Genomic DNA, 63,490 nt, shown 5'->3' on the forward strand with positions numbered 1-63,490 from the left:
AAATGTTTGACACTCTTGGTGAATGGGCTGTTAGCCCCGATGATCCTGGCTCAGTTTACTCTCCCACACTGGCTGGTTATCCTCGGCCATACACACTGTCTGACTCCAGCCCCTGAGTTCTTTCTCTGGGCATGAGATAGAGGGGGTCAAGGAATTACATCAACTCCCTGCCACAGATTCCAAAACCACAGTGTTTGCTGGTAATTTATAATTAAAACTCAACATTTACTGATGACCTACTATGTGTCCAACATAGTGGTCTTGTGAGATTTAGAGGAGGAATAATCAGACTTTACAGTTCTTTTTATACATTACTTCATTTGATGCTGACAACAATTTCTGTGAGGTAGGTAGATGGATACTATTATCTCAGTTTATAACAAAACTGAGGCATAGAGTAGTTCACTAGTAATTTTCCCAGGGTTACATAGCTAAAGAATGAGTCAGGATTCAAACTCAACCACTTTGACTCCAACTACTTTGTGCTCTTTTCAGGTTACTAAAAGTCATCTTTTCCCCTTTCAAAAAGATTATACTTAGTAGAAGAGATATACATAAAAGTAATAAATATCATTTAAAGGGAATATATAATGGTCATAGTCTAATGAGCTTATTTCAGAACCATTAATTTTTGAGCAAAAAAGGTGAAATAGTCACAAAGATTCTTTTAAAAAGTATATATTTTTATTGATTTTAGAGAGGAAGGGAGAGGGAGAGGTAGAAACATCAATGAAGAGAATCATTGATTGGCTGTCTCTTGCATGCCGCCTACTGGGGATTGAGTCCATAACCTGGGCATGTGCCCTGACCTGGGAATCAAACCGTGACCTCCTGGTTCATAGGTTAATTTTCAACCACTGAGCCCCACCAACCGGGCACAAAGATTCTTAAAGAAGATGCTTCCTTAGCATCCTTTGCCAAATACTTAGATAAATACTTAAGTAAACATTTATTACACCCTTTTGTAGCCCTCTGTTTGTTTGTCTAACCAATCAGGCTTTAATTATCTTTGCATTTCAGCACAGTACCTGACACAAAGTAGTATCTGTTTGAGTGAGTCAAACAACCAATCAGTAACTATAACCATGACCTTAACCTTCTTGAGGTCTCTTTATTCTCAAGAGAGGATCTGAGTAGGGGAGGAAATGTCTCTTGGAACCCTGACATTCAGCTCCTGGGTGAGCTCTTGTTTTCCTGAATTGTCTTGTGGATGCCAGGCACATGAACATTGCCAGCATCAGTACTACCTCCCAGCACATCTTTCCCATCAGCACTTTAACATGCTGGTATTTGTCATCTTAACTCTTCCCTCTTGAAACCACATGAATAAACATCACAAGGAAAAATCTTGAGAGAAAACCCCCAGATATAAACAGAATACATGATATGATTCCATTTATTTTAAAGTTAAAAAGCAGGCAAAACAAATCCATGCTATTTGAGGTCAAGATGGTGGTTACCTTTCAGGAGGTGGGAGGGACGGCAAGTAGGAGGGAGCAAAAGGGAGAATTGGGGGGAGGGGAGCTGATAATGTTCTATTTCTTGGCCTGTGTCTGTATATGCAAATGTATTCATTTTGTACATTGAGATGATACTTAGTATTTGTTTTCTCTCTGTATGTTAAATTTTAGTAAAATATATTAAAACAACAACAAAAAACAAAGCAAAACAAAATAATGACAATGACCTATACAAACCAAAATGTTCTGGTTATTTTTCTCTCTTCTACCTAATGTCCCATCACTGTTCCCTGTGTTCACTTTGCTCAAACTATGCTGGCTTGGCTATTCCTTGAGATGGTCAAGGCTGGTTCATTTGCAATTCTCTCTACCTGGAATGCTCTTCTCCCTGGTGTCCATGTGTCTCACTCTTTTGTTTCCATAGATCTTTCATGCCAGTATTCCCTTTCAGAGACCTTCTGTGGCAACTCTTTCCTCATCACTAGCCCTTACCCTATACACTCAGCTGCCTCCCCAGTCACCTGAGCTGGCCCCTTTAGGTGCACCCCTGTGTGGGCTGTGTGCACAATCTTGTTTTAGTTGAGCCTTGATTGCCATTGGCATCACTGGAAGGAATTGGCCTCCAGGCCAATTGGCTGTGAGGACCAGCTGTGACTACAGCAGAAGAGCTGCTGTGCAGGAAACATCCTTACAGAGCATAAGTTGCTTCAATGGGGCTTTGGTGTTCATTGAGTCTGCTCCTTGAGTGTGTCACTTGTGGCTGTGTAGAGTTGTAATCTGGTATGGTCTAAAGCTCTCCACCAGATGCACTGGCTCTGGGGCCTCCTGGGAGGTGCAAAGTCAGCCATTGCCTGAGGTTACAGAGAGATGTACAGATGGCTGCTGTGTATTGGGCTTGGAAGTGCCCAGAGGAGGCCCAGCTATAAAGCAAAGCAGGCTGGTGCTAGTGTTGGGTCTTAGGCCTCTTATTGATAGGTTTGTGGCATGCTGATGTCAGTTGCTGCTTGTTTGAGAGATTTTATGAAAGTCTGAAGCCTGCGCTATACAGGCCATTCATATGGAAAGGCTTCTGCAAACAGCTTGGGTGGGGCTGCAAATTGGATGGGGCAGGGTCTCAGGGAATCACCAGGATGGAGTAAGCAGTGTAAGCCAGGCTGATGGAAGCTCAGATTTGGCTGCCAGTCAGCACTGTGATGGGGGGAGTCTCAGCATAGGAACAATGACACCTGTGAGCACCCCTGTCTGGGAGAAAGCCACCTAGGGTTCTTGCCCCAATACCAGACAATCCAGTTCCTGCCCATATGTCCCTGGATTCCCCAAAGCCATTGCCTGGTACTGGAACTTGGAGGAAATGGTACCATTTTGGCCCTTGAAGAGGAACTGCCTGGGGCTCCAGCAGCCTCCATATCACTCAACCACAATCCCCACTGGTTTTTATAGCCCAAAGTTATAGGGATTTCTCTTCCAAGCTCTGGAACCCTGGATGGGGGTCTGGTGTGGGTCTGGGACCCCTTGCTTCTCATGGGAGGCCCTTGCATCCAAGATATCCCTACTGATTGAAAAAACGCCACATGCAGCTGTTGGACCAGCCCAGTCTGCGCCTCTCCTCCTTCTATCAGTCTTGATATACTTTCATCTTTACTTCTGTAGTTGTAGGACTTCCATCAGCCAGATTTCTGATTTGAATGATGGTTGTTCTGTATTTCAGTTGTAATTTTTAAATAAATATATTTTATTGATTTTTTACAGAAAGGAAGGGAGAGGGATAGAGAGTTAGAAACATCAATGAGAGAGAAACATCGATTCAGCTGCATCCTGCACACTCCCTACTGGGGATGTGCCCACAACCAAGGTACATGCCCTTGACCAGAATTGAACCTGAGACCTTTCAGTCCACAGGCCGACCCTCTATCCACTGAGCCAAACTGGCTAGGGCTCAGTTGTAATTTTGATGTGATTATGGGAGGCATCGAGAGCTGGTGTTTAACTACACTGCCATCTTGGTTCTTCTCTGTTTTTCCCCTTTCTATTTCGTAATCTTGAGGTAAGAATTATGTTTGTTATTTCTATATTCTTAGCACTTAGCACAATTTCTAGCTCAATAAAAAATATATTATTGATTCCAGAGAGAGTAAGGGGGGGGGAGAGAGAGAGAGAGAGAGAGAAACATCAATGGCGAGGGCAAATCATTGATTGGCTGACTCCTGAATGTCCCCAACTGGGGATTGAGCCCAAAACTCAGGCATATGCCCTGACCAGAAATTGTACCATGACCACCTGGTTCATAGGTCAATGCTCAACCACTGAGCCATGCTGGCTGGGCTCTAGCTCAGTAAATATTGATCTGATAGAGGTATGTACTCCATGCTAGCACACATAGTGAGAATGATGATCAGGAAGAGTTGGGGTGTGCCAGGAAACATTCCACAGAGGAGATACTATTAAGCAGAGTTTTGAATAAAAACAATAGGTTCTCCATTGTTTGATTATTTGTGATTCTTACAAGAATGTCCTGCCGAAACCGGTTTGGCTCAGTGGACAGAGCGTTGGCCTGTGGACTGAAAGGTCCCAGGTTCGATTCTGGTCAAGGGCATGTACCTGGGTTGCGGGCACATCCCCAGTAGGGAGTGTGCAGGAGGCAGCTGATCGATGTCTCTCTCTCATCGATGTTTCTAACTCTCTATCTCTCTCCCTTCCTCTCTGTATGCATGCATATAAGCATAACCAATGGACATAAGACACTGGGGGATAGGGGAGGCCAGGGGATTGTCAAGGGGGGGGGGAAAGGAGACATATGTAATACTCTTTGTAATAATTTAAGCAATAAAAAAAAATCACACCATTAAAAATAAAAAAGCTTGCTTGTTTAAAGGCAAAAAAAAAAAAAAAAGAATGTCCTGCTTCTTCTTTGTTCTTTGTTTTCTTTGCCTCAAACTCTGTTTCCCACCTTTTCCAGGAAGTGAGCTCCTATTGATCCTTCAAGGATGAGCTCAAATGTCTCTTTTCCTCTGCTTATATTTGTGGGAGGTTTGGTATAGGGTGAGGAGAAAGGAGTTTGTGGTGGGAGAATAAGAGAAGGGGGTAGGAGGAGAAGATGGTAGAATAGTTCTCTGTATGTCTAAGGAGAAAAAAAGATACGAGCCACTATGCTTAGAGAAGGTAAAGGTTAGAAGTTACTGTAAATGTTCAAAAGTTTGTGAGACTTTAGCCATAAGTATAGCTGCTTTAGGGTGGGGCACAGGTAATGCAGTGTGTCCCAGAGGGCACAAGGAGGCCCTTTACTCTGCCTGTAACCAGCATGGATGCTTTGGGAATGTCCTGGCCCAGGATCCTTGTCATGGACATTGATATTCTTGGAGTAAGCAGGACAATGAAGTTTACTCTAAGTGGCTCTGCTGGCAGCAGGTATGAAGGACTAGAACCAGAAGAGAAGATTAAGAATTGGAAAGATACCTTATGACTGCAATTGGAGGCTGCTTAGGTAGCCCATGGGAAGCATCTTTTTGGAGACCCTTCTAAGTCACTGAGGGATCACTTGGAGCATGGAGGTGATGCAGAGGTCCTGCCAGGATGTCAAGTCAGCAGACATTTGGGGTATGTTTGTTGACATATTTTATTCATTGGATGATGTGCTTCTGGGAACATGAATAATGTCTTACTCAGCTCTTCATGGTCCCAACACTTGACTCAGGGAACTCAGTGAATGCTAAGTAGACTGAGATTAGAATGTGAAGTGTCTTAAATGATTACTGAATAATTTTTTGAAAGGTATTAAGAAATATAGAGTATTTTTTAGAATTGGGAAAGTATAAGGAAAACAGTGTTTTAGAAAGGAGAGGAGAAAGGTAGGACTGAGTTGATTTAAAAAAAACACAGAGAAACATAGAAACACACCTGAAACCTATATGTTCATGTTGACCAATGTCACTCAAAAAAATTTAACTAAAAAAAAAAAAGAAAAAAAAAAGAAAAATGGAAAAATCAGAGAAACTTTGGGGTTTCTAACCTAGGGGATTGGCTTAGGCCTGTCTATAGGAAAGAGGGATATAGTATGCTATTTTAGCTCAGCATGAAACAAGTTTAGAAGGAGGGTTGGGGCTGATTTCTCAGGAGATTTAATAGAGAAGAGAAACATAGGACAGAATCTTAAAAATGACAAGGGAAAATGAAAGTAGAATAAACCAAAAGTTAAAGGAAGCAAAGAAAACAGTACTCGAAGGGAAATTTATAACTATATATATCTATATTAAAAAAGAAAAACATCTCAACTCAATAACCTAACTTTGCACCATAAGGACCTAGAAAAAGAACAAAATAAACCCAAAGCCTAAAAGAAAGAAAACACTAAAGATTAGAGCAGAAATAATCGAAACAGAGAATGTAAAACCAACAGAGAAAATCAACAAAACCAAAATTTGGTTCTTTTAACAGATGAACAGATTTGACATATATTTAGCTAGATTAATTAGGAAAATAATGAAGACTACTAAAATTACTAAATTAGAAATGAAAGAGTGGACATTACTGCAGACTTTATAGAAATAAAAAGGAATTATAAGAGAATACTATGAAATAGACCAATTCCTAGAAACAAGCAAATTACCAAGACTGACTTAAGAATAAATATAAAATCTGAGAGGACCTGTACCAAGTAGAGAGGTTGACTCAGTAATCAAAAATATACTAGCGGAGAACCAAGATGGCAGCATAGGTAAACACCTGAACTTGCTGCTTTGCACAACCACATTAAAACTACAACTAAAAGACAAAACGAATATCATCCAGAACCACGGGAAGGCTGGCTGAGTGGAAATTCTACAACTAGAAGGAAAGAGAAAAGTGCATTGAGTCTGGTAGGAGGTGCAGAGGTGTGGAAGTACAGAGGTACGGAGCCACGAGCTAAAGGGGCTGGCGGCTGGGTATGCTGTTATCTTTTTCAATCGGGAAGGAGAAACAAGCTCCCAACTGCTCTGAACTCCAGTTCTGGATGAGAATTTGGGACCCAGACTCATATGGAGAGAAACTGGACTGTCTGGCATCAGGCCGGAATGTGAGGGCGGCTTTCTCGCAGAGGTGCTTGCAGTGATCATTGTTCCTGCACAGGGCTGTGGGACACAGACCCCGGGACTTCTCCAAGGCAGAGAAGACTGGCAGCCATTGAGGTTTGCTCTGCCTTGGTGATTCCCTGAGACCCCGCCCCACCTAATTTACAACCCCACCCAAGCTGTGCACAGAGGCTTTTACATACATACGAATGGCCTGGCCTTTCTCCGCCTAAAAACCTGTCAAACTATAGCTGGGTCAGAGAACCACAGAGCTTCCAAAAGAAGGCCTAAGACTCCTCAGCAACCTTCATTGCTTCACAGCTGTGCCTCATCTGGGCACCTCCAAACCCCAAACAAAGAGGAGGAATCTGCAGATCTCTCTGTAGCTCTTGCTGGGTGGCCTCAGGTAGTGGCTGACTTTGCACCTTCTTGGAGATCCAAGAGCCAGTATACCCAGTGGTTAGTGTGAGACCATCCAGATTACAACTCTTCACATCCATAAGAGACACACTCAGGGGGCAGACTCAGTGAGCGCCAAAGCCCCACTGATGTAAGTACTGCTCCATAAGGGTGTCTCCAGCACAGAAGTTCTCCCATTGTAGACACAACTAGTCCTCACAGCCAATTGTCCTGGAGGTCAATTCCTCCCAGTGATATCAACAGCAATCAAAGCTTAACTACAACAAGACTGTACACACAACCCACAAAGGGGTGCACCAAGAGTGTCCACCTCAGGTAATTAGGGAGGCTGGGCCCTATACGACACCTAGCACAGAAAGACACTCTATCAACACAGGGAAGCAGCCAAAATGCGGAGACAAAGAAACAGGTCACAAATGAAAGAAATGGAGGAAAGCAAACTACTGGATATAGAGTTCAAGGTTATTCAAGAATCTTCTAGAAACCTCCGAGAAATATAGTGAGACCCTCAAGGATATAAAAAAGGACCAATTAGAAATTAAGCATACAATGACTGAAATAAAGAATAATATACAGAAATCCAACAGCACACTAGAGGATCCCAAGAATCAAGTCAAATATTTGAAATACGAAGAAGCAAAAAACACCCAACCGGAAAAGCAAAAGGAAAAAAGAACTTCAAGCATACCAAATATCTGAATTATAGGGGTGCCAGAAGAAGAGAGAGAGCAAGATATTAAAACCTATTTGAAGAAAGAATGACAGAAAACTTCCCCTACCTTGTAATAGACTTACAAGTCCAGGAAGCACAGAGAACCCCAAACAAAAGGAAACTAAAGAGGACCACACCAAGACACATCATAATTAAAACGCGGAGAGACCAAGAAGGCGGCGTAGGTAAACACCGGAGATTGCTGCCTCGCACAACCATTTCAAAAATACAACTAAAAGACGGAACGGACATCACCCAGAACCACAGGAAGGCTGGCTGAAGAGAGACTCTACAACTAGAAGGAAAGACAATGCAGAGGAGGCTCAGAGGAGGCGCAGTGTGGAAAATACAAAGGTACCGAGGTGCGCGCGAATGCGGGCTGGTGGCTGAGGGCGCGGTTGTCGTTTTCGGTCGGGAGTGAGTCTCAGACTCTGGGCTCCAGATCCGGGCGAGTCTCTAGGGACCCAGACTCAAACGGGAGAAGCGGGATTATCCGGCATCAGTTGGAACCTGAGGGCAGCTTTCTCTCCGAGGTTTGCAGCGGCTGCCGGGGTTCTGAGAAGCAGAGCCTCTGGGAACAGGACTGAGAGCGGCCATAACTGCTCCCTCTGCCCGCCCTGCTGATCCCGCCCCACCCAAGCCCTGCGCAGAGTCATTTGCCGGATCGCCTCAGGCAAAGGCTAGATTAGCACCTCCCCAGAGGACAGAGGTTTTCCACACAGCTGATTCTCGCAGCCAGTCAGCCTGGTGGTCAAATCCTTCTAGTATTAACTACAACAATCTGGGCTTAACTAGAACAAGACTGCGCACAAAGACCACAAGGGGGTGCACAAAGAAGGCATAAAAAATGCGGAGACAAAAAAACATGACAGAAATGGAGGATATCGCCAAAACCGGTTTGGCTCAGTGGATAGAGCGTCGGCCTGCGGACTGAAGGGTCCCGGGTTCGATTCCGGTCAAGGGCATGTACCTGGGTTGCGGACACATCCCCAGTGGGAGATGTGCTGGAGGCAGCTGATCGGTGTTTCTCTCTCATCGATGTTTCTAACTCTCTATCTCTCTCCCTTTCTCTCTGTAAAAAATCAATAAAATATATTAAAAAAAAAAAAAAGAAATGGAGGATATGGAGCTAAAAATCGCAATTTTGAGGGTTTGCAAAAAACTCGAGGAGAGCCTCGCGAAAACTAATGAGACCCTCGATGCTACGATAAAGAAACTAGAAATTAAGCATACACGGACTGAAATAAAGAATATTATACCCAATAGCAGACCAGAGGAGCGCAAGAATCAAGTCAAAGATTTGAAATACGAAGAAGCAAAAAACACCCAACCAGAAAAGCAAAATGAAAAAAGAATCCGAAAATACGAAGATAGTGTAAGGAGCCTCTGGGACACCTTCAAGCGCACTAATATCAGAATAATAGGGGTGCCAGAAGATGAGAGACAGCAAGATATTGAAAACCTATTTGAAGAAATAATGACAGAAAACTTCCCCCACCTGGTGAAAGAAATGGACTTACAGGTCCAAGAAGCGAAGAGAACCCCAAACAAAAGGAATCCAAAGAGGACCACACCAAGACACATCATAATTAAAATGCCAAGAGCAAAAGACAAAGAGAGACTCTTAAAAGCAGCAAGAGAAAGAGACTCAATTACCTACAAGGGAATACCCATACGACTGTCAGCTGATTTCTCAACAGAAACTTTGCAGGCCAGAAGGGAATGGCAAGAAATATTCAAAGTACTGAATACCAAGAACCTACAACCAAGATTACTTTATCCAGCAAAGCTATCATTCAGAATTGAAGGTCAGATAAAGAGCTTCACAGATAAGGAAAAGCTAAAGGAGTTCATCACCACTAAACCAGTATTATATGAAATGCTGAAAGGTATCCTTTAAGAAGAGGAAGAAGAAAAAGGTAAAGATACAAATTGTGAACAACAAACATGCATCTATCAACAAGAGAATCTAAGAATCAAGTGAATAAATAATCTGATGTACAGAATGAACTGGTGATTATAATAGAATCAGGGACATAGAAAGGGAATGGACTGACTATTCTTGGGGGGAAAAGGGGTGTGGGAGATGCGGGAAGAGACTGGACAAAAATCGTGCACCTATGGATGAGGACAGTGGGTGGGGAGTGAGGGCGGTGGGTGGGGCGGGAACTGGGAGAAGGGGAGTTATTGGAAAAAAAGAGGAACAAATGTAATCAGAACAATAAAGATTTAATTAAAAAAAAACCAAAAAACAAAATTAAAACGCCAAGGGTAAAGACAAGGAGAGAATCTTAAAAGCAGCAAGAGAAAAACAGTTAGTTACCTACAAGGGAGTACCCATATGACGGTGAGCTGATTTCTCAACAGAAACTATGCAGGACAGAAGAGAGTGGCAAGAAATATTCAAAGCGATCAATAGCAAGAACCTACAACCAAGATTACTCTACCCAGCAAAGCTATCATTCAGTATTGAAGGTCAGATAAAGAGCTTCACAGATAAGAAAAAGCTAAAGGAGTTAATCACCGCCAAACCAGTATTATATGAAATGCTGAAGCGTATTCTTTAAGAAGAGGAAGAAGGAAAAGATAAAGATAAAAAATTATGAAAAACAAAGTGACAACAAATACATATCTATCAACAAGTGAATCTAAAAATCAAGTGAATAAAAAATGTGACGAACAGAATAAATTGGTGAATAGAATAGAATCAGGGGCATAGAAAGGGAGTGGACTGACAATTCTCGGCGGGGAAAGGGATACAGGGCTGCGGGAAGAGACTGGACAAAAATCGTACACCTATGGACAAGGACGGGGGCGGGGGTGGTTAGGGCAGAGGGTGGGGTGGAAACTGGTTGGAGGGGACTTATGGGGGGGAAAAAGAGAAACAACTGTAATAATCATGCGTCAGCCGACGGAGAACCAAGATGGCGGCATAGGTTAATGCCGGAGTTTGCTGCCTCGAACAACCACTTCAAAAGTACAACTAAAAGACGGAACGGACATCATCCAGAACCACAGGAAGGCTGGCTGAGTAGAAGTTCTACAACTAGGAGGAAAGAGGAAACCATACCCAGACTCAGAGGAGGTGCAGTGCTGAAGTGAAATACTAAGGTGCGGAGTGCATGCGGAGTGGGCCGGCGGCAGAGGGTGTGGTTGTTGTTTTCAATAGGGAGGGAGTTTCAGACTCTGAGCTCCAGATCCGGGCGAGTCTCTAGGGACCCAGACTCAAACGGGAGAAGCGGGAAGGCAGCTTTCTCTCCGAGGTTTGCAGCGGTTGCAGAGCTGCTGGGGACGGAACTGAGAGCAGCCATAACTGCTCGCTCTGCTCGCCCTGTAGATCCCCTGGGACCTGCCCCACCCAAGCCCTGCACAGAGGCATTTGCCGGATAGCCTTAGGCAAAGGCTAGATTAGCATCGCCCTAGAGATCCAGCACAGAACTCTCCCACTGCAGACACAGCTGACTCTCATAGCCAGTTAGCCTGGAGGTCAATTTAACGCCAGTATTGCCGACAACAATCAAGGCTTAACTACAACAAGACTGCGCACAAAGACCACAAGGGGGTGCACCAAGAAAGCATAAAAAATGCAGAGACAAAGAAACATGACAGAAATGGAGGATATAGAGCTAAAAAACGCACTTTTAAGGTCTTTCAATAATCTTCTAGAAACTGCCGATAAACTTGATGAGAGCCTCAAGAAATCTAATGAGACCCTCGATGTTGTGATAAAGAACCAACTAGAAATTAAGCATACACTGACTGAAATAAAGAATATTATACAGACACCCAACAGTAGACCAGAGGAGCGCAAGAATCAAGTCAAAGATTTGAAATGCGAAGAAGCAAAAACCACCCAACCGGAAAAGCAAAAGGAAAAAAGAATCCGAAAATACGAAGATAGTGTAAGGAGCCTCTGGGACAGCTTCAAGTGTACAAACGTTAGAATTATAGGGGTGCCAGAAGATGAGAGACAGCAAGATATTGAAAACCTATTTGAAGAAATAATGACAGAAAACTTCCCCCACCTGGTGAAAGAAATGGACTTACAGGTCCAAGAAGCGAAGAGAACCCCAAACAAAAGGAATCCAAAGAGGACCACACCAAGACACATCATAATTAAAATGCCAAGAGCAAAAGACAAAGAGAGACTCTTAAAAGCAGCAAGAGAAAGAGACTCAATTACCTACAAGGGAATACCCATACGACTGTCAGCTGATTTCTCAACAGAAACTTTGCAGGCCAGAAGGGAATGGCAAGAAATATTCAAAGTACTGAATACCAAGAACCTACAACCAAGATTACTTTATCCAGCAAAGCTATCATTCAGAATTGAAGGTCAGATAAAGAGCTTCACAGATAAGGAAAAGCTAAAGGAGTTCATCACCACCAAACCAGTATTATATGAAATGCTGAAAGGTATCCTTTAAGAAGAGGAAGAAGAAGAAAAAGGTAAAGATACAAATTATGAACAACAAACATGCATCTATCAACAAGTGAATCTAAGAATCAAGTGAATAAATAATCTGATGTACAGAATGAACTGGTGATTATAATAGAATCAGGGACATAGAAAGGGAATGGACTGACTATTCTTGGGGGGAAAAGGGGTGTGGGAGATGCGGGAAGAGAATGGACAAAAATCGTGCACCTATGGATGAGGACCGTGGGTGGGGAGTGAGGGCGGAGGGTGGGGCGGGAACTGAGAGGAGGGGAATTATGGGGGGAAAAAAGAGGAACAAATGTAATAATCTGAACAATAAAGATTTAATTTAAAAAAAAATAAAAACAAAAAAAAATAATCATGCATCATCTTCATGCTTGTTTTCAAGATTGATTTTATCATTTTCCTCTCTGTGTCTGCTTCCTGTCCTTGAAACTTTGTCACCTTCTTTAAATACCACACCCAAAATTTCACAGCCCCCCTTTGCACCATCCTTCTTCCTATACACTATACAATATACTATTTCACTTATTTATCTTGTTCCTAGTCGGTCTCCCCTGCTAAAATGTTTATTCCGCCTGGTGGGCATGGCTCAGTGTTTGAGCTGCGACGTATGAACCAGGTTACTGTTTGATTCCCAGTCAGGGCACATGCCCCAGTTGTGGTTGGAGTTGTGGGCTCAGTCCCCAGTGGTGGGCATGCAGGAGGCAGCCGATCAATGATTCTCTCCCATCATTGATGTTCCTATCTCTCTCCCTTTCCCTTCCTCTCTGAAATCAAAACAAAGATATTAAAAAAGGTGAACTCCATGAGGGCAGAAATTGTTGCAGCTTTGTTCATGATGGGTCTCCAGAAACTAGAGCAGTGGCAGGCATCCAGTCAGTACTCAGTGAGTATTTATTGGATGACTTAATGAATTCACCTTTCCCCTCACTCCCAGGGCCAGTTAATTCTGCATCTGTGGTGACTTGCTTCTGTCCTTTTTTTTTCTTGTGCTGCTGCCGTTTGTTCAACTGTCATTATTTCTCAGAACTATCACAAGAGCCTGCCACCCGCTAGCTAATGAAAGCTGGCAAGTTATTGAAATCATCATAATTCCACATGTAAAAATGGGGATGGTACAGACTCATGAAACTGTCACAGGCTTATGTACATATATAATGCATGTGAGTGCTTGGTCTGGTGTCTGTAAAACAGAATAGACACTCAGGGAATATTAGCTCTTGTCTAGTTCTGGCTTAGCTTTCCTGCCTTGTCTCCTGCCCCATATGTCCCTTAACCCTATACGTTGGCTCCAATGGACCCGTTGTGGTTGCCCAAACATCACATGCAAGTTTGTTGTACAGGTAACGCACAGCAGGAAACAAGAGGCAGGCAGGACCAGCTAATGTCTTTCTCTCTGCCATATAAGGTACTTTCGGACCACATAGCCTGTGGTTTGCATCAAAGGAAGAGCAAGCTGAACGCTTTTTGTTTTTCATTTTTATTGCAGCGGATCTAAACCGAAACTAAGAGAACTATGTCGAGTGTTTTTTGTTGAGCCTCGAAATTTTGGCTAAACCGATTCATAGGTTTTTAATATTTTAGATGAGAACAGTGAGACCCAGGAAGAATAAGTAATATACCCGACGTTATGCAGCAAGACAGAAGCTAAATTGGGCAAAAGCATTTCCTTTCCTAAACTTAGGGTTTCTTATTCTTCAACGTGCTGGCGATAAACTCCAAAGAGTCTTGTCTTAGGAAAGCTCGCTGCCCGTGCCCCCAGAGACAATTCCCTTAGATGCAGATACAACTTTAGGTAGCAACTGAACCATTTAATATCGACAGAGGTAGCAGCTTATCAGATAGCATTGCGAGCCACACCCAGAGCCTTGGCAGAGAGACTGACAGATACCGAATATAGAGGATTTAGACTGAGCGAGCAGCGCAACACCAGGGAGTCCCTCGGTGACTACATGGGTTTGTTCGGGTATTTACCTGGGCCAAGGCCGGAGAGAAGCGAGAGAAACTGGAACCACCAGATCATGCTCTTAGCATCGGTGCTGGAGACTTCCCGCCAGTAAAACTCATTCACCAGTAAAACTGCAAGTGCTTCAAATAGAAACTTCCGCTTCCTCTTAGAGGCGTGGCACCAAAGAGACAGATGAGAAGAGCAAGGACCACGGACCGAAGCCCTGGGTGCCTAGCAAAGGACAATTGTAGGAGGGGGCCTCACCCTCCGTAGTGATAATATTTAAGCCTCCATGGTATTTCAGGCCCCGAAAACAGGAAAACCGGACAAGCAATGCGATGGCTGACATCGGGACAAGCTGCCTTGAGGAATGAGCCCGTGTCCTGGCGCTGACTCATTTCCGCGCCCGAAAGCGCACACCTAGAAAGCTGCTGAATATTCTATTGGGGTCTTCCCCTGGGATCTTCCCTGAAATCTCCACCCTTAAAACCCGTAGGATGGAAGACCCAGTGATGGGGAGCATAAGACATTTTGGGGGCTAGCAATCTGAATTTGTCCCAGTGACCTGCTTTCTACTGCACTCTTTTGCTAGCCCATAATTAACTCCATTTGTGAAAGAACGTAGAAAACTAGCAGCTGGACTCTGTTCCTAAGTTAATCAATGTTCCTAATGCACATTCCCGAAGTCACTGCCCCTTCCTTAATTATCTGGTCTTGCAAGAGCTATTTACCTAAATACTCTCAATTCACAAGGGCTATAAACCAAGGGGTGCAATCAGTGGCAGGGCTGGCTGGGGTGGGGGGGGGGAGGAGGGGCTGCGGGCCTATCGTGGTAGGGTGGGCAGATGAGGGGTGGGGCTGGCTGGGGGAAGTGCAGGGGGTGGCGTTTGGCCAGCAGCCCGCCCCTGATCAGACTCTCCCACCCTGATCAAGGACAGGCCGACTGGGGGGAAGAGCAGCAGGTTGGTCGGCAAGCCCCACCCCCTGATCAAGCAGGTTTGCTGGCCACAGTGGGCGTCATAGTGACCGGTCATATTGGTCGTTCCAGCATTATGGTCACTGGCTTTTTAGATAGATGTTCTCTTATAGTTTGAGTCTTGGCTCTGAATTCTTTCCTAGCCAGAACTCAAGTACCATGATTGTTGAACCCAGGTCTGGTCCAAACCACCAGTCCAGACACCTGATGCAATTATCTAAACTAACAGTCCTATTATTATTATTATTATTATTATTATTCTAGTTTTTCTTTTTTTTTCCTGAGCAAAGTACAAAAATTTTAAATGTGCAATGTGAGTTGAAATTTTCGGGAAAACAGAATAGACACTTTCCATCTGTGTGCTTTTTTCTTATTTATTTATTTAGGTAAAATAACCCAAATTACATATTGTAATAGCATAACCTAAATTTTAGTGTTTTACCTATACAATTCAGTGGCATTAATTATTCATACTGTTGTACAACCATTAACATTATCAATGATCATCTACACCCTACCTTGGTTCCAACTACCAATCAGTAGAGCCCACAACCCTAACTTCTTTACGTTAGGGGCAGAAATAATAATCGTGCTCTGTTAACTGTGATGGTTAGGTATAGTTATGTGAACGAAAGGGGCCACAGGCTAACCTGACAAGCTCACGGGAGGCCTGCATGGCAGTCTTGCAAACTCAGAGACCTAAAGTAACCACAAAGGACTGTCTGATATTAAACTCTAACTAAAAGCAGTTATGGTGGATAGTGACATCCTAGGCCAGTATCTTCCCTGACAAGGTCAACCTTTGCCTTAACTGAGCCCATCTGTCTTTTTGCATCTATAATAACATACCCTTGAAATGTCTGGGTATCTTGTAACTTCCCTTTTTCTGGACCCCTTGGGGCAAACCTAATATGCCTGGGTGCCAGGACAGTTACCACAAATTCCTTCATTGTTATGTTAATTCTTCCTGCACCCACCTAAGTATGTGTATATCATTTTACTTCTTATTTTATTTTATTTTATTTTATTTTATTTTATTTTATTTTATTTTTTGCCCAGGACTCCTTTATTTATTTTTATATCCATGAAATTAGAGGCAAATAACTCTTAAATCTCTCTTATAGGTAGAATCTAAAATTTCTTTAGCATTTTGTTTAAAAAAAACAACAACTTTGTTCTTGTCCTTCAAGTCACCCATATTCTTGTTTTAACTTTCTCTGGTGAGTCCCCATCCATCTAAGAATGCAGTAATAAAATCTTTATAATTATTTAATAATCTGACAGAGTGCAAACAAATGATAAGGGTCATTTCCTTATGCTTAAATGCTATAATTCTTTTTGTATATATTTTATTTATTTATTTTAAATTTTTTTATTAAGTTATTACATATGTGTCCTTATCCCCACATTATCCCCTATCCCCCCCTACTCATGCCCTCACCCCCCTGATGTCTGTGTCCATTGGTTAGGCCTATTTATGCTTTCATATAAGTCCTTTGGTTGATCTCTCCCTCTTACCCCCACCCTCCCCTACCTTCCCTCTGAGGTTTGACAATCTGATCAATGCTTCTCTGCCTCTGTATCTATTATTGTTCACAAGTTTATAATGGTCTTTATTATCCGTAAATGAGTGAGATCATGTGGTATGTTTCTTTCATTGACTGGCTTATTTCACTTAGCAAAATGCTCTCCAGTTCCGTCCATGCTGTTGCAAATGGTAAGAACTCCTTCTTTTTTTACCACAGCATAGTATTCCATTGTGTAGATGTACCAAAGTTTTTTAATCCACTCATCTACTGATGGGCACTTAGGCTGTTTCCAAATCTTAGCTATGGTGAATTATGCTGCTATGAACATATGGGTGCATATATCCCTTCTGATTGGTGTTTCTAGTTTCTTGGGATATATTCATAGAAGTGGGATCTCTGGGTCAAATGGGAGTTCCATTTTTAGTTTTTTGAGGAAACTCCATGCTGTTCTCCATTATTTTACTTTTTTAAAAAATATATATTTTATTGATTTTTTTACAGAAAGGGAGAGAGACAGAGTTAGAAACATAGATGAGAAACATCGATCAGCTGCCTCCTGCACGCCCCCCCCGGGGATGTGCCCGAAACCAAGGTACATGCCCTTGACCAGAATCGAACCCGGGACCCCTCAGTCTGCAGGCTGACGCTCTATCCACTGGGCCAAACCGGCCAGGGCTCATTTTGCTTTTTATCCAATCCCAGGGGTTTCCCTGCTTTGCTTTCTCCCGCCTCTCTAGTCTATCACCAATGAGTTCATGTAACCCACTTACATCCCTTTCCTTTGATTGCAATGTATAAATACAGATGTAATCCGCCATTCTCCGGACCATTATCTCAATTCATTGAGGTTCTGCTTCCCGGCATATGTCAACAGTTTGGCTCAAATACACTCACAAAAATTCTTTACAGGTTTCAATGTATTTTTTTTTTTACATTAACAGTTATAAGAAATATTAATTATGGCTCTGGCTGGTTTTGCTCAATGGATAGAGCATCAGCCTGTGGACTGAAGGGTCCCAGGTTTGATTCTGGTCAGGGGCACATGCCCAGGTTGCGGGCTTAATCCCCAGGAGGAGCGTGCAGGAGACAGCCGGTCAATGATTTTTCCTCATCATTGATGTTTCTATCTCTCTCTTCCCCTCTGAAATTAATAAAAATATATATATATTTAAAAGAAATATTAATCATGCTCTGTTAACCATGATTGTTCTGTTCTTGATTAGAGAAAGCACATTCCAACCTGGCTGAGAGTTGTATGCCCAAGACATAGGAGTAAACCTGGAATGAAGTCTATTCTCCTTATCTGAGAACTGCCTATTACAGTGATGGCGAACCTATGACACGCATGTCAGAGGTGACACTCGAACTCATTATTTTTGGTTGATTTTTCTTTGTTAAATGGCATGTAAATATATAAAATAAATATCAAAAATATAAATCTTTGTTTTACTATGGTTGCAAATATCAAAAAATTTCTATCTGTGACACAGCACCAGAGTTAAGTTAGGGTTTTTCAAAATGCTGACACGCCGAGCTCAAAAGGTTCGCCATCACTGGCCTATTATCATGGAAAGATGAACAACCTTGTTGCCAAAACAATAGCATCCCAGCCTTTGGGGGTCGAATGACCCTTTCACAGGGGTCGCCTAAGACCATCGGAAAACACATCTATAATTACATATTGTTTTTGTGATTAATCACTCTGCTTTAATTATGTTCAATTTGTAACAATGAAATTGGGGGTCACCACAACATGAGGAACTGTATTAAAGGGTCGGGGCATTAGGAAGGTTGAGAACCACTACTATAACCGGTAACCATTACACCAGTTCTTATTCCTTTTGCCTACTTCCCCTTGTACTTTTGTCCTTCTACCCAATATAAGCAGCTGGTTTATGGGGGCTAGGGGATGGGGCAGAGCAGATTTTTGTGGATGACCTGCTGCTCTCCCATACTGTTGGCATTATTGGAATAATACAGGGTTGGCTCAAATATGATTCAACCCTGATTCTGCTTAATTGGCTCAAGTAGTGACAGGCAGTCTGGATCCAATGGTTGTCTGGTTTCATTAACTGGTGCCTCTGCTAGGATTGAATAAGCAGGGGACACCTTTGGGGTGAGTACCGGGGATCCTGCTTGCTGCCTGGACTGGGGGTTCCTGAGCATGAGGCCTGGACTCTTATTCACAGAGCTGTCAGGAATTTTCCTGTTTTGAGTGCCAGCCCCAGCCTCAGCACTCCTGTTGTCTCACCTAAGACCTAAGTTGAATCCAACACGTTTGACACAGGAAGCATTTGCTGCCTCTCATCTGGGCTTCCTTGTAAGGCACGGGAAGTGAAAGGTTAACATGGTGGTACTGGGAAGGCTAAATAGCCATCTCAGATGGTGGATAAAGAAAAACTGAGGTGATGTGTACTGGCTGGGGAAGCCACAGGCACGATGCCAGGGAATTCCCGAAGCCAGGAAATGGTTTGGCTTCAACATTTACTTGGTAGCTGGCAGGAATCCAAAGAAGCCCACCCAGGACCACCTGATGGACCTGGACCCAGAGCTAGGTACAAGCAAGGGTCTATTGTACCCACTGGCTCCTTGCTCCCCATCAGGGAGCTCCCAGAAGATAGAGACTTTAGCCTAACTGGTTTGGCTCAGTGGATAGAGCATCAGCCTGCAGACTGAAAGGTCCCGGATTTGATTCCAGTCAAGGGCATGTTGTTCTGTTTGGGTGTAATCTCACCTCCCTCACCCCAACCCACAGAGGGGCTGCAAAGCCTGCGAAAAGTCCGGAAGCCTGGTCTGTATCTGGGGAGACAAGAAACCCAGGGGATAAACGGGAGAGACCCTCCACATCCGGTGCTCAGGCTTTGGAAAGCGACTCCGGAGTCACCGTCCTAGTACATCTGCAAATAAAGGGTTTTCCTGCATCTTCTGAGCACCCGGTGTGTGTTTTCCGGCCGCCTGGTAAATTCCTTGACTGGAATCCGATCTGGTTCCAGTCAAGGGCATGTCAACCTTGGTTGTAGGCACATCCCCAGTGGGGAGTGTGCAGGAGGCAGCTGATTGATGTTTCTCTCTCATCAATGTTTCTAACTCTCTATTCCTCTCCCTTCCTCTCTGTGAAAAATCAATAAAATATATTAAAAAAGATAGAGACTTTAAAGAACATTGACTGCTGTTAGGGTCGCTGAAGGAGGAACACACGCGTCCAAAGGGGTAAAGAATTATAAATGTATTATTACATCTGCTAGAAGGGCTGACCCCAAGCTGGCATCAGCGGGGCAGAGGAGAGGGAGCGGGATATTTATGTCTCTTGTAAGGGTCAGTCAGAGTAACTGGTCAGACCAGGTGCAGGTGGTCCACTGGAAACTGGGTGAGTCGGTTCACTGGAAGCCGAAGGCTGTTAATCATGAAACCTACAAAGAGAATAACAGGAAAATCGCCCCGAGGGGCAAGAGCCCCCAGCAGGGCATAATGGAGCACAGGAATGTGCCTAACAACTGCCAGCTGGAGATTTTCTTTTTTTTTTTTTTTAAATATATTTCATTGATTTTTTACAGAGAGGAAGGGAGAGAGACAGAGAGCTAGAAACATCGATGAGAGAGAAACATCGATTAGCTGCCTCCTGCACACCTCCCACTGGGGATGTGCCTGAAACCCAGGCACATGCCCTTGACCGGAACCGAACCGGGGACCTTTCAGTCCGCAGGCCGACGCTCCATCCACTGAGCCAAACCGGCTTTGGCTGGAGATTTTCTTTATTAGAAAGGACAGCAAATAAAAGACACACTCCAACCTTGTGCATCTAGGTTAACACACCTTTGAAATGCCACACGTGGGGTGTTAACCTGTTGCAGAATTTACCAGGCAGCCGGAAAACACACACCGGGTGCTCAGAAGATGCAGGAAAACCCTTTATTTGCAGATGTACTAGGACAGTGACTCGGGGAGTCGCTTTCCAAAACCTGAGCACCGGATGTGGAGGGTCTCTCCCGTTTATCCCCTGGGTTTCTTGTCTCCCCAAATACAGACCAGGCTTCCGGACTTTTCGCGGGCTTTGCAGCCCCTCTGTGGGTTGGGGTGGGGGAGCTGAGATTACACCCAAAGGTCTGGCCTGGGGGTGCCAGTGACCTCCCCGGGCTAAGCTGTTAAATTCTTGGTTTGTGGCCCTTGTGAACTGGGAGTATTTAGGGAAACAGATTATTGCCTGAGGAAGGGGCAGTGACTTAATTATAGGCTAACAATGTGCATCAGGATACTGGTTAGTGGCACAGACTCAGATTGCTAGCCCCCAATTGTCTTCTATTCCCCTTCAAACCCTCACGAGAGCACATATCTCGTTAACTATAATTATAGGATAGTTAACAAGATCATGTGCTCCCCAATCTTTCTTACCTCCCCTCCTTAATTTCAAATGCATGAAAGAAGCTGTAAAACTGTTACGATTCTCTGGAGCATCTGAGATCTTGTCCCACAGCTTATGTCATCAGTTTGGCTCAAATAAATTCTTATAAACATTTAAAAGAAGAATTGAATTTATTTAAGGAAAGGGGCTGGGAGATGGGATATTCCAAGGGAAAGGCTAGTGTTCCCTTTTCTCCACATCCTCACCAACATGTGCTGATTTATTGTTGATGGCCATTCGGACAGGTGTGAGGTGATCTCTCATTGTGGTTTGAATTTGCATGTCTCTGATGATTGGTGATGCTGAGCATCTTTTCATATGTCTATTGGCCATCTGTGTGTCCTCTTTTGAGAAGTGTCTATTAGGTCTTTTGCCCATTTTTTAAATTGGTTTGTTTGCTTCTTTTGGTGTTGAGTTGTATGAGTTCTTTATGAACTTTGGATATTAACCCCTTATCAGATGTATCATTGGCGAATATTCAGTGGGTTGTCTTTTCCTTTTGTTGATGGTTTCCTTTGCTGTGCAAAAAGTCTTTAGTTTGATGTAATCCCATTTGTTTATATTTTCTTTTGTTTCCGCTGCCCAAAAAGATATAGCAGAAAAAAATATTGCTAAGGGAACTGCAGAGATTTTACTGCCAACGGAAAACACACACACCTGTTAGATCATCTTCACTTTCTTTTTCTGAGAAGCATGAACTGCAACGTTTTTTTCATTTTCTCAGTTCCCTGGTAAGGGCCATGCTTTACTACCCTGGCTTACCGGTGCTTTCCCCTAGGCCAGCCATGGGCAAACTACGGCCAGCAGGCCGGATTCGGCCCGTTTGAAATGAATAAAACTAAAAAAAAAAAAAAGACCATACCCTTTTATGTAATGATGTTTACTTTGAATTTATATTAGTTCACACAAACACTCCATCCATGCTTTTGTTCCGGCCCTCCGGTCCAGTTTAAGAACCCATTGTGGCCCTTGAGTCAAAAAGTTTGCCCACCCCTGCCCTAGGCCGTGGTCGGCAAACTGCGGCCCGCGAGCCGCATGCGGCTTTTTGGCCCCTTGAGTGTGGCTCTTCCTAAGCCTTAGGAGTACCCTAATTAAGTTCATAACAATGTACCTACCTATATAGTTTAAGTTAAAAAAATTTGGCTCTCAAAAGAAATTTCAATCGTTGTACTGTTGATATTTGGCTCTGTTGACGAATGAGTTTGCCGACCACGGCCCTAGAGCAGTGGTTCTCAACCTTCTGGCCCTTTAAATACAGTTCCTCATGTTGTGACCCAACCATAAAATTATTTTCGTTGCTACTTCATAACTGTAATGTTGCTACTGTTATGAATCGTAAAGTGAATATCTGATATGCAGGATGGTCTTAGGCGACCCCTGTGAAAGGGTCCTTCGACCGACAAAGGGGTCGCGACCCACAGGTTGAGAACCGCTGCCCTAGAGGACTCTGCCCTTGAGATTTCAACTTCAAGTGTAAAATTGACACATCTTTGGTCAGATACAAAATCCTGTTCTATAGAAAGAATGGTTTTTAATTTTTTTTTCTGTTAATCCTCTGAAAATATTTTTTCCATTGATTTTTGGAGAGTGGAAGGGAGAGGGAGGGGAGAGAGAGAGAGGGAATAGATATAAGAGAGACACATCAATTCGTTGCCTCCCACACATTCCCTAACGGGCTGGGGATTACCAGGTGTACCAGTTAATAATGCAGATTTTTTTCAATAGGTGGAGTTTCACATATGTTGATATATATGAGATTTGATATGTATGCTATTTTGTTGTATTGACAGCAAGCTTCAAAACTTCATATGTCAAATTTTCTGAAGGTGTTAATTTTTATGCTTAAAAATGTCAAATTTTGTGCCAAAAAAGAGCATTTGTGGGAAGTTTTAATTCATTACTTTATTTTGAAGAAAAGTGCTGCTGGAAGTTATCGTATACTTTGGGAAGCTTATGGTGAACATGCTCCATCTCAAGATACTTGTGAACGCTGGTTTAAACGCTTTGAAAGTGATGATTTTGATGTGAAAGACAAAGAACGTCCAGGTCAACTGAAAAAGTTTGAAGACCAACAATTACAAGCATTGTTGGAAAAAGATGCGTATCAAACTCAAAAACAATTTGCAGAAAGATTAAACGTTGCTCAGCAAACCATTTGCAATCATTTACAAGCAATGGGAAAGATTTTAAAGGAAGGAAAATGAGTGTCACATGAACTGAACGAAAGACAAATGGAAAACCGAAAAGTCATCAGTAAAATGTTGCTTCAATGGCACAAAAGAAAGTCTTTTGCATTGAATTGTGACTGGCGATGAAAAGTGGCTTTATTTTGAGAATCCCAAACGCACAAAATCATGGGTTGATCCAGGTCAACCATCAACATCGACTGCCATGCCAAATCGCTTCGGAAAGAAGACAGTGCTCTGCATTTGGTGGGATCAGGAAGGTGTGGTGTATCATGAGTTCTAAAACCAGGTGAAACCGTTAATACTGATCACTACTGACAATAAATTATCAATTTAAACCACGCTTTGATTGTGAAACAACCAGAATGGGCCAGAAGACATGGCAAAGTAATTTTGCTTCATGATGACACACCATCACACACTTCAAAACCAATTAAAGACACATTAAAAGATCTTGCCTGGGAAGTATTAACCCGCCTGCTGTATTCACCAGACCTTGCTCCTTCAAATTACCACTTGTTCTGATGGATGGCACATGCACTTTCTGAGCAGCACTTCAAAACATAAGAAGTGGAAAATTTGGTCTCTGAATGGTTTGCCTCAAAACAAGAAAAGTTCTATTGGGACAGTATCCACAAATTACCTGAAAGATGAGGGAAATGTGTAGCTAGTGATGGACATTACTTTGAATAAAGCACTTTTGATGTTTCTCTTGAAATTATCGTGTTTTCTTTTATTACAAAATTCACATTATTAACTGGTACACCTGATAAACCTAAAACTCAGATACATGCCCTTGACAGGGAATAAAACCCGTAATCCTTTGGTGCACAGGCTGACACTCTAACCACTGAGCAACACTGGTCAGGGCTGAAAGAATATTCTTTTTTAAAAAAATACATTTTATTGATTTTTTATAGAGAGGAAGGGAAAGGGAGAGGGATAGAGTGTTTGAAACATCGATGAGAGGAACATCGATCAGCTGTCTCCTGCACACCCCCCACTGGGGATGTGCCCACAACTAAGGTGCATGCCCTTGACCGGAATCGAACCTGTGACCCTTCAGTCCGCAGGCCGACACTCTATCCACTGAGCCAAACCGGTTAGGGCGAATATTCTTTATTTTTTTAAAAAATATATTTTATTTATTTTTTACAGAGAGGAAGGGAGAGGGATAGAGGGCCAGAAACATCAATGAGAGAGAAACATCGATCAGCTGCCTCTTGCACAGCCCCTACTGGGAATGTGCCCGCAACCAAGGTACATGCCCTTGACCGGAATTGAACCTGGGACCCTTCAGTCCGCAGGCCGATGCTCTATCCACTGAGCCAAACCGGGTAGGGCAGGGCGAATATTCTTATTTTATAGACCTGTCGGTCACAATTTAGTTCATCTGGAAAGCTGTGAAGGGGTAAATAAAATCACACTCTTTTATTTATTTCCTTATTTATTTGCTTTAATTTTATTAAATTTATTGGGATATTGCTGGTTAATAAAATTATATAGATTTCAATTGTAAAATTATATTATATAGCATTTGTACATTGTATTGTACTCAGCACCCAAAGTCAAGTCTCCTTTTGTTAGCATATATTTACACACTCATTTTACAGGAGAGTCTAATAAATTAGAATATTCACAGAACAGAAAGAGTAGGCCACTTTCAGGATTCCTGTGCACTGGTTCCACCTCAGGTTTGTTTTCCTGGAAGACCTAAGAAACGCTTGCCTGATTTTTTCCCTCCCTCGCTCCCTTCCTCCCTCCTTCCCTCTCTTTCTCTCTCCTTCCCTATCTCTTTCTTCACTTTTCACCGGGGCATTAGGACATTAAGAATTTGAATGAGTGAGCACACCAGGGAGAAGCAGGGGCAGTTTAGAGAATGAGGATATTCAAGAGGGATCCCTCAACTCACGTAAAGATGAGAAGTACTTTAATTTTAGGAGAAACATGGTGTTCAGTGTCATGTTGGAATTTTTCCATCCTTTATCACCAAATCTCTTTATTTCCTCCTTCATGTCCCTCCCTAGAGTGACTGCCTTTCACTGCTCACACCTGGTTCATGGCTTCAGCTGCCCTCTTGGTTGGCCTAACTCTGAAAGTCTTCTCCCTCCAAAACAGCCTCTGCCATTTGCATCCTGATATTTAATATATGTCATAATTAGATTCCACTGTGCTTATTGGCTGTTATATATCAACACTTCCAATAAGTACCTTCTCTTCAACAGTATTTATTGCTCACAAGCAGGTACAAGGCACTGTTGCCTGGTGGTGGATGCAGAAGTGAATACAACTATCACCTCTTATGTCCGTCTCTTCATGATCATGAAGTCATGGATCTTGTCCTTGAGTGATGTATAATGTAGAGGGAGATAAATAATCGTCCATATGTGAGGCAGAATGGAATGAGTTATAATGACTGAAGGACCAACAGGGGAGAGAAAGGGGTGCAAAAAGAGCCATAATTAAGTTCACTAATCATATCAGGAAATCATAGAGGACTGGGTATTACACAATGTGTAGAGGGAGAAGGGGTGGAGCACACAGTCTCGCCGAGGCTCTGTGCCACACATAGGCAAGGGGCTGTGACCATGCATGGTGTGTCTGGGGAGGTGCCCAACATACATAATGCAGATCCAGGGCTGTTTTGTTTGTTTGTTTATGGTTTCCTCATGTGGATGCCCTCTGTCTTCTTCACTCTCTGCCAAATGCTATTCATCCTTCAAGGCCCAGTTTCAGCTCCGCCTCCCCATCAGGTCCTTTCTGACTGTGCTAGCCGGTGCCACTCCAGGTCATATGTAGTTCAGGATTTAGCTGTAGTGTCTGTGCTGGAATTGGTTTCTCAGTTAGCCCAGGGCAGACATTACACTCATCTCATTCTTTGGGGGCCTTGCAGCCCCAACAAAGTGCTAAAGATAGTGAGGGCCAGGGGGTTTTATGGGTCCATTCACTAGGACTAACAGCCTCATTCTGCCTAAATGCAGTTTAGTGTTGCCGTTCAGTCTGGGGTTGTTTGTGGGCATTTAGGATTTAGCTGGTTATATTTGTTAGCTCATAAGGGGAGCAATTTTTCAAATACTCACTTGAGTGTTCCGCTCAGACGTAGCAGGGGAGAGGGAGGAGCACCTAACCTTGAGCTGAACTCTATGACTCTCCGGGTGAAGCTTGGGAACTGGGTTGGGCCTCGTTTCATAATCTGCAACATCATCTCTCAAGTTCCTGCTCGAGAATGACTTTGCTTCGTTCAAGTCTCTTGTTTTGATGGTTGGGTTGCACTTAGTTCCCCTAAAGTGTCAGAGATATAACTTGTCATTCTCTTTTGGAGAATGGGGTCCTGGGCATGGCTTCTTGGTGTTGAGGCTGCTTGCATAATGTGTTTGTCTGGTTCTGCAGACAATGAGAACTAGTTATAGTAAGGAATCGGCTCATGTAGTTATGGAGATTGAGAAAGCCCAAGATCTGTAGTCAGCAAGCTGGAGTGGTGATGGTATATAGTTCTAGTCTGAGTCTGAGTCTGAGTCTGAGTCTGAAGGCCTGAGAACCAGGAGAGCTAATGGTGTAAATACCAGTCCAAGTGCAAGTGTAAAGGCAGAAGACCAATGTCCCAGCACGAAGACACACACACACACACACACACACACACACACACACACACACAGAGAGAGAGAGAGAGAGAGAGAGAATTCTCCCTTGCGTCACCTTTTTGTTCTATTCAAGCTTTCAGTGGATTTAGTGATGCTCACCCAGGAAAACAGGATTAATTACTTCGTCTACAAAATCAAATGTTAATCTCACCTAGAAACACCCTCACAGATGCATTTGAGTAAAGTTTAACCAAATATCTGTGCACCCCTGGCCCCACCAAGTTGACACATAAAGTTAACCATCACAGAGTGACACAGAAGGAAAGCTTGGCTGGAAAGAAAGTCTCATGAAGCTTTTGAAGTAGGGCCTGAAGAAAAATGCCCCAACACGTGAGAAACCCACAGAAAGTGCATTTTCCAACACAATATTTGGGGAGCGTGTCTGTACTGCTGAGAGCCAGACTCTGACGACTTCTCACGTTGTACTGTCATGTACGGTTGCACTGGTCCAGCCAGTTGTACATGAACAAAGGTTCCTGGGTAAAGGGGGCAAGTGGAGGCTGAAATGCATGCAGCTCACACTCTACTTACCAAGCCATGCACTTGGGTGAGGGGCTGCATCTGCCTAAAGGAAAAAGGGGCCTTTGCCTAATTTTCCCAAGCCATGAACCAGGGCTTCTCCCGCATATTGAGTGTCAGCAGAGCATCTTAGGTGGCGTGCCACGGCATATTACAGATGTGCACAATACGGGTCCTCTCTATGTTTGGAGTTGCTGGGAAAGGTCATCACCTGTAATCACAAGAGGCCTCTAGCCACAGGGAGCCTCCAGACATGAGCAATCTTGATTGTTTACTTCCTTGTGCCATAAAAATATTTTCTACATGTGCTGCGATGTAAAGAAGATTGGAGAGCACTGTGCCAAGGGACTTGCCTTATTCATCCAGAAGGCAATGCACCCATTTCAGAAAGGGCACATGTCCATCTGTCTATCTAAGCACAAGCTATGTCCAGCAGCAGAGAGCTTCCTGGTTTTCATATTGGGATGTGGCGATTTGCAGTCTTCAGGTAAGAGCTGGGCAGAGAAAGTCTGGGTCCAGGGTATCTGCCATTATCTGTGGTTATGGTTTAGTTTCCATAGAGAGAATGCTGTCTGGCAGCCTAGATCACAGATACATAGCTTGGAGTCCTAGGAGGTTTGCTGTCCTGAGTGCTGATGGTTTTGTCCACCTGTGCCCAAGAGGGAGAGAGAGGACATGTTAACATAAAGGTGCTGCTGGGGAATTCCAGTTCCCATGAGGAACCCAGGGGAGATGCCCCGAGGAAATCTGGGGTAGCAGGGCCTTGCCCTTTGCTGAGTCTTTCACCTCTGCCCCAGCCACCCCATCTGGAAGCCTTTGGGTCATCAACTTTTTCACCCAGAAAAAAGCAGGAGGGAATGGTTTTGATCATAGGCTTGAGGCAACAGCCAGGCTCAAGCCACTTGCCTTCCTTGTTCCTAGTTGAGGTCCAGTTCCTTCTGTACCTTCCCCTATTCACCATGGCAAGGCACCTCTGCTAGCATTTCTCCTGCTCCAGTTTAGAACACTGCAGACAACCTGCCCACTGGCTTGAGGAGTCTTTGATCTTAAATCATATACTGACCAATGAATAATCATCATTCAACTTGTCTGGAGGATTCACTTTGAGATATCTCAATTCAGGACTCCCTGAGGAATTCCTCAAGTCTAGTTCTTCACACTGCGAGCTCCTCCTCTGTTTCCTCCCACTCTCCTTCAGATCCTGGTTCAAACATGTGAGCCCCTTGCCCCTCACTTCTTGCTTCTCCTTCCTCCTTTCTTTTCCTTCTCTTCTTGCCTCACTCACCTCCTTCTTTTTCTTCTCTTTCCTTCCCTTTGGTGATCACTGAGGAAAAAAGGCCCCCTGTCTCTTTCTGCGGGGTGCTTGGCTTACCTTTACAACTTTCCTACTTGGCTCACAGATGCCTTAAAGAGTCAGCTCTTGAATTTTACTTATGGATTCATTTACATTCCATTCCACGTTCCCAATATATCCTCCCACCATTCATTTATTATCATTATTTTCCCATTTTTCTAGACTCCTGGGTTCAAATTTATCTTTCATGATTAGCTTCCTGCGTATTAGCTCAGCTATTAAACAGGAACACTTTCAAAACATTTGATTCCCCAAGAGACCCCAAAGCTGTCCTTCTGACAGTAGCAGAAATGAGGACCCTCAGATGGTGACCGCCCCTCAACAGATCCCCCAAATGGAAAGTTCTGTTAAAGGACAGGGTTCACTGTTCCTTTGCACATTCCAGGGAAAGACACTGAAGCACAGGGACTTGTTTCTGTCACTAGACCACGACAAATGGTTGTGCAGGTTACATACTGTTAAAACTCAGCTGAGGGAGCAAATGGGAGCCGAAATGAGCCTGTGTTCTACTTGCCAGTCTCTGTATCTGGTATGGGCCTCCGGGAGGCACCTGTTTTCTTATTTTCACACCGTGAGCTAACAGAGGCCCTGGGTATTGCAGAGGCTGAGGTATCCAAACTATGATCAGGGGCTCAGGGGGTCCTGCACTTAAAGGGTGGGATCAGCACCCCAAACAGGCCAGCCTGTGAATAACCATTGACCTGGGGAGTAGGGCTCTGTGCATGTGTGGAAGTACCTTAGACCAAAGCCCTCAGCCAGTAGTCCTGAGGAGTCTAGAGAGGAGTCCCAAGGAAACCAGCTGGCCCCTTGTTGAATGAACAGGGTGTAATAGCAGAATGGTTGGAACAGATATGACAACAGGGATAAAACGTTAGAAAGGATTGGCATTGTCAGAGTACCGCACTGTGGAATACGTTGTGTTTCCTGGCTTCTCCTTGGTGGGAAGCGCCTGTAAAACACCTGTCATTCACTTAGTCATGGAACCCAAGCACAATGTTATGTGTCCCCCTTCCTACTTCTAACCCTGCCCATCACTCCTCCCTGGTAGCATTTTCACCAGGTGGACTTCTCTCCAGGCCTCAGCTCTGCTTCCATCCAGCTTTGGAGAAGTTCTGGGTCAGATGAGGGTGTGATGGGAGGGTGGGTAGCATTTGGGCAAAAAAAAAATCAAGAAGAGGGGTTTGCATGATGGAGACCGAGTTTCGCTTAGTCAGGGTATTAGCTTTATGGGCTTTATGGACCCCGCTGCCCTATCAGTCCAAACACAGTGCTAGATTCATCAGGCAGGCCTCAGTTTACCCCTTCAGGGGAGCAGCCTGGCACAGGCACAGAGAAAGGTGATACCAGGTAAAATACTGATTCAGGGTGGAGGTGAGGGAGGGGCAGGCAGGTCAAAGGCAGGTGGGAGTTAGCCGGTGTGGGACAGAGTGACTCTGAGCCTGAGGAAAATAAGCTGCTGCTGCAGGCAGACAAATTAATCGAGTTCAAGGGCACCTCTCTCAGCTCTGTGACCTTGGAGCCCCCTTAAGCAACCTGTTCACATGGAACAGCCCTCCCCTCACACCAGGGGCTCTCTTGTAGCTTGTCCCCTGTAGAGGATGCTTCACTCTTAATCATAATTCTCATCTAACCTTGAGCCAGACCCCTACATGAAAGTTTAGGGCCTCACCCTGGAGGCTGCCATGGGGTGACAATTGACCACCTTCCTGTCCCCATAGAGAGAATCCTGGCATCATTTCCCTGACATGGTATTTCCCTGATATGGTATTTCCAGATTCTTGCCTGTTCTGGAGAGGCAGTAGTAAAGAGAGGCCTGCCACCAGTGACTCCCTGTCCTGGGAGTGCTGGTGAAGATCCATGAGTCGCATCAGCTCACCTTGGACGGGGAGATTTCATCGTAGATTCTGAGCTCTTCTGGCTGAGGATTTCTTGGAGCATTGACATATGTGTATATTGTGTTCTTTGAGGCAGCATCTGTGTCACAAATAAAGATAGAAGCACAGTATGCAAAAGGTGGATGACTTGCTCTAGCCCAGTGGTCGGCAAACTCATTAGTCAACAGAGCCAAATATCAACAGTACGACGATTGAAATTTCTTTTGAGAGCCAAATTTTTTAAACTTAAACTATATAGGTAGGTACATTGTTATTAACTTAATTAGGGTACTCCTAAGGCTTAGGAAGAGCCACACTCAAGGGGCCAAAGAGCCGCATGTGGCTCATGAGCCGCAGTTTGCCGACCACGGCCGTAGCCGATTTGACTCAGTGAATAGAGCATTGGCTTATAGACCGAAGGGTCCTGGGTTGGAATCCGGTCAAGGGCATGTACCTCAGTTGCAGGCTCCTCCCCGGCCAGGACCCTGGTCGGGGCTCATGCAGGAGGCAACCAATCGATGTGTTTCTCTCACATCGATATTTCTCTCTCTTTTCCTTTCTTCCACTCTTTCTAAAAAAAAAAAAAAATCAATAGAAGAATATCCTTGGGTGAGGCTTTAAAAAACAACAACAAACACACACACACACAAAACCAAAATCAAAAGGTGGATGACTTTTTAGAGATGGTCTATTCTAATATTTTCTTTCTAAGGTGAAGAAATGAAGCCCTAAGAGATGGCTCCCATCCTCTTGAGATGGATGCTTGGGTGTTTGGACTGTCTTTCCCTCTTCTAGGGATTCCATGTGCTATGGGAAGCACCCGGCTCAAGCCTCACCCAGAGCTCAGCGGGAATTCTTTTTTCTAGAGTCCACATTAGGCTAAAGAGACTCTCTTCAATCTCTGCGCGGGCAGTCAAAGTAGCTCTTCTACCAGGCTCTCCTTAGTGTCTCTGGCACTTAGCATTGACTGCCTTGCACGGCTAGTTGTTTTTTAACGAGAAGGCCTTGGTTTTTCTACTAGATTGAGTCTCTCTAGTTATATACTGTGTTGGAATCTTCTGGTACATACAATACTGTTATTACCTCAACGTTAAGCACATAGCAGACGCTCTACAAACATTTGAGGCTTGCTCGATTGACTCACACAGTCAAACATTGATAAAGCTCCCTCAATGTGCCAGACTGTGTGTGAAGCTGCAGAGAAGCAGACAGGAGAGACACGTTTCTACTTTTAATAATTCATGGGCTGGTAGAAGCCCTCATCCCAGTGTACTGCTTTTCTTTGCTCCTAACATGGAACAATTTAGGATCAAGTTGAAAAGATACAGCTAGAATTTAGAGTCTTTGTGTTCAAGGGCACTAACATAGCCACTCTTAGCAGATCTGAGTTGAGCAATCTCAGAAGGATCCAACATTTCAGAGTTTCGTCCTGTCCAGCCCCTGCCTCAGACTTGGTGAGTGAGCTAGACTGAGTGTTCTCTTGTCTCACTTATAGATAAAAAAAAAAAGCAGCCCTTTTTCCTTCCCAAGAGACGGTAAGGCAAGCATTTCAAACTCAAAGGTGAACATGGGCCAAATAAACGAGACATGTGGCCCGCAGGCTGCGAGTTTGACATGCTTGCTGTAAGGTGTTGAAGACAGATGTCTTTTTTTGAGGAACCCTGAAGATCACCTATGGCCTGAGCGGGTTCTGTGACTTCTCATCATGAGGCCAAGCCAGGGCCTAACATTGACTGAGCACTTACTATGTGCCAGGCACCAGACAAGTGTTTTACATGTGGAATTCCATTAACCCATTACTATGCATATTTTATAATTGAGAAAATGGAGACTCACAGTGATAAAATAACTGGTAGCTGATAAGTGGAAAAGCTGGGACCTTCACCCCAGACCAAGCATGTCATACTCAAAGACCAACACGAGCCAAATAAACAAGGCTGTGAGTTTGACATGCTCGCCCCAGACTGTCTGCAAAGCACAAGCTTAGCCTTAACCACTCTGCTGTGAATTCGTCTCTCCCAGTCATCATCCAGAGAAATTTGTGGCTGAAAACTTACCAGGTTTCTTATGGAAGGTCTTGAAGGAGGAACCTGAGGAATCAGACCAAAGGAGAGTCAAGAACCGGGAAGCAGAGGGAGAGCCTCCTATATCCAGGCTTCTTATTCTGATTTGAGTGAAAGGGAGATTTTGGGTGGATATGGGGTCAGGACGAATAGGATGGTGTAATTTCCCCATAGGTGCGAAGGTCAGCTTTTCTGAGTTGAAAATAGCACAAATACAAAAGAATCCAGAGGGATCTGGAAGAATCTAGTGACAACCATGGAATACCAAATTAGGACATGTTCCTCAGTGACTCTCCAAAGTAAAAAATATGATGGAATTGAAAGTGACCCTGAAGACCCTCTAATCCAGTGGTTCTCAACCTTCTGGCCCTTTAAATACAGTTCCTGATGTTGTGACACAACCATAAAATTATTTTCGTTGCTACTTCATAACTGTAATGTTGCTACTGTTATAAATCGTAATGTAAATATCTGATACGCAGGATGGTCTTAGGCGACCCCTGTGAAAGGGTCATTCGACTGCCAAAGGGGTCTCGACCCACAGGTTGAGAACCGCGGCCCAAGCCTTATATCACATGTAAGAACTCTGAGCCAAAGAGGTAAAGATAGATGCCTAATGAAGCACAGCTTATTAATGGGGGTGCTAAACTTGAACCCAAGCTCTGGGCCCACTAGATACTGGTGATCCCATGAACAGATTCTGAAGAGCCTTCAGAGTGATACCATACAGGCAGGGCCATCAGTCTGGGAGATTGTGTGGTTGGTGGGGTGGGGATTGTAGAAATGTTGATTCCCTGGGACAAAAGACCTCTCCACACCACCTTGGGTAAATGACTCCAGTCCTAGGGAGAAGGAAGGTGCATTTCCACGTTGGGGAAATCCTACCTCGTCCTTTCTTGCAAAAAAGGAACAGAAGCACTGAAGATAGGATGACTATAACCAGAAAGAGCACAGCCAGTCCACTCAGCAATCCAGCACGTTGATTACGGAGGCCCGTGGGGCTATCTGGAAATGGAAGAGGCAGTGAGACAACTCTTGGAAAATAGGCCCAAGATGCTGGGCAGGCTTGGCCACATTCCAGGGGCATTGTCCAAACTGGGGACCCTCCAGGGGAGTACCAGAGCTTTGAGGGAAACTATACTTTCTGCTATCAAAAGTCAGGGTTAGAAACGGAACCAGGGATCATCCCTCTGGTTTGGACCGGTTCCCAGGGCTTCCTGGGAGGAGAGGCCCCTGGGGACCAGGCCTAGCATAAGGGAGGCACATTGCCCTGGAGCATGAGGCCCACACTCAGGCCTTACAGCTCTCCAGAGTGATCGGTAGGACGCCAGGAAAGATGGACAGAGCTGTTACCTGCACAGAGCTGCTGGGCAGAGATGGAGTCCGAATTGTTGCTGACGGGGTTCCAGGCTGTACAGGTGTAAGTCAGCTCTTGGTTGTTAGGAGTCTGGAAGACTTGGAGAACACTACCCTCTGTCCCCGTGGGACTCCAACTGTACTTCACATTTTTTTCTTCTTTCTCCATGGAGCATGTCAGTGTGACGTTACAAGTACTGTTCCAAGATGTCGTTAAACTGTGGGTAATTTTCGGCTTCCCAAGCCTACCTATGGAGGGGAAACACATTAGCCTATACCAGCTTGTGAGGGCCAGCTGCTATATTTAAAAAAATTTTTTTTCAAATGTTTATTAAACACAGCTATCATGTAAAAGCAAAGTATAAAAAGTTAAAATAAAATAAACCATATTAAAAACAAACAGAATAAATACTCAAAACTCATCACTTTCTAATTTTTTGACAATTTACTATTATTTGTGCTCAAAAAGTTATTTATATCTATGTATCTGTCTTTTGTAATAATGTGTAGTCTTTCCCACTCTGCATGTCTTAAAATGATCTATTTGTGACATCATGGATGGTTCTTGAAGGTATGATGCTAATAAATCAGATGAAAAAGAATAAAAACCATATGACCTCACTCGTATGTGAAATATAAAACAAAAAGTAACAAACTATCAAAATAAAACAAAAACTTAGACACAGACAGCAGAATGGAGGTTACCAAAGGGGAAGTCAGGTAGGGCAAAGGGGGCCAAATATATTATGGAAGGAAACTAGACTTTGGGGTGTGAGCACACAATATTGTATACAGATGTTGTACACCTGAAATTTATATAATGTTATTAACCATTGTCACCTGAATAAATTTAATATAAAAAAATCAGCCACAGTGGGAGTATTTATATCACAGGAATTGGCAAATGCTACAAACTTGGACTTGATTTATTGTCCTGTTGATGGTTGCTCTAGACTTAAGAAAGCAATGGAGGAAAGGTTACTAAAGAAGATTAAACTTAAAAGTGTGTCCTGTCTATAGCCATTACATTGCAAATAGCAACAACAACAAAAAAATTAAAAAAATAAAAACAAATTGAAAATATTCTTCCAGTATTTGAAAGCCACTATCCAATTCAGCAAAGAAGTTGCAACTAAATGTATAAAGGGATGAAAACAAACATCTTAAAGTTATTGCAATAAGCTGCTATGAATATTTGTATACAAGTTTCTGCCTGAAATAAGATTTTGTTTCTCTGAGATAAATGCCCAAGAATGAAATCATATGTAAAACCATTTCTTTTAATTTAAAAAATGTATTGTGATAAAATATACATGGCATAACATTTAGTGTTTTAACCATTTTTAATTGTACAGTTAAGTACATTCACATTGTTGTGCAAACATCACCGCTATTTATCTGAGAACTTCTCCCCTCCCCCTTTAAAATAGGTTCTATCTTTGAGAGCAATTTAAGGTTCTTAAAAAAACTGAGTAGAAAGTACAGGGAGTTACCATATGTACCCTGCCCCATTCACTCTCAGCCTCCTCCATCATCAACATCCCCACCAGAGTGGCACATACAATAGATAATGTACATTGATGCACTATCATGATCACCCAAAGTTCACAGGTGATATGCACTCTCGGTGTTGTATATTCTATGAGTTTTGACAAATATATAGTGACATGTATTCAGCATTATAGATCGTACAGTAGAGTTTCACTGCCCTAAAAGCCCTCTGTGCTCTGCTTATTTATCCCTCCCTCCCCCAAACCCCTGGCAAGCACCGATCCTCTACTGTCTCCATGGTTTACCTCCATGCCTTTTCATGGCTTGTTAGCTCTCTCCAGATCTCAGAACTTAAGAATAATTTTTCATTAAAAAAAATTGCCAATCTATTTAAATTCCCACCAGCAATGTATGAGTGATCCAGTTTCTCCACATCCTCACCAGCATTTAAGGGTATCACTATTTTTCATTTTGGCCATTTTGGATAAACCAAACAACTTGCTCAAGGTCACACAGCTGGCAAGAGGTCTAATTCCAACTAAAATATTTCTTAATATGTGAATGGTTAAATAATCTAGTACATCTATGCTATGAAAGGTTCTCCTATAATGAAAGATATAAACTATTGATACTTGCAATAATTAGGATGACTCCTCAAAAGCATGATTCCATGCTGTGATTCCATCTATGTAAACATTTGTGAACTAACATAATTACAGATATGAACAATGGATTAATGTCTTCCAGGAGCTTGGGAGGGGAAAGGGGCAGTAATGAGTGACTATAAAGGGACAAGGAACTTCTGGTGATGGTACAGTTAAGTATCTTGATTGTGGTAGTAGTTACATGAAGCTACATCTTATCTGTATATATAAAAGCCTTAAGCGACCAAACAACCAAACAACTGAGTGACAGATCGCTATGATGCGCACTGACCACCAGGGGGTAGACACTCAATGCAGGAGCTGCCACCTGGTGGTCAGTGCACTCCCACAGAGGGAGCACTGCTCAGCTGACCGACCTGTCCCAGTGGCTCATGGCCCGATGGCAGTCACTCCCTCCCTCAGTAGTCCTGCAGGTCCAATCTCTGGAGAATGGGCCAGGCACCAATGGACTGATGCCACCGGCACAATCACGACAGTGCCACTTCCCCTCCCTAGATGCTCCACAAGGAAGAAATGATATGAAAGTGGCCGCAAGGTGGCTTCTGACAACTGGTGCGAAAGTCAGTGGGATAGATCTGGATCCCAGGCCGCCCGGAGGGCTGATTGCATCCTGACCCTCCCACCTCGGGACGGGCACCAGATGCAGGGCTCACAGCTGGTGAGCACCGCTGTGGCGGCACGAGCCTCTCCCGATTGAGACTGACTGGGCACAAGCCCACGTCAGGTGCAGCGGGGCCAGGATGAACGGGAGTGGTAGGCAGGAGCTGCAGAACGAAGGAAGGCCCTGGCCAGCAGCTGGCAGCTGCTAGGACCCTACTGGTGCACAAATTTTTTGCACTGGGCCTCTAGTATATCAGATGTTACCACTGGGAGAGACTGGGTACAGTGGATACAGAACCTCCCTGTACATGTCTTTACACATTTCTATGTACCTGTAATTATTTCAAAATAAAAAGTTTTCTAAAGTACTTTGCACACACTGTCTCACGTGGTCCTCACAATAACCATGGGAAGTGAGTAGTATGATTATTCACATTTTATAGAAAAGAAAAACAAGGCCACGGGACAAATGCTGATAGAAGTTACATTGCTAAAAACAAGCAAAGCCACACCCTCTTGAAAAGTATTAATATAGTCATGCTTATTTATAAGCATAAAATGATTTAGGGAACCCAGTAGGCAGGAATACAGTTGTTCTGCAATAGCAAATTTGCAAAGTAAAAATAAAAAACAAGCCCTTTATCTTCCCACGACTTACGATAAACTTGAAGTTTGTAGGTCCTGGTGAGTGTCTCCTTTTCAGAGTTCTTTGTATTTATGTCAGCTCTGTAGATCGCTGCATCTTCCATCCTCAGATTGCTGATCTCCAAGTTGTAGTTCTGACTTGAGACGTTTACTCGTTGTTTATAGTTTTGGTGGGTCACAATGACGTGGGGGGGTGCGCCTGAGAGGGCCACTACAACAGCAACGGATGTTTTGGAACTCACCCAGTTAATGTTGGTAATTTGCTGTATGTTTTGGATATTTAAGGGGAAAGTAACTGTTTCCCCCAGAATCCCATTCACCGTGAGCATGTTTGTGTTGCTTTCAGCTGCTTCCAGACCTGAGGACATAAATAGAAAATTGTAGCCATTTGGCTGTTGCACTGTTCAGAGCTCCCTGTCTCCCCAGGCTGGAGTCTCCCTTAGGCACTCCCATGGATGCAGATCACCCAGTTTCTTGAGGATGCCTTTTTGTTTTGGCATTCTACCCTAGACATATTTAATATGTTATGATGGATACATTTTTTTAAGGATTATCATTCAAAAATGAAGTTTCCCAGTGAATTTCCAGGGATCTATTTAATTAAAAACATGTTTATCTAGACTTACAGACTCTGAGAGCTAGAAGGAACATAAGCCTCCATGAGGTCTGAGATATCGAATGTCTTTCTTTCCCAATATCAGATGTCCAAGAAGTGGAAGGGTTGGGGGAGGGCCTGGGATGGCTCCTGTGGTCTTTGCAAAAAGGTTACATTTATGCTTCTATTCCTGGCAGGTACAGTGCTCTGGAGTAAATACTCCCTAAGTTGACGATTTGGGGGATCTTTTTTGTTAACTAGTGTATCTCCAGTCCCCGGAAGAGTACCTGACACACGGTGGGGGGTTAGTAAATACTTCTGGGACACAGTGACAAATGGATTTCACTTGTGTGTTGCCTAGAATGTCTTGGAACAACTTCTGAAGTAAAGTTCATCTATTCATTCATACATTTATGAATGAATGCATAGATTTATTCAAGGTCAGCTTTGTTTCAGATACTGTGGTAGGTATTTATTAATGTAATCTATAATACAAATGTTTGTTGAGCAAACTACTCTTTTAAGCATTAGGAAAAACACACCGAGGCCAGGAGACAAACTATTGATGGAAGATTACAGAACTAATGTAATAAGGAGTTGGGGATACAATGGTGAACAAAAATAGATATACTTCCTGCTCTCCAGAATGTAACAGTTAAATAAAGAGACCAATGTGGACGAGGTAACCACAAACGGTTAAATACAAAGCAAGTAAGTATTATGGTGGTTGAGAGAGAATAGCAAGAGGGACTTGATGTGTTTTGGGAATCCAGGGACACTTTCCAGTAAAAGCTGAAGGATGAGTGAATTTATTTATTTATTCCTCACCTGAGGATATTTTTCCATTGGATTTTTAGAGAGTGGAAGAGAGAGGGAAAGACAGAGAGAAATATCAATGTGAGAGAAACACATCGGTTGGTTGCCTCCTGTATGACCCCTGACCAGGGCCCGGACCAGGGAGGAGCGTGCAACCGAAGTATGTGCCCTTGATCGGATTTGAACTCGGGACCCTTCGGTCCTCTGGCTGACACTCTATCCACTGAGCCAAACCGGTCAAAGCAAGAATGAGTGTTTTTAAAATCTAACATGAGAAAAAAAAATTAAAGGTTTATTTTTCTTTCCCTCCATCACCTAATAAAATAAAGTGATTTAATACATAATTTGTGAAATGAAAGGCAATTCTATATAATAAAAGCCTAATATGCAAATTGACCGAACGGTAGAATGACCAGTGGAACGACCGGTCTCTATGACATGCACTGCCCACCAGGGGGTTGGCACTCAATGCAGGAGCTGCCCCCAGCCCGCAGACCCCAGGCCACCCAAGGCAGGTGCTAGTGGGGCCCCCCATCGCTCCACCAATCAATCACCTCACAGATTGGCCCTGATTGCTGACCAGGCCCTACCCATACACAAATTTTGTGCATCTGGCCTCTAGTATAATTATAAGATGTTATTTTTCTCATCTTTTTCCTCTTCTCTCATTACTTTCTTATTCTCACTGAGCTCTATTTAGTAAGAAATAGTGTTTTGAGCCACCACGGATTATATTACAAATGTTTAAAAAACCAAGAGACACAGGCACTGACCCATCAAGTAAGAGTATCAGCCATAAACAATAACAGTGCTCCTCTGATGAATATTGGCTGCATGTGAGCCCCAAAGAGCAGGACATAAGTTTTCCACATAAGTGGGTTCAGGCTGACCCTAAAATTTATTCAAGGCTTGGCACAAAGAGAGCAAGAAGAAGGGTCATTGAGAATACAGGTCATTTTGAAGTGTCATAAAAGCAAAGGGCCCGGCCAATGTGGCTCAGTGGTTGAGCATCTACCTATGAACCAGGAGGTCACGGTTTGATTCCTGGTCAGGGCACATGCCCGGTTGCAAGCTCGATCCCCAGTAGAGGGCCTGCAGGAGGCAGCCGATCAATGATTCTCTCTCATTATTGATGTTCCTATCTCTCTCCTTCTCCCGTCCTCTCTGAAATCAATTTAAAAATTTTTAAAAAGCAAAGGGATTTTTAACCTGTCTCACTAAGGCCGCCTTTGTCTTCAGCCAGTAAGCAGTTCCTGAATGAACCCAGGGGCTGCAAATATAAACCTCTTTTCTTTCAGACCAACCAACATTTCCTCTGAGGAAGACCACCGCAGGCAAGGCCTGACGACTTAGTTAGGGGAGGATATGTAACAGGGCCCTGGGGGTGCGAGAGACTAAGGACCCTCACTTACAAACATTAAGTGCTATCTATGTGCCAGATGCTGTGTTAGGGACTCAGGGGTGAATAGGACATGGCTGCAGTCCTGGTAAAGACAGATGTGTATACAAGTACTGCATTCAATGTGATGTGTGGTAAGAGCACAAGGAACACACCATTGGGGGACCAAGCAGAAACTAAGGTTGCTTTCAGTGGCAGGAGTCATAGTTTACCAAAATTCATGAATTCTCTCCAGGTAAACTGTCCCATTGGGCTAATGACATCAGGTAGAGGGACATGTGGAGGGTCCCAGCCTGAGTCTCTGGATGTCCCAGATATAGTTTATGTGACTTGCACAGTCACACAGAGCCTTGAGCTCAGAGAGACCCTGCATTTAGTTTAGTGATGCTGCAACACCTTGAAATTCTTCATAGTATTTAAACAAGAAGCCCCATATTTCATGCTGTACTGGGTTCTACAAATTAGGTTCTACAAATTATACAACTGGTCCTGGTGCCAGATCTTAAGGCTTTTTTTTTTTTTTACATAAGGCCCTTAGTACCTAATTGCCATTCTGCTCGTTGGATTCGGGTCAGGTGTGAGAAGATGGATAAAGTGTGTGTGCCATTGCCTCATCATTTTGGTGGGCTCTTTCATCAGACTCCAGGAAGTGTGTAGGCAGTTTGCTAAGGTAGAGTTCTTAGTGTTAGAGCAGTTGGGCAGCCACAGCGTGGTGGATGTGGGGTGCTGCTTTTGTAGTTTGTGTATCTTATCTTCCATGGCAAGTCATCAGGAAGTGGTGCAGGCTGGGTGGCTGATAGAAGGAGCTGGGGGAAGTCCTGCTGCTATTTGTGCTGCTGCTGTGGTGAGAATTCTGGGCTTGCTGAGAAATGGCATAGGGTTTGTACAGGCATAAGGTAAAGATTCTCCCACCTTCAAATGTTCCAACCGTGATGTAAGAGAGGCAGCTGCAAAGCCTTAGCATGTGGTGGAAAGATAGGGAGGCTGAAGATGTAGGTGCTAGTACTTACATGTATGAGCTGGGTAACCTTATAAAATCACAAAACCTTTCTGAGTCTCAGTTTCTTCATCCATAGAATGGAAATAATAGCTATAAAATTGCCCTACCTAATTAGTGATCAGCAAATCATACAATATGAGTGAAAATGCTTCACTAACCATCAAGGCAAATACATGTTAGTTATTTCTGAGGTTAATAATGACAATGAGGAGGAGAATCATCTTCCTCATCTCTTTTTTATTAATTAATTAATTTAAAAAATTGATTTCAGAGAGGAACGGATTGGGAGGAAGAGATATAGGATGTCGCAAAATTCACGCAAGATTTGACGCAAGATTTGAATTTTACGTGAGCATTAACAACAACAACAACAAAAAATAAAAGCCTAATTTTACTTGGTTTCTAATATCTGTTGCCCTTTGATTTCAATCCCTTCAATTTGATAAGCATTACCAAGTACCAATTATGGCCCAGGAGCAGGGACAATGAAGACCAATGAAGACTACGGCTTTGCATATGTGCCAGCAAAGCCGTGGAGGCCATTTACCCAATGTGCTATATACTTTATGAATCAATAAAAAATTTACAATTTTTAATTATAAACCTGTGTTCTCTATCAAAATTACTTCTTGCGTGAATTTTGGGACACCCTATAGAAACATCAATGATGAGAGAATCATCGATTGGCGGCCTTCTGCATGCCTCACACTGGGGATTGAGGCCCCAACCCGGGCATGTGCCCTGACGAGGAATTAAACCGTGACCTCCTGGTTCATAAGCTGATACTCAACCACTAAGCCAAGCTAGCCAGACCATCATCTTCTTTATTATCATCTTAATAACTGGTACATGCCCTTGAAGGCTTCCCTAGTCTATCCCTATGATGGCCATGGTGACACCAGGCCCATACAGAAGAAGGTATAAAGAGTCATTATTAAGGGTTAATTCAAGTAGAGCCCTGGGGTTTTTTTAGGTACCACTTTACTTGGTGAACTTTATTTTTCTCTTAAAAACTTCAGTGTTAAAACAATCCCATTTACCATTGCACCAAAAAAAAAAAATTAAAATACTTAGAAATAAACTTAACTAAGAAGGTAAAAGACCTGTACTCAGAAAACTACAGAACATTGAAAAAAGAGATAGAGGAAGACATAAACAAATGGGAGAACATACCGTGTTCATGGATTGGTAGAATCAACATCATTAAAATGTCTAAACTACCAAAAGCAATTTATAGATTTAATGCAATCCCCATTAAAATACCAATGGCATATTTCACAGACCTAGAACAAACTCTCCAAAAATTGATCTGGAATAAAAAAAAAAGACCCCAAATAGCCACAGCAATCCTGAGAAAGAAGAACAAAGTTGGAGGGATCACAATACCAGATATCAAGCTATGTTACAAAGCCACAGTTCTCAAAACTGCCTGGTATTGGCACAAGTACAGACATATGGACCAATGGAACAGAACAGAGAACCCAGAAATAGACCCAAGCCATTATGCTCAATTAATATTTGACAAAGGAAGCAAGAGCATACAATGGAGTCAAGACAGTCTCTTCAATAAATGGTGCTGGGAAAATTAGTCAGATACCTGCAAAAAAATTAAACTAGATCACCAGCTTACACCATACACAAAAACAAACTCAAATGGTTAAAGGACTTAAATGTAAGCTGGGAAGCCATAAAAATCTTAGAAGCCTCCATAGGCAGCAAAATATCAGACATATGTCATAGTAATATCTTTATCAATATAGCTCCTAGGACAATGGAAACTAAGGAGAAAATAAACAAATGGGACTACATCAAAATAAAAAGCTTCTGCACAGCAAAAGAAACCATCAATAAAACAATAAGAAAGCCCACTGCATGGGAGAACATATTTGCCAATGCTATTTCAGATAAGGGTTTAATCTCCAAAATTTACAGGGAACTCGTACAACTTAACAAAAGGAAGATAAACAACCCAATCAAAAAATGGGCAAAGGACCTAAGTGGACACTTTTCGAAAGAGGACATACAGAAGGCCGAGAGACATATGAAAACATGCTCAAAGTCACTAAACATCCGAGAGATGCAAATCAAAACAATGAGGTACCATCTCACACCTGTCAGAATGACTATCAACAACAAATCAACAAACAAGTGCTGGCGAGGATGTGGAGAAAAAGGAACCCTCATTCACTGCTGGTGGGAATGCAGACTGGTGCAGCCACTGTGGAGAACAGTATGGAGTTTCCTCAAAAATTTAAAAATGGAACTCCCATTTACCGCAGTAATCCCACTGCTAGGACTATATCAGAAACACAAATTAGAAAGAATATATGCACCCCTATCTTCATATCAGCACAATTTACCATAGCTAAAATATGGGAACAGCCTAAGTGCCCATCACAGATGAGTGGATTAGAAAACTGTGGTACATCTACACAATGGAATACTACGCTGCTATAAAAAAGAAGGAACTTTTACCATTTGCAACAGCATGGATGGAACTGGAGAGCATATGCTAAGTGAAATATGCCAGTTGGAGAAAGATAAATATCACATGATCGCACTCATGTGTGGGATATAATGATCAACATAAACAGAGGAGCAAATATAGATCCAGAGACAAGATGGCACTGAGCAGACCATCCAACCTCAGGGAGAAGGCGGGGGGTGGGGGGATGGGCTTAGAGATCAACCATAGGACTTGTATGCATGCATATTAGCATGACCAATGGACACAGACACTGGGGCGGTAGGGCCTTACCTCGGGGGTGGGAGTGGGGGGGTGTTAATCAGGGGAAAAAAGGAGACATGTAATATTTTAAACAATAAAAAACAACAACAAACTTCAGTGTTTTTTGTTTTGTTTTGTTTTGTTTTGTTTTGTTTTGTTTTTAAAGACTCTCCATAGCTGTTTCAGACAGAGCCCTGCCGCTGCTTGGACTCCCAAGACTCGCCTCCTGTTGCCATTGGAGTTGGTCATCTGTAATCCAAGAGCTGTTGCAACAGAATCACTGTTTCCTTCTGTGACTGATTCCCAGGAGGGGTGCTTTGGGTGGGACCCCTCAAAGGGATCCTTAATCAAAGTTTAGAAGCAGGAGAATGTGTAATGTAGATTAAGTAAGTATAGATTGGAATAACAGTGGAGAGAGGTAAGGCAGGAGATATAAAGAGATATGGCTTAGATTTGGGACAGCCTTGAGTTTAATGTCTGCACCACAGAGGGGAGCTATGAAAGTTTTTGAGGATGAAGATTAAAATAATGTTTTAGGGTCATAGTAATATAGTAATGATGTATAGAAAAAGTAAGAAGAAAGAGAAGCTGGACTTGAGAGACTATTTCGGAGCCTATTATAGCCTTCTGGGCATTAACCAGAGGATGATGGGGGAATAGAAAGGAAGGGTTAAATTTGAGAGATAGTACAAAGAAAGGCAAAGAATAAGGACGTCTAGCTCAGTTGTTCAAATGAGCGCACGCACACACACAGGTGGGCAAAAGTAGGTTTACATTTATGAGTATGCAAAACAGAGTTTTTTCTTGTATTAATATTTATTTATTAATTATTGTACTATTTATTTGTATTATATAAACCTTCTTTTGTCAATCAATTATATATATATATATATATATATATATATATATATATATATATATATATATATATATAAAATTGATCTTAGAGAGGGGGGAGGGAGAGAGAAAGAGAAACATCAATTCAATGTGGGAGACATACATCTATCAGTTGCCTCCTGCATGGAGCCCCAACTGGGCATCCAACCCACATCCTAGGCATGTGCCCTGACTGGGAATTGAACCAGAGACCTTCTAGTGCATGTGATGACATTGCAACCAACTGAGCCACACTGGCCAGGGCAACAATATATTTTTCGTGTCTACTTTATGTCAGTGGAAAACCAATTCATTTTATTTTGGAAGGAAGTTAAAGCAGAAGACAAGTTCAGGTTTAGAAATATTGAATTTGAGATGATGTTGGACCATCTAAGTAAGAAGTTGGAAGAATGGAAAATCAGGAGAATGGGTTTAAATATTATTTGTGGGGGGCTGTGGTAGAATCTTCTAGTTGTTTTCCTATATTTGTTCTCCTTAGAGCTTCATTTGTAGTAACAGAATCCTTCATTTGTAGAAGGAAATAGAGTGACTTATTGCCCAGTTTTCTGCTAGCTAAGTTTGGTCATATGACTAAGTTCAGGTCAACAGGATGAAAGTGAAAGTGTTGCATATGACTTCTGTGTCTTTAAGAAGAAGGCACTTTGCTGTATTTATCTCTTTCTTGCTTCTTGCAGGCGGGATCTCAGATGGACATTTGGGATCAGGAAGATGAAGCCAAGTACTAAGAATGGTGAAGCAGGAAGATTGAAAAAGTGTGGACCCCCGATGACCTTGGGAACTGTTCTACCAATGGAACTGCCAACCCTGCTGTTTTTAAGAGGATGTTTATTACAACTGTTTCCTGAAAAGAATTCCTGGATCTGCCTGCCAGTCCTTCACTCTGCAAGGCAGTCTAACATTTCTAAAGTTTATGGATTGTCCCTCAATCACACACAAAACACAGTCTCTCTAAACCCTGAAACTGATGCTTTCCAACTCTTACTCCAAGGCTGGGTGAGAAACAGTTGCCTATGAAGGGCTATTATAAGATTACTCGGCCCACCACTTTTGATATTTTAGGTTCTTTCTTTGGTTACAGCCAGATATCAGAACAGAATAAAAAGTGATAAAATAGAATAGTAGTGAGAGAGTCAAGTGAAATTAATTTATTTCATTTTGTTTGAAAATAGAAGAGATTGGTGGTGAAAGGTTGGTAGGGAGGTAGAGCATTTAGAGATTTTCCTGGTTGGCCTTGCTCTGGGTTAGGCCTTCCAACTCATTGGCTTTCTGCAGCTCTGGGTTTTTCTCTCATAGTAATTGCCAAATTGTGTGGCAGTCGTGAATCCATGTGTCTGTTTCTAGACACTGTGAATGACTTGAGTCCAGGGACCTTGCCTTCAAACCCCCCGACCAAGCACAATGCAGGATACAAAGGCCACTAACACTTGTTGAGACACTAAAGATGAAAGGAATATGGTTTTCAATCAGAAGAAGCTCATGCCTTCATTTAAGTGGAAGGGAAAAGCCAAGGATGAGTGAAAGGACCAGGTTATTTTGAGGTGCTGTTGGGGGGGGGGGAATAGAAGAAAGGCCTCTTGGTGAGGTGAAGGGAATACAGGTCTGTGACTGACATTTACTGAGGCCCTTATCTTACTGAGGCTACAGAGGGGATAGAATAATGGCTGCCTCAGAGATTGTTGTGAGTAGACATTCTGGAGTAGAGTGGGTAAAAGTGAAGAGCGTCATGCTTGTTGAACTTCACCTCTTTAGTAATGTAGGAGGTGAGACTATCTGGTGAGAGCAAAGAGGCAGCCCTAACTGGTTTGGCTCAGTGGATAGGGCGTCGGCCTTCGGACTGAAGGGTCCCAGGTTTGATTCCGGTCAAGGGCATGTACCTTGGTTGCGGGAACATCCCCAGTAGGGGGTGTGCAAGAGGCAGCTGATCGATGTTTCTCTCTCATCGATGTTTCTAACTTTCTATCCCTCTCCCTTCCTCTCTGTGAAAAAAATCAATAAAAATATATTAAAAAAAAAAAGAGTGAAGAGGCAAGGATAGGACCAGCTAGAAAGTAAAAAGTTTAGGGGCACAGGTTTTGAATCTTGGTAGGTTTGAACCTAGCTGTGTCACCATGAGAAAATTTTTTTGAAATTGTCTGATCCTCAGGTTTCTTACCTCTACAATGTGGATAACTGTTAGATACAATTATGAAGATAAAGCACTTAGCACAATGCCTGGTACATATTAATCGTGGTTGTATTATTGTTTTGATGAATGTCAAAAGGTTGAGAAAATGCCACTATAGGGAACACACTGCGAGTTACCCAAGATTTATTAAGGGGATGAAGATTGCTGAGCAGCCTTGGGAGCCCAGGGGAGAGGTGAGCCATGTTTATAACATCTCCCAGTGAGGATGGCTTCCTCACTGTCATATGCCAGACCGCAGAAGGGAAGGGTAGGAGACAGGCAGGACTTCCCAAGGAGAAGCAAAGGCAGGAAAAGGCTGGAACCCTGGAGTGTGGGCTTAAATGGGAAAATACATTCATTGTGCCCCTTAGGTAGTTATGGTGAGAGGGAACCCGAGGGGAAGGGTGACACCAGCTGGGACAGAGAGCACTATAAACAGGCTGTTTATGGAGGTGGCCTTCCCCTCCTGGGAGGAAAGGTGGACGTCTTTCCCGCCCTAATATACCTTTCTGTGTTTTAGGTGGTAACTCCTGTTTTCCTGAATGAATCCATGTGTATAGGTGGACTCTACACATGTGCAGTTCATGATAAAGTAGATGCCAAAAACCACTGACTGGAAGAAGGCAATAGAGATTATGAGAAAAAGAAAGATATGTATATTTTTTAAAAATCAGAAACTTATTCTGGTTGGAAATATTGATGGGGTAGGAGGACTTTAATTGGCTAGAGGGAAATTCTTCAGAGCCAAGCAAGAGAAGTGGGGGATGGAATCCAAAGAGAGTGCGAAACATAAAATATTTATGACAATGCAGAGGAGACAGACCTAAAACTTCATAGTTCTCCTTAGAGTCTAATAAAAACAAGGGTGATGTACAATTGGGGGTGTAGGAGGCTCCCTAGTCAGTTACACTCTGCCTTTATCTCCTAAGCTCTACTTGCTCTGGCCCCTCCTTCTTCCTCTTCTCCTACCCTTCTTTTCCTCCCTCACTCTAACCACACTGCTTCCTCCTTCAAACAGGCCTGCATGTTCGCTGACTTCCTCTTCTTCTTTTTTTTTTTTTAATATATTTTATTGATTTTTTACAGCTAGGAAGGGAGAGGGATAGAGAGTTAGAAACATCCCATTGATGAGAGAGAAACATCGATCAGCTGTCTCCTGCACACCCGCTACTGGGGATGTGCCCGCAACCAAGGTACATGCCCTTGACCGGAATCGAACCTGGAACCCTTCAGTCCACAGGCCGACACTCTATCCAGTGAGCCAAACCAGTTAGGACCTGACTTCCTCTTCTACAACACAGGGCGGCACTCTGTCACTATGAAACTCTGCTCCAAGGTCACCTCATCAGAGAGCTTTCCTGATCACCAGGCTTAAAGCAGCAGTTCCCTCCATCACTCTCCATTGCCTCGCCTACTTTAGTTTTCTTTTTTTTAAGAAAGCTTGTGGTATTCCTCACAGGCTTTTTTTTTTTTTTTTAAATATATTTTATTGATTTTTTACAGAGAGGAAGGGAGAGGGATAGAGAGTTAGAAACATCAATGAGAGAGAAACATCGATCAGCTGCCTCCTGCATACCCCCTACTGGGGATGTGCCCACAACCCAGGTACATGCCCTTGACCGGAATCGAACCTGGGACCTTTCAGTCCTCAGACCGACACTCTATCCACTGAGCCAAACCGGTTCTGGCAACTTTAGTTTTCTTTAGAGCAGCCATCACTACACAGCGCCCCAGCTCCATGAGGATGTAATCACCATGAATGCAGAGTCCTTGTCTGTTCTGGTCACCACTATTTCCCTACCACCTAGTGGGTGACTCTCACATTTTTGTTGAGAGAATGGATACTTTTAGGCTGCTGACCCAATTACCCTTTTCCAGCAACATAAAGCAAGGTAGAGAAACCCAGAGCAAGAGAAAGGGTGAGGCCAAGAGAGAACTCTTCACTGGTCCCCGTGTCTTGGTGTGGAAGCCTCAGGGTATAAACTGATACACAAGAAGGAGCAATTGGCAATTGGCTAACTGTAACTTTTTCCCCCTTTAATATCCTCGTGACATTAGCAAACAATTGTTTTGGCATAGATCCACAGGCGGGGGCTGCTCAGAGTGGCTAGTAAAAGTGCCCTGAACTAGGGATCCAGGAACATGTTCTAGTTAAGGTTCTGTTGCAGACGAGCTAAGTGACACGGGTAAGTCACTTTCATGCTAAGCCTCAGGATTCTAGTTGGTAAATGAAGTAAAAAATATATGCCCTGCCACTTGGCAAGCTCTGGGTTCATAGATCCACGCTCAACCACTGAGTCACATCGACCAGGCTCTGTGTCTCACTTTTACCAACTTTAAAATGGAGCTAACAGGACTTACCTCACAGAAGTATTATGAAGGTTGAATGAGTTAATATTTATAAACCTGTTACAAAAGTCCCTGGCACTCTGTATGTTTGTTATAGAAAATAAAAAAAGCATTGTTACAGAGATTAAAATAATATTCCCAGGAAACTGTTAAGTGAGGATTAACCAAAAAAAACCCCATAAACAAAAAAGAAAGAAAGATTTGACTGAGGAAATATTTGAGTAGCCTGAGTGGACTGGGACTGACCTTAATATATATATATATCTATCGATTGATTTCAAAGAGGAAGGGAGAGGAAGAGAGAGAGATAGGAACATCAATGATGAGAGAGAATCATTGATCGGCTGCCTCCTGCATGCCCCACACTGGGGATCGAGCCTGCAACCCGGGCATGTGCCCTGATTGGGAATTGAACCATGGCCTCCTGGTTCATGCGTCAATGCTCAACCCATGAATGGCTGAGGACTGACTTTTGTGCTTCTGTGTGAAGGTGCTCTGGCTGCTTTGTCCACCACCATACTGATCACCCGGCTGTTTCAGCCCAACAGGCTGATGCAGTGGCCTCCACTCCCTCCCACTGCAGTCCTGTGTTAGCACAAGGATGCAGCTTCCCAGCCTCTCTTTGGAAACTGCATTTTTAGCTGATACTTCATTTTCCCCACGCAGAATATATATATTTTTCCATTTCTATAAGTGGGCCTTTGAGCCCTTTCTGAGTGTCTGAGATAGTGGTCTGCTCAGATCTCTTTCTAGAATAGAGGCTTTCTCGTTATTTTGAAGGACTTGGGACTAGTGGCATATGGCTCTTGCCAGGACTCTTCTCCAGGCACAAAAAACCCGTCTTTAACCCCCAGGATGATGCTTGGGACCTAGTTATCCATGGACAGATATCCAGATGGGCCCACTCACCTCTGCTGGGTGCCCCATGACTATGCTTTACAGGACAACAAGACCTTGTTGATATTGAACCCTTGTTTGTTTTTAAGAAGCAAATTCAACTCAACTCAAATCCTATTGATGTGAATGGTGCTTGGAGCGTGTCTCAATATGGTCATTTCCTTGGATATTCTGCTCTGCTGGCCTCCTTGAACTCTGGCTATTGGCAAAGGCGTGCCCACCAATCCCAACCTCCTCTACAGGTGGGTGTGGAAACAGGCCCAGTCTCTCCCTAAATAATCCTGTCTTGCTGGGAATAAGTCACTGCTCTTCACCAACAAATCCCGAAATGTGATAACAATGAATAGGAGGGCAAGTATTTTATTCCACTTCAGCATCAAAGTGGATGAAGGCAGCATTGCTCAGTGGTTAAGTCTAAAGACACTGGAAGTCAAATCCTACTTTCTCCACTTTTTGGCTAAATGACCTCCAGAATTCTGTGCCAATGCTTTCACCTGTGAACTTGAGATATTAATAGTACTCATCTCATAGGGTATTGTGAGGATTAAATAAAACGATAAATGTAGGCTACTTAGCATAATGCCAGACACATAGTGGTTGCTCCATAAATAGTCAGTAATTACTATTATTGATGAGAGATAGGAGAAGGGAGCAAGGGGAGGAGTTTAAGAAACTGAAACAAGAAAGGTGTAGAGAAAAGGAAGAATTAAAATTCCATGGGGGAAAAAAAACATGTAGAGAGAAATGGACACGGACTCTCCTGTCTTCCACCACAGAGGGTGGGTGGCTGGTAGGATACTTGGAGAGACGGTCAGAGTCACAGGATTCCCAAGTCATGATGAGAAAGTTGAGATCAGGACATAAGCCTGTGAGTTTTGGCTCCGAGGGAAAAATTTTCCTACATGGAAAAGTCATGAGTTCACACACTCAGACTTATTTCGGTGATTTCAAGAGAAAAATGGGGATTTCTAACTTCCTTTTCCACTGCTTCTCTAACCTGAGTTCCAGGAAAGCAGTTGATTCACAGTCCAATGGTAAGCACAAGGGACCACCTTTGCCGGGAACAGCAGCAGGAGAAATTTAGGGTGCAATCTCCGTGAAGCTCAAATGGAAGGAGCCCCAGTTTTAAATGGTCAAGGGAACCAGAGAGACCATGGTGCATTTATTCTACCTTTTCAGAAAACACTAACCCACTCATTCGTGTCAGGAATTTGATAGTGCATTTTTAGAACTGGTAAGAGACAATAGAAATAGATTTAAAATGGCAAACAGAGTCAATTTTTATATAAGCGAGGCAATTATTTGGACTTAATTAAATAATACATGCAATGAAAAGACACACCCAGAGCTAGGTTAATGTTACATAGTTTTCTTCGTACCGACAACAAACAGGATGCCTATGTCCTTTATAATTTACTGTTGAGCATAAGTAAGGAAAACAGAGTTTTTAAAGCCAGTTCTTCATTTTTTGAAAGTAATGTTCTAGTTCCAGTTCTTCATTTTTTTGAAAGTAATGTATTTATAAAATAGGAATAATAGCCACTTCTCATTTATTTTAGGGAGTTTTTGGAAGATAGAAGCTGAGTAATAGCTCTGAATGTGCTTTGAAAATGAAGCAAGCGTCCAGAGATCAAGTTTTTACAGTGACAATTATGGTCATGAACTCCAATCTGATAGGGCAATGAAATAATGGAGAAAAGTATATTTCTTTCAAAAGCCATATGACACATTATAATGCCCCAAAAGAAATAGCTTTTAAGTTATTCAAGATTTTGGATTATTTCTTCTTTTTCTGGGCTTTCTGGCCAGGTCTGAGTCTCCTGAGCAGAAGGGTTTGTCTCAGCTCTTTGGAGACCCACCACAAACAAAAATTCAAACTCTAAAGCTGAAAAACAGGTTTGACTCTTACTGGTTGTTTTCCTTATAGACCAAGGGTATCTGTGTTGAAACCTATTAGAAGGGCATTTCCATGTCTTCCTTCAGGGCAATCTCTAAATAAAAGTAATAGAAAACTAGGAAGGGATCAACAAGGGTCAGAACTTACAGGTTTGTAGGCAAAGGAGCAAGATCCATAAATAGTGCTGCGCCATCTTCAGAGGATCATTGATTGTGAAAAGAAAGGCACTCTTCTAGCAGACAGCGTTTCACTCGAATTTTCTTGCTATTTATAGCTGAAAGGAAGTGATAACGATTTCAGTAACAATGGTCTTTGCTGTTTTTTCCTATATTATCACATAAAGTGCCTAGCATTAATTCATTGTTTTTTTAACAAATATTTATTGAATGCCTACTATGTGTCAGGCACTATTCTGGGTGCTGGCAGTATAAAGACCAACAAAGCAATTGATCTCTCCCCTTGTTGGGGAGATCAACAATTAAACAGTGTTTTAACAGAGGAAATTATGGAGAATGGGGAGGGCCCGGGCTAGGAGAATGTGGGGAAGGCTTTCTGTAGGAACTGACAACCAAGCTGAGATGGATCTGAAAAGTAAGTTAGCATTATTAGGCAAAAGGTGATGGGGGATAGAGAATAGGAAGAATGTGTTCACATGATAGGAGCTTAATAAATGGTAGCAACTAATACTATATAATTACAGTTATATGTTAATATATAATACAATTATATGTAACTAATAAAACATATTTTATACAAATTTAATAATTTCCCAAATTATCCTATATAATAAAAGCCTAGGTGGCGTCATGCACGACGTCATCACAAGATGGCCACCACAAGATGACCTGCAGGGGAGGGCAGTTAGGGGAGACCAAGCTGGCAGGGAGGGCAATTGGGGGCAACCAGGCTGGCAGGGGAGGGCAGTTGGGGGTAATCAGGCCGGCAGGGGAGGACAGTTGGGGTGATCGGGCTGGCAGGGGAGGGCAGTTGGGGGCAGAAAGAAGAAAGAATGTAAAATTGCCAAGAGCTGCTGAAAACTTAACGTTGTATTTCTTTCTTCCAAATTAATGCGAGCAGGGGAGGGCAGTTGTGGGTGATTGGCCGGCAGGGGAGCAGTTAGACGTTGATCAGGCCGGCAGGGGAGCGGTTAGGGCTCAATCAGGCTGGCAGGCAGAAGCAGTTAGGAGTCAGCAGTCCCAGATTGTGAGAGGGATGTTCAACTGCCGGTTTAGTCCTGATCCTGGCAGTTGGACATCCCCCAAGGGGTCCCAGATTGGAGAGGGTGCAGGCCAGGCTGAGGGACAACGCCCCCACCCCCCCATGCACAAATTTCGTGCACCGGGCCTTTAGTTTTATGTAATAATGATATTCTATTATGTTATTATATATTTTATATGATATATAATTATGTTATATATATCATATAATTAATATAATTATATTATGAGTGAGATAAATGAAACACAGGGCTATTCTTTCGTCGAGGCTTATCACTCCCTGTTAGAAGATAACAGGGGTCTTGTATGTATGTAGGGTGTCAGGGGTAATAATGTTAGGGGCAAAAACAGAATATTGGAGACTAGCTATGGTTATAAGAAATATTAATCATGCTCTGTTAACTGTGATTGCCTTGTTCTGATGAAAGAGAGGACATTCTAACCTGTCTGGGAGTTGTACACTGCTGGGACCTGGGAATCAACCTTGGACCTGGGAGTCAATATTGGAATTCGGTCCAGTCTCATTCAAGAACTGCCTATTATCATGGAAAAAGTTAACCTTGTTGCCCAAAGAATGGAGTCCCACTTCAGCCTGCACTGCCTACTTCCCCATGTCATTTTTGTCCTACCCAATATAAGCAGTGGTTAGTTGCAGAGCAGATATTTGTGGATGATCTGCTGCTCTCCTGTACTGTTTGCATGATTGGAATAAACACTCATATATGATTCAACCCTGTCTCCGCTTAATTGCCTCAAGTATTGGCAGGCAGCCCAGACCCCTTGGTTGTCTAGTTAAAATAATAGTATAAATACTTGAGCCCCAAAGCTAAGCAATGTTAACTGGAACCCAGCTGTTTGGGGGGAGTCTGAGGATCCAGCTCCTGAGAACTGGGGGAAATAAGATTATGTATAGCCTTTGCCACTGAGAGGAGCCCTTCATTTCTAGGCAACTTGAGCCTCTGAGGTCATTTACTGTATAATCCTGCTCATCATTCTCTAAATATATAATTGTTCAGTATAGTACAAGTGAGTGCCTTTATGTAGGGATAGTGAACCAGGCAGCTTTTTGGGACCAAAGAAAGACTGAAGATAAAAATGGAATTTCCCAAATTAATTATTTCATTTCATAAGATTAAACCCTATTACTTTCACATTTTTAGCATGTCTTCCTAAAATATGTGATTACTACACATGGAAAACACACACATTCATCATGTTTTATAGAGAAGGAAAAAAGAAGAAAGAATGTAAAATTGCCAAGAGCTGCTGAAAACTTAACGTTGTATTTCTTTCTTCCTTCCTCTTTCTCTGTAGCAATGTTCTTTCTTCCCCTGTTATCTGAAACTCGTGCTTGGTCTCACGTCTATGCCTTAAGAAATCTTAGATGGTAACTGTTAGGCACATTCTTAGATAGTATCTGTTAGGCACATTATGCCTTGCAGGGGGCTCTTGCCCCTCCCGGCGATTATCTGTTATTCTCCTTGTAGGTTTCATGAACAATGGCCTTTGGCTTCCAGTAAACCGCCTCACCCAGTTTCCAGTGGATCACCTACACCTCAACCCCACCTACACCTGGTCTGACCCATTACTCTGACTGACCCTTAAAAGTGACAAATATCTCGTTCCCCCTACTCTGCCCTGCTTATGCCGTTTTGGTCTCAGACCTTCTGCTAGCAGATGTAATCTATAATAATAAAAGCATAATATGCTAATTAGACCGGACAGCCAAAAGACCTTCCGGATGTCCTTCCAGACGACCTTCTGGATGAAGCTGGGGCTGTGAGGGCCGAGCCCCTTGCACGAATTTCGTGCATTGGGCCTCTAGTACATTTATAATTCTTTACCCCTTTTGGCCTCATGCATTCCTCCTTCAGCAACCCTAGCAGTATCTTAGTCCTGTTGAGCCTAGACCAATGTCTCTCTCTCCCTTTTTTTAAGAGAAATACAATCCAAAAATTTATACTTACATATTTTGGTTTGGTTGCTTTTAACTTCCAAAAATTTAAGGGCCTGCATCAATTCTACAGTTTACAAAAGGAAAGCACCCAAGTAAAAATATCTTAAAAGTGAATTATGCCTGGAAAAAAAACAAGCTCTTTTTCTTTACAAGTTGAGTTTTGTTTTCAGTATTAAAATGAAGATCAAGATTATATACAAAAATAGTATCAAGTGAATGATTATGTGTTGGAGAGCAGAAACTTCAAAATGATGATTAGAGAAACTAGTAAGTCCAATACACTGCACACATCAAGTTGTAGATTTGACAGAAAAATGGCCAATGTCCATAGTCTAACATATCAGGTCGGACAGTGGTCAAATTGGGCTTCACTGAAGTAATTTGGTCACCTATTATGAACGAACTCTTGTTAGCCAACTATTATTTGTTTGATGTTCAACTTTTGATATATCCTATCCTGGATAAGACCTTTAGTTTTCATCATATTCCTAGACCAGTGTCTTATCTCTATCTTTCAGCCTTATACTGCATGTCAATCAAGAAGACTCTAGGTTTTGAGACTTATTTTGATCTGATGTGGAAGGATATGAAAGTTCTGCTATTCCATGATAACAATAAGAAAACTGAAATTAAAATCATGCTTATCTGTGGAATATGCAATGAGTGGTATATGCAAAAAACCCACGATGAACTGAATTCCAGAGAGAAATGTGCCCTTTGTAGATGAGCGGAGAGCCAAGTAGCTCAAAAGCTGGGGCAGGGAGAAGGAGAAAATAGTGGCCGAATAGGCAGACTTTTCTTCCACCTCCTCCCAGGGCCAGACTGGAAATAAAACTAAAGTGGGGAACATGCACCCATAGTTACCAATTGAGGTCCAGTGAAGGAGGAGACTTATATCAAGAAAGGACAGAAAACACCTGGAGACGGACAGGAAGGGTGAGGTCAGGAGAGGAAATGACCGACTGTCCAGGAGCAGCAGGTGGGCAGGCCGAGAGCGAGGAGGGAGCTCCTGGCTACAGGAGGCTGTTCCCTCCAAGATAGAGGCCGGGACCCAGATGGGCTCCATAGCCTGGAGTACCAGAGCCCAGAGCCCGGAGTTCCCAGGGAACATCCCACCGTGAAAGGCAACAGGGCTGCTGGCCACAGTGGGGCCTGGAGCCCGTCAGAGAGAAGGCTACCGTTTAGTTGTTTTTTTTCTTTTTTCTAAACCCAGAGCACAGAAGTTTTCATTGGCAGCTGCTCACCTGAGGCTTTGGTGCAGGAAGGGAGTGCGGACTTCAGGTGCCTAAGGAGAGGCCGGGGTGGGAAGCATTCCAGGGAGACGCAGAGTCCAGTCCTTGGTCACATACACCCAAACCAAATGGCCTTTTGTCTTAAGAGGAACTAACCCCTCCCAGTAGCCTCAGGGCAGGTCAGAGAAACAAAACCCCGCCTTAGATGGTAACAGCCACTCTACCCTCAGGAGCCATGCCTACCACAGCCTAAATGTCCGTTTTTAGAGAAAACAGAAGCTGAGGTCAAGCCTATGGGTTTGAGGGTTTCAATAGTCTCAGGGAGCATCAGTGACTGGATTGGGGAAGGGGCCATCCACCCCACTATCCTGGGCACCAGTCTAGTCCGGTACTTTCCCTGCACGGAGAGCTGATAGAAACTCCCGGTTTCCAGCTGATCCCACTGGATTGCATCCAGATATTTTGGGCCAATCGCAGAGGAGTAGCTCTGGGACAGGGAAATACACCCATCACATTTTCTGAAATCTGAACAGCCCCTTTCCTGCCTACAGCACTTTTGAGGGATTAAGGTTGACAGATGGATTTAATTGACATTTATAGAACATTTCACTCAAAAGCTGCAGAATATACATTCTTCTCAAGTGCACATGGGTCATTCTCAAAGATAGACCACATGTTAGGACACAAATCAAGTCTCTACAAGTTCAAGAAGATTGGAATCATATCAAGTATCTTCTCAGATCACAATGGAATGAAATTAGTAATCAACTACAGTAAAAACACTCAAAAATCTTCAAACACATGGAGGCTAAATAGCACGTTAAATGAATGGGTTATCAATGAGGTCAAGAAAGAAAAAAAGAACTTCCTGGAAACAGATGAAAATGGTCACACAACCACTCTAAATCTCTAGGACACAGCAAAACCAGTCCTGAGAGGGAAGTTCATAGCATTACAGGCGTACCCCAGAAAAAAAGAAAAACTTCTAATAAACTACTGTTATGGGTTGGCTCAACGAGATAGACCACCGACTCAGAATTTAAATTTAAAAGCCTTTTATTAAGCTGGCCAGCTGACCACAGCCTGCACCTTCCCCCTCTGGGAAGGTTTGCAGCATGTGGTAGAGACCAAGGGTGCAGTATGATCCTTTATAGCAAGACAGTGTTAAGAAAAATTAACTACAAAGCATTCCATTAAGGTTAAACAGAGTCACACCTGGCTGGAGCATATCATAACACATTGTTTTTCTAAGACAATCTAACAATCCTTCTTCCACTGACTCTGACGCACTTCTTACTCATACATCCCCCCTCTCCCTCCGAGCACATTCAATTTCTCATGTCTCATTTCCCCCCCTCAACACATTCCATAACCCTTTACTCTATAACATTGTAACATTCTGTAACTTTTTCATGACTCAGTCCCCTGCCCCATAACATTCCCTACTGGTCTTATGCCCGAATCAAATCTTTGATTCAGCGCCCTCCTCTATGATATGAAATTGAGGAGGCATTTGGCAATGTATGGTGAAGAATTAGCCAGGGTCTCGGCCACTGACATAGAGTCTTAGTTCCCATGTCTTTCTCCTTCCTATTGGTCAGTTCACCAGGTGAGAGGCATGAGGAGGACGGGGTTACAATTTCCAGTGCCTCTTTCCTGCGACTTTGATGGCGGTTGGAGTGGTCAGCACCACCTGGTAGGGTCCATCCCATCTAGGTTCCAGGCTACTAGGGTCGTGGCGCTTCACCCAGACGAGATCACCCAGAGAGAAGGCAGGCTGTGTTGGACTGGATCTCAGCACGTCCTCCTCCCGTATGGCTCTCACCACCCGTCATGCTGACGTGGCCCTGCTCTGCAAAGCCTGTAAGGACTTAAGCAAATTTTGGGTAGACAGCTGGGCAATTTCTTCCTCCCCCAACCTGGGCACCAATGGCAGCGGTCGCCCAAACATTATCTCAAAAAGGAGTTAGCCCTTGGATGTATGGGGTGCACCTAGCTCTGAGGAGAGCAAAAGGAAGGAGACTTACCCAGTTTTCGCCAGTCTCTAATTTTAACTTAGTTAATGTTTCCTTTAAGATCCAATTTATCCTCTCTACCTGTCCAGAACTCTGTGGTCTACAAACACAATGCAATTTTCAAGTAACTCTTAGGGCCTTAACTATGGATTGTAACTTTGGCGATAAACGCCAGGCTAAACCGGGGGACAATTTCAGTGAGGAGTTTTCTAACTACTACCTGTGCTGTCTCTGCCTTAGTTGGGTATGCCTCAGGCCAGCCAGAGAAGGTATCAATGAAAACCAGCAAGTATTTATACCCTCCTTGTCCTCCTGGTATCTCGGTGAAGTCCATTTCCCAGTGTTCTCCGGGGTTCTGACCTTGGAATCGCTGTCCCGGCGCGGCCACAACAGGGGGCCCTTGATTCACCCGGGCACACACTTGGCACCTTCTAGCCAACTCTTGAGATATTTTCTGGAGCCCTGGGATGTAAAATTCTCTTCCCAGTAGTTCTGATAGCTTCATTCCCCCCAGGTGGGTACTCTGGTGGGTCTGGGAAGCGATGGTCCGCCCCAGGGCTTCTGGCATTATAGGCCTCCCATCTGGCAGAATTAGCCATCCAGCCTCTCCTTCCCGGGCCCTTAGTTTCTCAGCTAGCCTCTGCTCCTCTGGCAGATAAGTAGGCTTCTCCGGGAGCCTTCGTGCTGGCAGGGCTACGAGAACTTCTAGGGGCCCTACTGGTCTTTTAGTCAATTCCTTGGCCCCTATATGGCTGCCAGGTGGTTAAGTATCTCAGGAGCTTTTTCCTTTCCTCCTGAGGTCAGGAGACTTCTTTAAGGTGGCTCCCGTGTCCTCCTGTAAGGGCAGTGTGAGGAGATATATCCCTGTAGTCCCTGGGTAGGTCTGGCAGGGCCAGTGCCTGGGCGCTTACCAGGGCTTCTTAGATCTCCCCTGGCTCCTCCTCATGTGCCCCCTGCTACCGGGTACCTTCCTCTAGGAAGCTGCTCCCGTCGTCCGTGTAGAGGGTCTCATCCGGATTCTGCAGGGCTGGTCCACAAGGTCCTCACGGAGGGAAGTGAGGGTAGTCAGTGTCTCCTCGCAGTCAGGCAAAGGGGCCTCTGCCTTCTTGTCAGGGAGGAGTGTGGCAGGGTTCAAGGCAGCTGTTTTCAGGAAGCTGAAATGTTTACTCTTTTTCCCTTTCCCTACCAGAGGGCCTGAGTGAGTGCTATGAGTTCCACAAGGAAGTCCACCTTTTGGCCCCCCACTGTCAGGGTTATTCTCGGCTCCTGGGGGCCAGCTGAGCCCCGACAACCCCAATCCACCTCCTCCACCAGCATGGGAGGGAGTCGGTTCCCCCGCACGTTCAGGGCACTCCCTTTTCCAATGTCCTTCCTTTCTGCAAAATGCACATTGATTTTTCCCAAGCCTGGGTTGGACTCCTTTTCTTCCGAGAGGCTTTTCTTTGCCCTTGTTGTCTCTCCGGCCCCTTGGGCCTTTTTCCTCGTTTAGGGCCAGGAGGACCTTGGCCATCCAGGTGTTTAAACCTGCCATTGGGTCCTTCAGATTTTCAAAAACCTTCTGGGCCACCTCAATCAACTTAGAGATTGATTTCCCCTCAAAGCCTTCTAACTTCTGTCATTTTTTTCCTAATATTTGGGGCCGACTTGGAAACAAATGCAACATTGACAGCCCTCCGACTTTCCAGGGCATCAGGGTTAGGCCCCTGGACTGTCTCTGTCACCTTAGAGAGGTTTATGGGTCTCCAAGCAGCAGCTCGGATGCCCCCTAATAGAGTCTGGCGATACCGATCGAGAGCCTCCTTTCCCCTGTCACTATAGGGGTTCCAGTTGGGTTGCCTGGAGGGAAACACAGCCTTCAATCTGTCTTTTATTTGTTCTTTCAGAATGGACTAAAGGAGCTTTATTTCCCTACAGGGTCTTATATGTCACAGGACCTCACAGGGTCTGTAATTCCTGTAACAGAGGGCTAGTATTCACCACTTTATTAACCCCCTCTGTTCTAGACAGGCCTTCCCCAGTTTCCTACAGTTGAGGTTTTGTGCCACCCCTGACATGGGCATGGTCACACAGGCCTGTAAGACAGTATACAGGTTGCTAACTGTCAACTGTCTCTCAATAGAGACCAAAATTTAATGGGTATTCTTCTTTGCCCACCTGGGCAACTGCCCTCTCGGCAGCTAGACACCCTTTACTTTTTGGGTTCATTCCACATAGCCTTTTTCCAGGACAGTTTACACATAGGCCAGTTCTTTCTAGCCACAAATACAGTTTGTCCAATTTCCTTAAAATGTATTCTGGCACAGGAGAAAGTTGTTTTGCTGTACATAGGTAGCTTAATCCCTATACAACTGGGCTTGGACCTCTGCCTAGCAAATTGCAGTCTATAAGTTCAATATGCAGCCTCCGGTCCTCCTAACCCAACGAGGTTTTGGCTAGTCTCTGAGTCAGACTTCTCCTCTCTTGGAGAATTTCAAAGTCCTGATGGCTCCCAGGTCCAGGGAGAGTGCTCTTTTCTTAACTCTGCTTATTAGTTACAGGGCCCTGCTTTCCTTGTCTTCCCACCAGTCCCCTTTATGGCAGAGCAGCCACCAGGCCTCTTTCAAGGGAGTGTACTGGAAGGGGATATCAGCCCCTCCTCTTCCAGCAGCAACAGGTACTAAACCCTTTCAGTACATTTGCAAGCAGGGAGCTTTTACGAACTCTATCTGCAGCTTTCATAGATCTCAGGCTTGCTACTCTATTTCTGGGGCTGTAGGAAGGCTAGTACCAATCACTGGCTTATGGCTTAACTGCTGTAGCCTGCAAGCCAAAGGCCCAAGTACTTTCTCGCTGCTGCTGCTGCTTTTTTTTTTTTTTCAAGGCCACTGCAGGCAGCTCAGGCATCCAGCCCCCCTTCTTTGATCATTCACTCCCTAATCTGGTCTGGAGCTGGGAATAGCGCCTCGGTCTGCCTTGCTTCCCCAGAGGGCTGCCTGTCTAGCCCCAGATCTAGAGGGCCGGCCTGCCGTAGTGGCAACATAGGAACTGCAGGACTGGCAGATGTCGCAAGGTCCTGCAGGTTCTCCCCCTCTCTCCCTCTGTCAAGAGCTGGTGGCGTGGCCTGGGGACCATAGGGGGCAGCCGGCTAATGGGTTCTTCCTGCTCTCCCTGAAGGACCGGGGGAGCCTTTCCCTTCTGGGGCTCGGCCAAAAGAATTGTCTGTCTCTGTCCCAATTTTCCCTCGGGAGGCAAGCCCTCATTTACCGGGGTTTCTTGGAAAATATGTCAACCTAAACTTGAATATAAGGAATTTGATTAGGATGCCCTGGGCAGCCGTGTATGACGTAATGGACCCGGTAGGCAGTGGTCAGATCAAAGGACCCTGCATCCGGCCACCCCTCCTGGAAAGTGGGCCACTCCCATTCACAGAATCGCTGTAAATCAAAAGCATTAACATTATAACCTTTAAATCTACCCTAGAACTTCAGTTTAATACAGTAAATTACAACCTAGGTAAGAGCAGCTGATAGACAGAAATCTTTATTAACTAAGTGGGCTAATTCTCCTTAACGGTGAGCAAAAAACTCTGAGAAAAATAATTCTCGCAGCTGCCGAGAGACTATTTGCAGACTGCTAAGGGGCCAGCCCAAACGTTCAGCCAAGCGTATCAACAGAAAGCAGAATAAATCAAAGTAGCTCTTACTTCACACAGACCAATAATGATTTACACTTTTTTCCTCCTTCTCTGTAGTAAATTGGCCAGTCCCACACAAACAAACTTTGTCCCGACCCCATGATGATCTGTGGCGAGAGACAGACAAGGGAGGGGGAGACCTGTTTTCACAGATCCTCACTCAGATGCCCGCATGGCTGCGTCCCTTGGGAGCTTAGATTCATCGTAGCTAAGGTGCACCCGTATAAACCCCGGGCCTGGTCACCTCCACATGGGGGTGAGTCACTGTTATGCCATATGATGAATCACGGAACCGCAGGTTGGGGCCCACTCGGACTCCGTAACCGAAGTCGTGGAGCCACATAAAGGAGAGGAGAGGGCAGGCCCCCTCCCTCCACACTCACACACTTTCACCAGACATTCACTCAGAGTTTAAACAATCCACCCAATCCTAACAATTTCCTAATTCCTGAGGGAGCTCTATAGCTTCCTGGGAGGTGATCAAGCTCCCCTTCCCACTCACCCAGAGTGGGCCTGACTGATAGGGGGTCGACGAAGATGACTGACCTTATCCCATTTGACAAAGACAAAGACAACAAAGAACAAAGACAAAATAAATCAGCCAAATGCAACCTAAGGTTTCCCGGAACCTGCAGCTTGCTCCTTGAAGTCCTGAAAATTTTCAAAAAGCATTGCAGCAGGGTATACACAGAAGCAGACAACTTTTTGACAACAAATACCAAGACAAACAAATACCAGACAGACAAACCCAGTGCAGCCTACAGCCGCACCAACCAGGGACCCAGGCCACCGTCGTGGCCGCGGGTCAGGACCAGGAGTACCGCTGCGTCCAGCCCTCCATATAGGTCCTTCCGTGGGGCGTCCCAATTCCTGTTTAATGACCGGTCCTTACCTCTCTCGAGAGTCCAGGTGGCTCGGTTTCCGAATTGAAAGTTTTGGGTGGACTGAAGGCCTCCTTGGTAGTTGTTCTCCACAGGTGTGGGGTATCTCGCTGAGTGCCCGGGCGACAAGTGGGGGAGAGCCTCCTGCCTTGAATAGGGGTCCCTCTCCTCCCTGCCAGGGGAGAGCCTCCTGCCCTAAACAAGGGGTACCTCTCACCCTGCCGGGAATCTCGCTGGGGCCTCCAAATGTTATGGGTTGACTCAGCAAGATAGACCAGCGACTCAGAATTTAAATTTAGGTGCCTTTATTAAGCTGGCCGGCTGACCACAGTCCCAGCATCCCGCCGAAGCAAAAGGCTGAACTGTGGTGTAGACTGCAAAAGTTACAGCATATTTATTTGAAAAAACTACAAAGTTACAAAGCCTTGTAACTTTTAAAATGAATT

At 43.8% G+C, this 63,490-nt stretch overlaps 2 protein-coding genes across 4 annotated transcripts in view; both read right to left on the minus strand.

The window, feature by feature from the left end:
- The window catches only part of SLAMF6 (SLAM family member 6), a 22,974-nt gene extending 8,854 nt beyond the window's left edge, over positions 1-14,120 (minus strand). The window contains exon 1 of the mRNA XM_023760701.1: positions 14,056-14,120. Within this exon, the coding sequence (XP_023616469.1) occupies positions 14,056-14,104 (49 nt within the window). The 5' untranslated portion in view covers positions 14,105-14,120. The remainder of the gene's footprint in view (positions 1-14,055) is intronic.
- A 10,320-nt stretch (positions 14,121-24,440) lies between these two features.
- CD84 (CD84 molecule) lies at positions 24,441-56,626 on the minus strand. Of its 3 annotated transcripts, XR_002831228.1 has the most exons (9): positions 56,488-56,626; positions 52,217-52,343; positions 37,341-37,685; positions 33,924-34,175; positions 33,456-33,575; positions 32,565-32,597; positions 30,510-30,607; positions 27,292-27,928; positions 24,441-26,401 (listed from the first exon to the last, which is right to left on the minus strand). XR_002831228.1 is itself a non-coding variant. In XM_006096910.3 (8 exons), exons 2-8 carry the CDS (start codon positions 52,260-52,262, stop codon positions 27,860-27,862), a joined length of 963 nt encoding a protein of 320 aa, XP_006096972.1. In that variant the 5' UTR covers positions 52,263-52,343; positions 56,488-56,626; the 3' UTR covers positions 26,796-27,859. The 3 variants fall into 3 exon arrangements, 2 of the variants coding, with proteins under 2 accessions (XP_006096972.1, XP_023616491.1); XM_006096910.3 differs by lacking the exon at positions 24,441-26,401 and having other exon boundaries at positions 26,796-27,928; XM_023760723.1 differs by lacking the exons at positions 24,441-26,401; positions 32,565-32,597; positions 33,456-33,575 and having other exon boundaries at positions 26,796-27,928.
- Positions 56,627-63,490: the final 6,864 nt, after the last annotated feature.

This window comes from Myotis lucifugus, unplaced genomic scaffold (assembly GCF_000147115.1).
Source record: "Myotis lucifugus unplaced genomic scaffold, Myoluc2.0 scaffold_190, whole genome shotgun sequence".
Classification (NCBI taxonomy): Eukaryota; Metazoa; Chordata; class Mammalia; order Chiroptera; family Vespertilionidae; genus Myotis; species Myotis lucifugus.

What these genes read in the sequence shown, in the direction of transcription:
- CD84 (XM_006096910.3), bottom strand. Translation starts at nt 52,262, where the DNA reads ATGGCGCAGCACTATTTATGGATCTTGCTCCTTTGCCTACAAACCT. An exon ending in GCTCCTTTGCCTACAAACCT is followed by an intron (nt 37,686 to 52,216) that starts GTAAGTTCTGAC and finishes TTATGTCCTCAG; the next exon opens with GTCTGGAAGCAGCTGAAAGC. An exon ending in TTTTTGCAAGAAAGGACGAG is followed by an intron (nt 32,598 to 33,455) that starts GTAGGATTTCCC and finishes CTGATTCCTCAG; the next exon opens with GTTCCTCCTTCAAGACCTTC.